The sequence below is a fragment of the Anabrus simplex genome, chromosome 4 (assembly GCF_040414725.1).
Source record: "Anabrus simplex isolate iqAnaSimp1 chromosome 4, ASM4041472v1, whole genome shotgun sequence".
Taxonomy (NCBI): Eukaryota; Metazoa; Arthropoda; class Insecta; order Orthoptera; family Tettigoniidae; genus Anabrus; species Anabrus simplex.
This window is the reverse complement of record NC_090268.1, coordinates 393,032,552-393,093,499: the sequence shown is the minus strand read 5'-3', so window position 1 is coordinate 393,093,499 and position 60,948 is coordinate 393,032,552. Positions and strand designations below refer to the sequence as shown.

Below are 60,948 nucleotides of genomic sequence, written 5' to 3'. Positions count from 1 at the left end.
TAGGAGTGGGAAGGAAGCGGCCGTGGCCTTAATTAAGGTACATCCCCAGCATTTTCCTGGTGTGAAAATGGGAAACCACGGAAAACCCTTTTCAGGGCTGCCGACAGTGGGATTCGAACCTACTATCTCCCGAATACTGGATACTGGCCGCACTTAAGCGACTGCAGCTATCGAGCTCGGTAAAATGTTTCTTAGAGTATGTGCTTATGAGGGGAAAGTGTTTTAATTACAAGTTCCTGATAACACATTATATATTTTAAAAAATACAATATGCTCTCAGTAAGTAAATATATTTACAATTCGATATATTGCTCTTTAGGAAGGTCAGAGGGTCGAAGGAGATGTAAGGCTATGATCTCTCTTCAAGTCTGAAGTTCAGTTTGTTTGCAATGGTGGACAAACCATGAACGTTTTCCTTCAATTCTTCATCATGCTGCAGACGAAAATTTCGGAATATCTGAAAGATATAGAACACAAGTACTTAGTAATATCCGACAGGTATAAAACGAGATTATGTAAGGACGACCAAATCGGCATAAAAAATGTTTTATTTTGTTCATGTATTTAACCACTTATAATGCAAAAGTCTAGCACGGAACTTGAAGTTTAAAAATATTTGTTCATTGATTACAGTTCACAGTGTTAATACAAAATGTTAATATTTTTCCTTTTGAGTAGCAGATATATCATAATATTATTTCAACTATTTAGCCATCACTGAAATAATTTCACAAGTGACTTTTAGCTAATTATATATATGAATTAAATAACTTTAAGATATATTTCGAGATTTAACCGTAAATTATAAAAGTCATCGATAGAGTAGAACCGAGTCGAATAGGCCGATCGCAGAAACGGAAACTAGTTTTAAGCCTTAGACAACATCTACCTGAACAACAACGGAGTTACACATGCAAACTCAGACGGTGTTTAGCTAGATGTCGTATACGTTTCAATATTCGTTCGAAATTGGTAATAGAAGTATTTTCCATTCCACTCGGCGCGTATTGCAACCAACGAAATTCGTCGGTGAACGCGCCAAACGTTAGTTATCTGTAGTCTGTCTTATATATGACACAGATATGGCTGAGCATGAATATGACTGGCCCACAGATAAGAAAATCGCTTTCTGTGAAATGCAATCTCATAAATTTATGCAGAATTCGGTGACTCGCCACCGTACGCAGAAGTGTGAGCTTTGGTTTTAGTGTAGTGTTGTTACGTTGATTGAAATCTACGAGTAAGTAGCATGAGCGAAGGATAGGTGAAACTATAGCGCTCTATAACCGTATACGTTTTACGGCCATGTAGATGTCAGTTTGCATTCAGGAGATCGTAGGTTCGAAACCTACCATCGGCATCCCTGAGGATTGTTTCCCACAGTTTCCCCGTTTTTACATCAGGCGAGTACTGGAGCTGTAATTAAAACCACAGCCGCTTCCTTCCAAGCCTTTAAAAGAAAAGAAAGACCTCACACAACCTACCGTGTATTGTCACTCTTAAGTGAATAATATAATAGAAATCCCTCCCGTTAATATGACAGTTCTCTGACGATCCGGACAAGTTATTCTGATACGGATGCAGTTGACGTGACCTATTATTCCAAGATAATTAAATTAATTTTTGCAAAGAATTGCAGTGAGGTGGGCAGTTACAGGACTGCCCCCAGTGCCAAGCTCAAGAAACTAAGTCACTAATATTATCTCTTGAAAAGTGAAATCGTACATTGAACTGTATCTCCCCGTACATTTCAAGTGAAATACTGAGATTTCGCAGCAGACGACCTGCAGGAGGTCGTCGGGTTAACCATTCTTCCCGGAATCATCTCAAAATGATAATGCAAACTATATGCCTAATGGTATATAACATCTGATTGTGATTCACTGAAAATATTTGAGGTGTTCAAACATCCCCTGCTAAACATCGGCCTTAGGTAGTGTGTAAGTGTTAACTCATGTCTTCGCAATGTGGCAGCCACACTTAGACATTGTTTAGCCGTAAACGTAACCTAAATACAGTTTATGCAATCGGTCCAATATGTCCATATGTATGTATTTTGACATAAACTAGCAGTAATCCTAAATCAAATCTTATTTTATACTTATTTTCAAGGCATCATACAGGAGTTTACTTATAATTCCTCTCTCTATTGATAATTTTAGGATCTAGGGCAAGGTGATTAGAGTTGAACTGACGGTGTACATAACCCCAGTACACAAATATCATAACCCATATTCTTCTCGAAATCTCATATACAAATATGAAGGTACTTACATTCGCAAGTAGTGTCTCTGTCTCCAGCTCAGCGAACCGCCTTCCGAGACACATTCTAGCTCCAAATCCAAAGGGCAAATATACGAAGGGATGTGCTTTCTGAAGTTGATCACTATCCTTCAGCCATCTTTCAGGGATGAACTTTTGAGGTTCCGGGAAATTTTCTTCTAGATTGCACAGTACCCTGTGTCCCGTGATGAGATCTACCTGTGGGGTTGAAGAATAAAAATATTAGGCAATTTTTAGAAGCCATCATGATGCAAAACTTTTATTTCCTACAGATACTACACGAAACATTTGCAGAAGAAGAATGAAACAGTAGAGAATATTGAACATTTTGATTTTCCAAAAACTAGTTCAAGAAATTCCTGTTATAAATTAGTGTGTACATTTTTAAGGAACTCATTCTAGAAGCATGAATTTTGTTTTAAGTTGATTTTCTCCGAATTAGCGCTTATTTGACATACCTGTTTTGAAAAATCTGCAGTTTCAAAACCATATGTTGCAGAAGGCTATGGTTTATACTAAATAAATCATGTAGTACATTTCATTCCTTAAATTGGTAACATCGCCATAAACGTTATGGCTACTTCTACCTCGGAATTCTGTTTTTAACACTAGAACGTCCGCAGCCGTCAATTTGATCGATGGGGAACTTTAATACTTTGCCATATCCATGATTTTTATTCCTATGACCGGAGGTTTACGAAATGCTCATGTGGTGAGCTGGTCTTCTCGTTAACGTTTTATTTAGACTGACAACTTCAAGCAGTGGCGTAAAAATAATCGACCTACCTAGAACGGCCGGAGCGGTCAAACTGACCGGGAATATTTTATAGATCGATGGATTCGTGTTTGAGCTACGATATTGTTATAGAATAATACAGATTTATACACAATAATGGAGCACTGCACTTTGTTAGAACTGTACAAATAAATAAGTCCGTTACGACAATGGTCTTGGTCCTGCTCAAGATAAACACATCCAACGCATTCTTTTCGCGCACTGGTGGTTGTGTTCTGGGAGTAGCATGTCTCGCCGTTCACGTGGGCTCAGTGAGCAGGAGATACTCCGTAGACTGCAAAATACTGCAGAAAATGAGTCTGGTCTTGAAGAATCCGACGATTCAGCAGGCAGTGATGATCTGGAATACATTCCACATACAATTCACAGTGATTCCGAGAGTGAAAGTGCGGATAGTGATGATGTCATGGAGTGTGATAATGAAATTTATGCACCCAAAAATACAGGAAAATCAGGTTAGTAAAAATCATGATGTAATATGACGTGATTTATTGTTAGTGCATTTATGTGATTATTTTGTTCTAGTTGTAGGGTTTCACATACGGCTTTCGTTGTTCTGTTAGTTATAGAACTTCATTTTCAGTAATATGAGGGAATTATCAAATTGCTAAAATAGTTCTTTCCCTTTTTCCAGTTGAAAGTGCACTTCAGCATTTGTCAGCTCTTCCTGAAGCTAATAGTACACTCCCTGTGAACAATGTCAGCAATCAGTTGATTGCTCGTGATGGTTTACCATGGGATGTTATTGATGTTGGTGCTTCTTCAACATCAAAACGTACTGAGCAGAACATCTTACGTGACGCTAGTGGTACTACTGCATTTGCTAAACGCAGTGTTTGTGATAATGTAGCGAGTGCTTTTCGGCTGTTGTTTGACGAATCAATTCTTCGTCATATAAAAAAATGTACTGAAGCAGAGGCTAGGAGGAGACTTCAAGAGAATATCTAGACCATTTCACTGGAAGAGTTAGATCTATTTATTGCATTACTTTACGCTCGTGGTGTATATGGTGTGAAGGGAAAACCTGTCGACTTTCTTTGGTCGAAAGACTGGGGCTCAGCTTTCTTAAGTGAGACAATGTCACGGCAGAAGTTCAAAAGTATGCGTTACCTGCGTTTCGACATGAAATCTAAAAATGTCAGAGCGTCTGCAGAATGGTAATTTTGCGCTTATATCAGAGGTCTGGAATAAGTTCATAGATAACTGTCAACTATGCTACAAGCCAGATGAAAACATGTGCATTGATGAACAATTATTTCCTACTAAACGCAGATGTATATTCACCCAATTCGTGGCAAACAAACCTGACAAGTTTGGCATCAAATTCTGGGTCAACGTGGATGTAAATTCGAAATATATCTTGAAAGCGTTTCCTTACCTCCGAAAGGACGAATTACGACCAGTTGGCCAGATTATCTGAGAATGTAGTTCTACGACTTGTTGCTCCATTCATGGACAACGGAAGAAATGTAACAACTGACAGTTTTTTTTTTACATCGGTGAGTCTTGCGGAAAAACTGAAAGAGATGAGAACAAGTATTGTGGGTACAGTGAATAAATCGCGGCGAGAAGTTCCTGAGGTAGCGCGAAATTCGAATGCAGATTTATATAGCACCTTAGTGTTGAAGCGTGGTGACACTACATTCACTGTGTATCAAGGGAAGAAACGAACGAATGTTATCATTTTAAGTACGGTGCATCCAAATGTATGTGCAGACAGCAGTCACAAAAAGTATTTGCCTGAAACAAATAAGTATTCCAATGCAACAAAATACGGAGTGGACGTAGTAGATCAAATGGCGCGCTTTTACACAACGAAAGCACCATCCCGACGTTGGCCGGTTCAGGTTTTCTACAATATGCTAGATTTTGCAGGAATAAATGCCCGAGTACTCTATATAGGTGTCACTGGAAAGAAAATTAGTCGAAGAACATTTTTGCTTCAGTTGGCTCAGGAACTAAGAGACTCGTACGTAAGGAAGAAACCACAAAAGACAGCAATACGTGTTACAGAAATATCACGAGGCATCAAGGAAGAACCTACTACAATGAAAAGGCGTCAGTGTCAGATAGCACGTTGTAATGGCAACAAAACAATGGATGTGTGCTCATTGTGTAACAAAGCTGTGTGCGGAAAATGCACGGACAAGGTCAAGAAAGAGTTTGTGTTCGTGAATTGTAATGCCAAGTAGCTAATCACAGCAAGAAAGACTTGTAGGCCTACCCTGCAGGGTGAAAGGATTTAATTCATACCAATAATGTTAAGTTCTATATTGTTGTATTGTTGTATAATTCTTATTCTTTCTTCTTTTTCCACCGCTTTTCCCACACCTGTGGGGTCGCGGGTGCAAACTGTGCCGCACATGTGGATTTGGCCCTGTTTTACGGCCGGATGTCCTTCCTGACGCCAACCCTATATGAAGGGATGTAATCAGTATTGCGTGTTTCTGTGGTGGTTGGTAGTGTAGTGTGTTGTGTGAATATGAAGAGGAAAGTGTTGGGGCAAACACAAACACCCAGTCCCCGGGCTAGAAGAATTAATCAGAGACGATTAAAATCCCCGACCCGGCCGGGAATCGAACCCGGGACCCTCTGAACCGAAGGCCAGTACGCTGACCGTTCAGCCAACGAGTCGGACGTATTGTTGTATAATAACAGTAAATAAAGCATAGTGATGACATAGTTTGGAAATATTTCCTGAGAAATTGTGCTATTATGTCGTATAATCTTTCCAAACACTAAATTTCAATACAGTGGTCAAATTGACCGCCGCGGCCGTTTTAGGAGTGCCAGAGTGTCGGCCGTTCTAGTGTTAATAATTGGTGCTTTTATTTATTGGTTTTCCATTTCAGAGTGTCGCACTCGCGATCTTAAATGTAACACGTCCCTCTGTGTCATAAACTAATAAACAATAATGTGTCCAGAAATGGAATATAAAATCTAAGTTCATAGAGCTACCCAAGTATAGGACATACCCTACAGTTTAAAGATTCTAACCACCAACCTCTTCGAAAGCCAGCAGAAGTATTACACCGATGGGGCGATTAATTTAAAGAAATATACCGTGAAGAGATCAAAATCAAATCAACATCAGTTTATTTGCAAATGACGTGTCTACCTCGGTGGGAAATAGTACACTAAAATGCATTATTATCAAGCACTAAATTTTAAATTAACAAGAGAAGAAGACATTTTCGTAGAGTAGAGTATTATACAATTTACACTAACATTTTTTATATTAAACACACAACTCATCCTTAATCAGTTTTATATTGTTTACAAAATTCTGCTTATAATATCCCCCTGTACTTACGAACATAGTCACGTCATATAGAGTGTGTGGAATTTCTTCAAACTTAATTTTACCGGGCGAGTTGGCCGTGCGCGTAGAGGCGCGCGGCTGTGAGCTTGCATCCGGGAGATAGTAGGTTCGAATCCTACTATCGGCAGCCCTGAAGATGGTTTTCCGTGGTTTCCCATTTTCACACCAGGCAAATGCTGGGGCTGTACCTTAATTAAGGCCACGGCCGCTTCCTTCCAACTCCTAGCCCTTTCCTATCCCATCGTCGCCATAAGACCTATCTGTGTCGGTGCGACGTAAAGCCCCTAGCAAAAAAAACTTAATTTTTTAATTCGTGTGGCTATTTCTAGCCGAGTGCAGCCCTTGTATGGCAGACCCTCCGATGAGGGTCGGCGGCACCTACCATGTGTAGGTAACTGCGTGTTATTGTGGTTGAGGATAGTGTCATGTGTGGTGTGTGAGTTGCACGGATGTTGGGAACTGCACAAACACCCAGCCCCCGAGCCACTGGAATTAACCAGTGAACGTTAATCCCCGACCCGGCCGGGAATCGAACCCGAGACCCTCCGGAATAAAGGCCAGCACGCTAATCATTTAGCCATTGAGCCAGACATTACTTCAGATAATATTATACAACTGCTATAAAATTAAAAAATATTGCATTTTAAAATGTATTTTCACCCATTTTCTAACCTAAGTTGCATAACGACCTGCTGCGTTTTAACCATAGCCCTTTTGCCACCACTTTTCAGAGTTCCTGAAGGCCTTCACAGCTACCGTAGTGGTCTCACAGCCCCCGAAGTCCACACTGTACTTCACCCCTACAGGCAGTCCCCTACATCGACTGTCCAGTCTCCATAGACCAGGGGATGGAATTAATATATTCACAAAAAAAAATTACTTACAATAACCTGCACTGCCCGAATGCCCTCCAACATTTCTTTTCTCTGTTGCTGCTTATTCCTCACCCACCTACAGTGAGCAGTGACACTTTTGCCCGATCTGCTCCGTCAGTTACTATTGAAGAAGTGTTAGAATCTGTAAGCCGGATCGAGAATGGCGAATCGAAAGGACCAAAATAAATACTATCTGAAGTTTCTAGTTATTGTGCGCAGTATATTCAGGTTTTGCAGATATAACTATATCATTTGGCATATTAGAAGGCTTCATGTCCTAAGCCCAGCCATTTACAGAAAAGCGCTATTAAAATTTACTATTTTCTCGGCAACAATGCCATGTTGTCGGAAAATTGATGACCCTCATTTTAGACAGATCACTTTTACACGTTAATCTACAGACGTAGGTTTGGGTAACAGACGGTGATTGGAAAAATTAAAGCATTTATACGGCGTATTGCTTTTAGTGCCGGGAGTGTCCGGTGACATGTTCGGCTCGCCAGATGCAGGTCTTTGGATTTGATTCCCGTAGGCGACGTGCGCGTCGTGATAAGGATGAAATAATGTTGAAGACGACACATATACCCAGCCCCCATGCCAGGGAATCAATCAGTTATGGTTAAAATTCCCGGCCCTGCCGGGGGTCGAACCGGGGACCCCTGTGACCAAAGACCAGCACGCTAACCATTTAGCCATGGAGCCGGACGTAGATTTGGGTAACAGACGGTGATTGGAAAAATTAAAGCATTTAAATTGGTGAAATGAAATGGCGTATTGCTTTTCGTGTCGGGAGTGTCTGAAGATTTGTTCGGCTCGCCATAGACCCAGCCCCCGTACCAGAGAAATTAACCAATGATGGTTAAAATTTCCGACCCTACCGGGAATCGAACTCTGGAGCCCTGTGACCAACGGACAGCACGCTAACCATTCAGCCATGGAGCCGGACATTTAAATTGGTACACTGTTAGCAATAGGTAACATAGGACTATGGTATGAAATATGTGAAATATATGCTCGAGTCATGCCTTTGCTGGCAAGATGTGGTGCTTACAGTGCACTATGTCTTTTGGTATGGGCTAGAATAAAATTTTTACTTTCATTGACCTGTCTCAGTCTTATACTTGGCTTTGACAATATAAAAGTGGCTGAGAAATGAGTGACGCTACTAATGCCATTCCTTATGCAGCCAGTCCCTGCTATGAATTGTGTGAAAATGTCACTCATAGGGTCGATTGGTGCACGCATTTCAGTGGGCTTGGCAGACTCATGTGCAATTGCAACTTCTGGCTCAGTGAGGAAAGCAACGGAAAACTACCTCACTCCTCATTTCCCTAGTACGTCTCTTCAGTGACACCTAGGCCATCTATGACAGCTAATGGTGAACCTGTTGAGGACCCAACCAGCCTTCGGGCTGAATACCCAACATACGTACATACATACATACATGCTTGAGTCGTCAACTTATCAACGTGTCATGTGTGATTAGTTCTATTTTTCCGTATTGATGGTTTGCGACTCACAATTGCAGAACGCCATTAATACGCGGCGATGTTGACAATTCCGCATTAATACATCCACCGTGGGAAGCAGTCTGGAGGCTGCATACCAAAATCAAGTACGTTTGCCGGGAGTTTACCCAGCGTGGCTTCGCTTTTTGCTCCTTATGAGAGATGAGAGATTTGGAGGGAGGCATCTCATTCGACTGTAAGATTGCTGCCAGTGCGCGTCGCGTGTCTGTATTTGTGATTGCGCCATAAACTGTTGTCTAAGCAGATACTTTGATTACTTCTTGAGCGTTCGGGCTAACTTCATTCAGAACTGTAAAAATGTGAACAATAGTTTTTTTTATCACGAGATTAGATTTGATTTTGTCGTAGTGCAGTCAGGAACTCATAATTGATTGATCAGAAACTTTGCTATTTTCATAGACTAGAAGTGATGGCAGAAACTCCTCTCTGATGTGACTCTGGAGGAATTAGACCGACCACGTACTCGCTTGATAGAATCAAGGACGGCATGGAAATGACTGGGCTCAGATCTGAAGGTGCTCTTGACAGAAGGAAGTTATCCCGGCACCCCTGCGAAATACACACTGGGAAAAGGAGAGAGATAAAATAATTATGAGAAGCCATCGAAACAAAATTATAGGAAAATATATTTTAATTATTGAATTTCCCAATCTTGTATTACATTACTCGTTTTAAACATCGTTTATAGTAAGAAAACAAGCATTCATCGTACTAAAGTCATAAATATAACTTAATTTTAGCTTAGCTTATATTCATCTAATATTGCATAGGCTATGAAGGAATTTGCTAAAGACCGGGCTGAGTGGCTCAGGCAGTTGAGGCGCTGGCCTTCTGACCCAAACTAGGTAGGTTCAAACTTGGCTCATTCCGGCGGTATTTGAAGATGAGCAAATTGGTAAACCTCGTCTGGATAGATTTACTGACACGGTACTAAATTTCGGCACCTCGGCGTCTCCAAAAACCTTAAAAGTATTTAGTGGTACGTAAATACAATAACAGTATTATTATTATAAATATGCTAAAGCTAACAGGTATCACGTCACTGTAAATAGCGAGCATTATCCACAGTACGATTCTTAATGACATAGTTGTTAAATCAGAAGTAGGTCCTGCCTGCAAGACTCTTCGATCTTATAAACGGCATTCTGAAACAAATCTGCGATATAAGATTTAATAACAAGTAAACCAAAGTTATAGGATGCACCTATGATGGCAATTAGAAAGCTTGTTGGAAGGTGACAAATTTGAAAATGCAAAATAGTTCATGTACCAACGCAAGCCCATAATGTCAGATGGAAGGGGTCAAAAGGAAATTACAACCAGGACATCACGAACGAAGTAAGAACTTAACAAAATGGAAAGCCTACTAACATCTACAACTATGTCGCTAACACGGAAACCGGACGAGTTGACCGTGCGGTTAGTGGCGCGCGGTTGTGAGCTAGCATCCGGGAGATAGTGGGTTCGAATCTCACTGTCGGCAGCCCTGAAGATGGTTTTTCCGTGGTTTCCCATTTTAGAGCAGGCAAATGCTGGGGTTGTACCTTAATTAAGGCTACGACCGCTTCCTTCCAACTCCTAGTCTTTCCTATCCCAACGTCGCCATAAGACCTATCTATGTCGGTGCGATGTAAAGCCACTATCAACAAAAATCTGACACGTAAAACATTATAAAATCATACGTATTCATATGCATCGAGCGTCACTGCAGACGTCTGCGTTGGACAGAAAGAAAAAGGAAATAAGAAGTACTCCTTCTAATACAAGAAAGGTACAGCTCCCTAAATGACATTGATAAGACACTCTAATTGGTACAGCACTTTACTAGAAGAATGTGTTGAAGGCAACACATCCAGAGGAAGAAATGGAGCTGCATTTCTTCTCCAGCATAAACAACTGGCGGGAAGTAGATAGCCAATGCACTACTTCCATGTTGCCGACCGTTAATTAAGTTGACAAGAAGAAGAAGAAGAAGAAGACTTTAAAAAATTGTCAGGTCTAGACCACGTAAATATCGGCTTGTATTCGGGAAATAGTGGCTTCGGACCCTACTGTCGGCAGCAATGAAGATGGTTTTCACACCAGGCAAATGTTGGGGCTGTACTTTAATTACGGCCACGCTGACTTATTCCCACTCCTAGACCTTTCCTATCCTATCGCATCGTCGCCATAACCTCTGTGTCGGTGTGACGTAAAGCAATTTATATTTTTAAAATATCAAAAGTTTCAATTTCAAATGCTATAGAGACACAGGGACAAAACTTGAGAAGTTTTCTCATAGATGATATAACTGGCAACTTTAAATGACAATCAGTATCATAGTCACCTCTATTTTTTGTGGAATCCGATCCACAGGGAATTCATTTCATAATTACTACGTCAATTGACGTGACTTAGAAATCTGTCCACCATTCGGAGAACCCTCTGACCATCACAACCCTCGGTCATTTTACATCAACTTACTAGATTTTAAATGTAACATTGTTAATTGTTTCATTGCAAACAGTCAGACTCTTATGATTTCACTGAAGGACGCAGTGTAGTTTTCACCAGACACGCAACATATCATGTATTTTGAAACACTGAGGCTTGATACAAAACAATCAAAGAAGCTCCGACAGTTCCGTGAAACCCAATATATTTTGAAATATGTACATCTTACGGAGAATCTGAAGTTTCAGGTGCGCAATTTATTTCAACTTACCCCTTTCGGAATTAGGTAGTTGCCAATGACCATATCGGAGTGCGATTCTCTGAAGTTCGCTGGGGTGATGGGTGCAATTCTGTAAGATACAGTGGTACATCAATATGAAGTACGTCATTGCAATTCATCAACAATGAACATATAATATACTTTGCGCTAGTTAGGTTAATCGCTCACATCTAGGAAACAGTCAACAAAGAGAAAGCCTTTTTAAAACACTGAGGTACAGATTGCTCCGTTTCAAAATTGTCGCTGTACCAACTAAAATGATCTACAGCTCTTATTATTCCACTGCTAAATCTATATACAAAGTCATAATTGCCTGAAAAATATGAATTGAATAGTCTGAGAAGTTGATACACAGATTTTATCCAAATCGTCGTCCATTTTGACCAAATGGGCAACCCATGTGACACCGAAGTTTGCGGCAAACTTGCTGGCATAAGTTCCTTACTTTAAAGCCAGTTTTCTGGTATTGGAACACAGTGAAGTATAAAGAAAGTGCATGTGGTATATTAGCATTTAACTTTGATGATTACATGGATTTTTCCAACCAATACTTAGTACTGTATAGTACTGTGATATTGAAAACATGAGTACTATATTAAACATTCTTTATTAATAACTGTAATAATAAATATAAAAATACGTCCCGTACCTTGTCTGTTGTGTGTTTGGTCGTCAGTTCATAGACAGCTTTGTTACAGATCTCCATGCCACCGTGTTCTGTGCCAAATATTTCACTCTACATAACTAGTACATTCTAAATATACTCTAATCTGTTTGTCGTATGCATACCTTGGTCTACGCCAACCGTTATTAACGCCAAAAATGCCCCATAAACTAACAGATTAAGTCCTGGGTGTCTTTAAATGTGGAGGCTCCCTGGCCGGTTCGCCCGTAAGGACGTGGGTTCGAATCCCCGCCAGGAAGTCATAAATTTTAAGAAACTAGATTTCCACTTCCGGAGGTGCACATGGCTCTGAGGTTCATTCAGCCGACTCTAGAAATGAGTATCAGGTTAATTCCTGGGGGCAAAGGCAGCCGGGCGTGGAGCTAACCACTCTACCCCATCAAGTGCCGAGGTTACGGATAGTGGAAGCCTTTACCTTCCACCCCTCCAAGGGCCTTCATGGCCTGTACGGAGATGACTTTGCTTTGCTTGTCTTAAAATGTGCCCTACCATTCTGTCTCTTCCTCCAAAACGTCCTCCTCCCACCAATTTGATTAATTATACCAACATTCGTGATCTCAACTCAGCATTCTTCAGTTGTAACACCTCATTCAAAAGCTTGTGTTCTCTTCATATGTTTCACTTCCGTACGACGTGACGTTCCGGAAGAAAGTCTTCAAGAACGTCTTTCTAATTCTCTTTTCTGACTGAAGGAATTCCTTGCGTGTGCTAGTCTGCGTTTTATGTCCTCCATACTTCTGTCATCGTTAATTATTCTAATATACAAGTAACAATATTCCTCTGCTTCCCTTTAACAGATCATTTCTTAATCTAATATTTCCCGCATCACTGACTTCGTTCGGCTGCACTTCAATACTTTCGTTTTAGACATTTATTTTTCATCCTGTACTCCTTCTCCAAGGCTGTGTCCATCCCGGTTAGCAACTCTGCAGACTCAGGTAAAATAACAATATAATTGGCAAGTCTTAGAGTTTTTTCTTCCTCTCTTTGCACTGCATTCCCTTTCCAAAGTCCTCGTTGAATTCCATAACCAGCTTTTCTCTATAAACTTAAACTAAAAAGGAGCAGGGACAAACTGTAACCTCGCTATCTATGAATTACTGCTAATTTTACATAGCCCTCGATTCTTATCACTATCGGGCAAGTTGGCCGTGCGGTTAGGAGCGCGCAGCTGCGAGCTTGCATCCGGGAGATAGTGGGTTCGAGCCCCGCTGTCAACAGCCCTGAAGATGGTTTTCCGTTGTTTCTCATTTTTACAGCAGAAAAATGCTGGGGATGAATATTATTTAAGGCCATGGTCACTTCCTTCCCACTCCTAAGCCTTTCCTATCCCATCGTCGCCATAAGACCTATCTGTGTCGGTGCGACGTAAAACAAATTTTAAAAAGAAGATTCTTAACACAGCAGACTGATTTTCTTATATATTGTAGATAATCCTCCTTTCTTTGCATCGAATCCTAATCACATTCAGAATCTCAAATACCTTGGTTCAATCAACATCATCTAGATCTACGAATACCATATATGTGGGCCTGTCGTTTTTAACTCTAAGATCAGAGGAAAGATCATGAATGCTTCACATGTTCCTGCATTTCTTCTCAAGCCAAACTGGTCTTTTCCCAACTCAATTTCAACTTATCCTTCCATTCTTCTGTAAATAATACTTGTTAAAAGTTTGCTTGCCTGAGTTGCTAAAGTAATGGTGCGGAGGTTTTCATACTTGTCAACATCTGCTTTATTGGCATAACAATATTCTATGTAAAATCGGATGACACTTCTCTTGTATCGTACATCTAGCACACTAAACAAAATAACCTCATTATGCCAGTTTCTCTTCACGCGATCAGAAATTACGAGGGTGTACCATAAATTACATGTGCCTTGTTCGTATTTAGGTCTTTCAAAGCTCTGTGTAATTCTGACCTGGAAGCTGAGTCTTCCATATCATCAGCATCAACAGCTTCCTCTTGTTCCAGAAACTCGTCATCTACTTCTTCCCCTGATATAAATGTTGAATAGGTTCCTGTCATATTTTTGCCTTGGTTCCTTATCCTGTAAGTGGTTTATCATCCAAGCTATTCATACACCTAGTAATCCTTTCTCCAAAGGTACTCTTCATATTCCTTCCTTACAACCATACTACCTTCAACATATTCTGTTTATCTAATAAAACTTTCCAGTCTGCCAGACACTCAAACATGTTTCGTTCTACAAGAACATCCTCAGATTCTGTCAAACCACTTAAATTATGTGCATATACTGTACAGTATAGTTTACGTAGTATAAACTTGTCAATAATATGGAGTTAGGTGATAATATGAACCATATGTGAGCAAAACATGATTGTATGGGAAACGACCAACACTGTACAATGAAATATTTTATCTGTTGTCACCTCTCACTACAGCGGATCTGTTAACCTGAGAGAGGAGCGGTTTTGAGCCTAGCTAACAGTTCCTCGGGGAGGGGCAGAGGTAGGAGAGGGGCGTGTGTAATGATGGGGATCTTTCCTATTGCTTGGAGGAGAGCAGGTTGAGGCCTTCATCCTAAAGCTAGCGACAGTAACAAGGTGTTGGTCGTTTCTCATACAATCATTTTATGCTCACATATGATGTATCATATTACGTATATCACCTAACTCCAAATCATTGACAAGTTTTCACTACTTAAACTATACTTCACGTATATGCACATAATTTAAGTGATTTGATAGAATATGAGGATGGTCCTGTAGAACGGAACATGTCATTCTTTATATATAATATGTGATTTTTACAGGTATGCTTTTAGTGTTTTAATTTACATTTGAAATTGTTGTAGGCCTGAGGGACTGGAAAGTTTTTATTAAATTAAATAAGTCGACACCGAAAATATGGTTCCTTTCTTAACAAAAGAAAGAAAATCAACATCTTCAACATTTCTCTTTCAGCCATTATTTTTTAGATGTCCTCCACTTTCTGTCCACATTCTTTAATCGCCTGTGTTGGTTTCTACCCTTCTTATTTCATCTAATCTTGTAATTCCGCTGTTCTTATCAGTTCTATTTTCTCTTGAGCTATCACTGATACTTAATGGACCATGCACTTCTTCCTAACAGCTCTCCAGCAGCATTACTGATCTGATTCTTCAAGACTATCCACTCTTCATCTATTGTATTTCCTTCACTCTCTTCACTTAGTCATTGTGCATTTCTTGCATTTCATTTCTCATTTTCTTCAACTTCAGAGGGCATTTCATGACTAACAAGTTCTGGTCAGGGTCCACGTCTGCTCCTGGGGAAGTCTTGCAATCCATCATCTGGTTTCTGAATCTCTGTCTAATCATAATGAATTCTATTTGATACCCTTCTGTGTCTCCAAGTTTTTCCAAGTATTTAGCCGTAGTTTCTGATGTTTGAATCAAGTATTATTAAGGAACAAATTATGAACTATGCTGAATTCTATAAACCGACTTCCTATATCATTCCTTTATCGCGTTCCAAGTTATCCTACTACATAACCTTACTTCCCTTGGCCTACAACTGCATTCCAGTCTCCTATCACAATTATACTTTAACCTTTTTGTTTACATAATGCGTTTCATCATCTATTTATTCATGCATTCTTTCAATTTTTTCAGCATCTGATGAACTGGTCATCATATAGACCTGCACTATTGCGGTGTGCCTTGCCTTGACAACAATATTCCGTTCACTATGATGGTCATAGTAGCTGTTGATGATCAAACCAGTCTTCGGGTTGAATACTCAACATTCACATTTTGAATGTTAATAATGGTTGTAATGCCATAAAATAAATATAGCAAAGGTAAATTATTATCATTTAAAATGCAATATGGAAGGAAACTTACCAAAATACCTTATTAGATTAGTGACAAATTGATATGCTAAATATGGTAAAACAGAAGCTTTGCTAATATTTATAGTGAAGGAAGCTTAACACGCGATCAAATTAAACGATGCTACGGTTCCAGAGAGTATCAGAGAAAGTTACTCTGGAAATCATTTTTGAAAATGGCATGGAAAAACTAATTTTTAATTAGTTAATATATTAGTGGAGTAGCTGCACTCCAATATATTATTTTTCCATTAAATAAATAGTGCAATTTGAAAAATTGCATGTGATAAAATGATAGCACAAATGTACACTATTTGCATTTTACGCATAAGGAAAAGTAAGTATCACCTTACAGATATACCAGTCACTGGTTTGATGACTGTAGCGAGAAGTGCCATCCGGAAATTGTTTTGCAGCCGTCTATCCTTCATCACTAAAAAAAAAATTTAGATCCCTAAAAGGTCAATCTCCATTAGGAACCATACATACGGATCTTAAAAGTCACTTGTTCCTTTTTCTATGATCACCGGTATTCCATTTATAAAAAGAGTAGGTTCATGTCTAACCAAATTTCTGTGATACACTTTGGATTTATTATAGCCTTCGGGTGGTGTAGAAATAATGTAATATTTAAAACAAATTAAAAAATACTTAGCAATAAAAGTAATACCTTGCTGTTTCCTTGAGACAGGCTTTAAGATACTTCATATCTTCCAAATTATTCGCAGTAATTTGCTGATCTTTACTTGGCAATATTCTTTTAAGTTCTTCATAAAGGATCTCTTGTTTGTCTTGGTTTCTTGATAGAAAGTGAGATACTTTTGCAGAGAAGTTAGCAGTCTGAAAAGGAAACGAATTTAATTAACTTTCGACTATTTAAAATATTTGCACACTGCCGGATTGTCTGATCCCAATCAATGTATCATTGTTTAAATACATATTTCTGTATTATAAAACATAGTGTCTGCTATTAATTTAATAAATGACTTAATCCTGACTTAACTGACATTATACTAATGTTATAACTATAAAGTATACGTTAACAGGGATTTTTATGGAGTTTGGAAATTTATACATTTTATATTAATTTACATATTTCTAATAATTTGAAATTTTCTAATGTTATTTTATTATTCTTTTTTTGCTAGTTGCTTTACGTCGCACCGGCACACATAGGTCTTATGGCGACGATGGGGCAGGGAAGGGCTAGGAATGGGAAGGAAGCGGCCGTGGCCTTAATTAAGGTACAGCCCCAGCATTTGCCTGATGTGAAAATGGGAAACTACGGAAAACCATTTTCAGGGCTGCCGACAGTGGGGTTCGAACCTTCTAATGTTATAAAACGTAACACTATTAAATATATTTTCAGGTGTACACTTCTTGCAAATTTGGGAATTAGAGTTGTTTTTGAACATCGATTTGTATTCAGGTCGACTTTGCTGTACAGTACAATATCTCAAGATATGATATTCAACAGTTTGAAGAAACAAACCTAGTGTTCGAGGATTGCTGGTAAGAGCAGGTGGGAACTATGGAAGTGACAGCACTCAGATTTAGGGATGAGTTCAGTGGATGGCCTGTGCGTGGTGATTGGATCATGTGAGAAGTTTGGAGAAAGATTTGTTTCCTGGGATATAATAGACTCGGCAAAGGAGGGTAAAACGAGCAAAGGGAGACCAAGGTGATGAAGGTTAGACTAAAAAGTTCATGATATGAAGATGGGAGGAGTGTAACTAAACGATCCCACGGAGCTGGCAGCAAATAGAGAATAGTTAATTAACAGATTTTTAAAGACTAAGCATTGCTAAACAATCTAGAACTCACAGTCAACGGCAGTGTCCTATGAACACATAAGACTCTGAAACACAGAAAATTGTGTCCAAAAATACTCCTACTCGAATCGTTGCCCTCACAATTCAATAACAATGTGTATCAGGAAAATCGATAACCAAACAATGGTTCGTAGTGTGGGTTACCGTAGTCACCTCTTAGGTCCTTAACCATGGGGAACAGCTGAGTGGCCTAGTAATACGTGCACCTGACAACCAGGATGCAAGCTGCTAAGGATCAGGAGTGGGCATCTCGGATGTATTCTAAATCATGTTCCTCCTTGTGTTCAGGCTCATAACACTTGGTTAAGCAGCACTTGCCGAGGCTCTTAATAATCGGCGTGAGCTTCGAAATTTCCATATATTTGAACAAATATTTGTCAAAACTTGGAATGTTTAAAATCCATTTGAATAATCATATCTTACCGTGTCTACTCCTCCAAGAAACATGTCGAGTGCCATCACACATGCAATCATAGGATCTTCATTCTTGATGAGAAGAGTCTCCAGCACACTCATATCCTTTTGAGCGTCAGGTGGCCTCTGCATTATTCTGTTTTGGGCTTGTTTTATGTACTTCATTACCAATCTGGAAAAACGAGAGTCAATTATATCTTTTTTACTGTGATTTTAACGTATCCTTAATTAATCACAAATGTTGTGTGAATTAGATTGTTGATCTTCTTTTGTCATTTTTAACTTTGTTATGATTTTTAATTTCGTTTTGGTATAGTTTGTAATTTCTGTAGAACTTCATTATTCCAGGGAAATGATTGTTTTTCGGATCCTTGTGGTCATGAACAAGTGTTGTCAGGCGCCTCTACTTGATAAATATAAACAGGGTGTATCTAAAATACTTTTAAAGAATGCCAGAATGGATAATACTGAAGTATATGTAGACGTATATATTCTGCATCAGTGCTAATAGATTTCTCGTTGCTTATATAATAAGCTCACAAAACGTCCGATTCCTTAGAGAATTCTTCAGCACTGCAGAGAAATACTCTGTGAATGAATACCCATCTGAGGTCTGGGTGTCCTTTTAAAAGGACACTGTTTTAAAATGGAATATTCATAAAAAACTACTCAAATCATATCGATAAAAAATTGAGCATACATTTGTGTTCCAATTTTTTAAAATTAATTTTCCCTGGTAAGGTAAGCTTCTCACTTCAATGTCTCCCACCAAGATACTGTTAGAGAAGTACACAATTTTATCTAATTTACCAAGGCCTCAGGAGTGTAGAAATGAAGAATACTGCATTACATGTGTACAGCGAGCACGTTCCACTGTGATAGGTCAGTCTGTAAATTTGTGATGGGCTTGTAAATCGTGAAATTATTGAGAGGATCATACTGTGGCATCACATAATATTAGTGATACTTTGCCTACCGGCTGTTGGTGAGGAATAAGTCAGAAGTTTCGAAGTGTTGAAAAGAAACAAGTAAGTGTAGACCGTGGTAAGATATACTAGGAAAAATATACAACTTACTCATTGAAAAAATCCATGGATTCTACCATCTCTTTCCATAATTTCTCCCTTTCGGACGGAATGAGGTAAGGTGGAAGGTCGATTGTGAACATTCCTTTCAAGACGACTTGAACAGCGGTGATGAGCTTCTCAGTTTCTGAATCAGGTTTATTATTTGGCTTCAGACAACCCAGTCGAGTATCCAAAGCGATGTAGCATATTGCTGTTAATCAGACCAAAAAAGCGCAGTAAAATAAATATACGGTACATGTACATACACTGACGAGCAATTGAATTAGATGTAGCTGCCGTTTTGGAAAAATGGCACTGTGATCGCGCAGCGATTGTAATTTTTCATCTTAGTATATGATTGTGCCGTCAGATCTCGTATTGGTCATGTAACAGGTGGTGAGTAAAGGGTAGGTAAAACATGAAATCTCTGCGCCTTTCACCGCAGCCAGAATGTCGGTGCTATATGCATGGGCTATACCATTTCGGAAGTGGATCAGGCATTTCATGGGTCATCGTGTCCAGAGTGTTCCATGAGAACGTAGATTTGGGTAAAACCATTATGCCAGGATCAACCCTCGTGTAGAACAACGGGCTTTTGACCGGTGTTACTATCGGATGACTCGGAATGGTAAGAGCGGATTGACGGTCATAGTTCAACCGATTACTCGTCAATTCACTGATGGATAATGGGGAAGTGTCAGCAGCCATGTCATCCAGGACGACTTCCTCACAATGAGGTATAGAAGCCACCGCTCCCCTTGAGTACCATTGCTCACGGCACATCACAAGGCATAAAGCATGGCACTGGCACAAGAACAACACCATTGAACTTTCACAGCTAGAGAAAAATCGTATTGACAAACGAGTCGGGATAGAAATATACGCCGATGGCAGAATACGAGTACGTCGCCAAGCACCCGAGGCAATGGATTCTCTTGTCAGCAAGGTACTGATGAAGTTGCATGTGGGTGTATCATCGTATTTATTTATTAAATATAATGTCAGTTTGCACGTGAGTGTACATGAGTTCATGAGTGTATTAGGGTTATAGTTTTGATCAGTTTTTTAAATTATTGGTCCTTGACACAAAATCATCATCATCTAGGTATTCTGCCTTATGGCAAGTCTTGTCATGGGATGAACCTATTCCACTGTTGCCTGTCCTGCGCCAAGTTCTTCATGTCCGAATATTTATTTCCTTGGATATTGTACAGCATTTGATATTTTTGCCTTCCTCTTCCTCGCTTGCCTTTCACCATTCCTTCTTTCAGTAAACAGTCCCTCCTCAAACAATGATTTGCAACATACTTCGTTCTTCTCCAACTCTTCGAAATACCTCCTCATTCCTTACCCAGTCTTCCCATTTCACTCGTTCTGTTCTCCTCCATACCCACATCTCTAGTGCCTCCAATCTTATTTCGTCTTTCTTTCTCAATGTCCAAGTCTTTGAACCATACAGCGCTATGCTCCAGATATAACAGTTAGCAAGTCTTTTCCTCAAATCTTTGTTTAGTGTTCCACAAGTAATTTTGATTCTTTCTCAAAGCCTTCTTTTGCTATGACAATTCTTTTCTTAATTTCTGTCGTGCAATACATATCAACTCTGCTCAAACTTCCCAAGTACTTAAAGTTACTGACTTGTTCTATTTATTCTCCCCCTATACTAATACGACAATGACTACCTGTTCCACCAATCATCATACATTTTGTCTTCTTTTTATTAATTCTCATTCCATATTATTCTAGTTTCATGTTGAGCTTATCTAACATTTGTATCATTTCACGTTCGCTTTCTCCCATCACAACCATTTCATCAGCAAATCTTATATATTATACTCTCCTACCTTCCAATACAAACTCCACTTTTTCCATTAAAGCTTTCATTGATTATTTCTTCGAGATAGGTGTTAAACAGTGTCGGTGAAAAAGAGCAGTCCTTTTTTTTTTTGCTAGGGGCTTTACGTCGCACCGACACAGATAGGTCTTATGGCGACGATTGGATAGGAAAGGCCTAGGAGTTGGAAGGAAGCGGCCGTGGCCTTAATTAAGGTACAGCCCCAGAATTTGCCTGGTGTGAAAATGGGAAACCACGGAAAACCATTTTCAGGGCTGCCGATAGTGGGATTCAAACCTACTATCTCCCGGATGCAAGCTCACAGCCGCGCACCTCTACGCGCACGGCCAACTCGCCCGGTAAGAGCAGTCCTGTTTTACACCTCTTCCTAGTTCAACTTCTTCACTCAACTCATCTCCTATTCTCACTCTTGCTCTCTGGTTTAAATACAAATTCTTTATTAGCCTTCTATCCCTCCAATCAACTCCATGTTTCTTTAGAATTATCATCAATTTGTCCCACCTGACACAGTCAAAAGCCTTCTCAAGATCAATAAATACAGCATGAACTGAAGGAACTGTTTGTAGCAGCAGAATTTTTCTGAACAGATGGTATAATGGCTTTGAAATGTCCACATTACAATTGTTTAAGTGACACTGAAGTTCGAATCTTGGCCTTCCAAATATGGCGCAGTAAATGGTCAAACGTTTGTGAAGATCCAGAAAAGCACAAGTAATCGCCTGCAATGTTAATTTTGAAGCGTTCAAATCGAACTTGAATTTTCCATGGCCGGAGTGAAACTAAATGAGAATGAATTCGGGCACTAAAGTTTTGGATTGGAGTCGGCTTTATATGTCGGGAAAAATAATTCTGGTGTGACAGACCATTTTTTACTTGATGTCCAGAGGTTGTTCCACTGTCTTAATTAGATGTGTTTTGATTGAGCTTGTGCATAGTTTGGGAGTAATTTGTTGTAGGTGATTTCTATATTGGATGAGGAGGATGCTTTTGTGAGGATGTCTGTCTTTTCAATTGGAGGAGAACCGGTGTGTCCTCGGATTCAGAAAAGAGAGGTGTGTGGGCACTGCTGTGCTTTGCTAGATCTTACAGTAGCAGCTGTTGGATTGACATTGTGCTTGTCGTTGATTGTGTTCAACACAGCCTGCGAGTCATTTAGTATCCGAGCGCTATTATTGTTGTGTTCACACCACTCCACAGCAGATTTGATGGCCCATATCTCGGCTTGAAATACTGAACAGCTGGATGAAAAACTTTTATGTTATCCTCGTAGACAACGAATGCGCATCTCACTTTGTCAAATTCGGTGTTATTAGGTGTGGAAGAGCCGTCTGTGTAGATATAGTAATCATGGTTGAGCAAGCAGCTACTGAAAACGTAAGGCTTGAAGCTACTATGGTGACCGGATTCCAGGAAGTAACAGGTCTTCTCCAGTGTGGTTTCTAGAATTGATGCAGGTGATGCTATGTTTTTCTTTATTAACGTGAGTTCAGCCATTCCGATGGCAGTAAAGAACAGGGATTTTATTCCAGCGATGACAAGGGCTGCTTGTGTAGATATTGTGCGACAGGCACGAGAAATTCGAAGGATCATTCATTGCTGAAATTGCAGAAGTTTTTCCTTAGCCTATTTCTATTCAAGTGTAGAAAGAAACGATGAAGCACAATACAGTATTAGTGGAACAAACGTTTTGTGTTATATAATTCAGAGTATTTCTGAGTTTAATCCCCATGACGGCCTGCACGCATTAGCAGTGGCCTGAAAAAAATTATCTGATTTAAGCTTCAGTTTATTGAAATGTGACCTAGAAGTTAAAATTTTCTCCAGTGGGACCCCCAGGTATACAAGTTGATCTTCAAGTGAGATTTCCTCTCCGTTGTGGCTTTATCAGGTTTCTTCTTCACGTGACAACCGTAGACTTAGTTTTCAGCGGATTAAATTGTATCTTGTTTTTGGAACCCCAGTGAAACATAATATGTAGGCCTAGTGCTGTGCCCGCTCGAGTGTTTAAGTCAGCTTCGCTTAACAAAAATACATCGTCAGCGTAGGTAAAAAATTTGCAGTCCGTGAGGAGAGGTAGTTTGAAGATGTCATCATACAAGATATTCCAAAATCCTGGGCTGCAGGTAGATCTCTGGGGGCAGCCTTTGTTGATGTATTTAGTTGAAATTGCTCTTTCAACATGAAGTTTCACTTTTCTGTTGCTGAAGAACGCTTGAGTGATTTTGTACACACTGCTTTTCCTTTCGTTGATACAAAAATTTTGGCCACCAAGTGTTATCAAATGCACCAAATATGTCCAAAGAGATTAATAAGCCTATTTTTCGCTTCGTATAACAAGCACTGCCTCCTTTTCTCGTATTTTATTAATTTTGTTTACCCATACTTTCATTGAATTTGCTTTTGTAGAGGACTGTATTGATCTTAGTGTTTGTTCAGAGTCCTTCAGTTCGTCGGAGTTTTTTGGTGATACAACGACCACATGTTTGTTGTTGCTGCTGTGGTGAGGTTATTTGGCCTCCATCGCACTACTTCCGACTAAGTGCCTTGTTGCTTACCTGACTGTCCGGCTACATGGCTAAATGGTTAGCGTGGTGGCCTTTGGTCACAGGGGTCCCGGTGTCGATTCCCGGCAGGGTCGGGAACTTTAACCATCATTGGTTAATTTCGCTGGCACTGGGGTTGGGTGAATGTGCCATGTTCATCATCATTTCACCCTCATCATGTCACATAGGTCACCTACTGGCGTCAAATCAAAAGACGTGCACCTGGCGAGCCGATCATGTACTCGGACACTCCCAGCACTAAAAGCCATACGCCATTTCATTTTATCTGACTGTGTTGTGTGGGTTAGACTTGTGATATCCTCTCTGAAGGTGTCCAGTGTATTTATAACCTCCACTGAAACTAACCCTTCTTCACACCAACTTATATTCGTGCGTTTATCTGATTTTAGGACACTGTTAATAAAGTTCACTTTGTTTGCTGCAAACTGGTACAGTTCGTCTACATTCACAGCCATCTTTACAATGAAGTCTGTATCATCGTATGGGGAATGGTCACGTGGGATGAAATAGAAGCTCTGGTACATCTAACAGTGTCCTTCACCGACGAACGATACAGGAACCTCCTGTCAGGACATGAGCACCAGTTTGTTCATCTCCAAAATAGTGCAGGAGAACTGTAAGTGTAATAAGATAATACCCCACCCAGTTGTTCTCAAACTGTTGTTGATTGGTTCAAAGAACCTTTCAAACAACACTCCATTTGTATGATGGTGTTTGTCTAGTCCCGAAAGTCACCTGACCTCAATACTATTGAGCACATACAGGATGCACATCGCTGAGTCTACTCCGAACAATCTCTGTGAATTACGGGAGGCTGTGCAGTGATTAGGGAACAGTACGACTTAACGCTTCTGTTATGTTGTTGAGTTTCTATTAAGTTGCATTGCTATCGTCAGCGGCGTGATATAATGTGCTACACGCAGCTAGCCAATTCAGTTGCTCATCAGTGTCAAAATATACGCATGAAGGTGAATGGTGCAATTATAAAGAGGGTAATGCATTGAGTAATATGGTCTAAAACACCACAACAGTTTAATCGAAGTTGGAGGAAAACGCGCATCTTGTTGCGTTGCCTTCAGTGTGCTGATGGTAGTCACATCGAACAAGTGAGGTGACGTTACTTCTCGCCCGATCTACCGGAGACCATATTTCACTGAAATTACTGCCTGAAGACTGCACAAGAAAAGGTCACACACTTACTCTTAAATTGCGTCTGTTACGCATGTTACTAAGTATTGTCAGTTACTCTAGTGCAGTGCTGTCCAACCAGCGGCCCTTGGACTGATATTTTATGGCCAGAGATGAATTAGAAAAGTTAGAAATTCGTGTGTGAGTACTTTATGCACGATCGGTATTATAATGTATATGCCGAGGATTTTATATGGCATGTTCGATATAATATTTTGATGTAATAATGTGTAACAACGAGTGAAAATGAAGTAGCTTCACTGACTTGAAAATCCTCAGCCTGTTTCCAGTCAGTTGACCGGGTCAGGAATGGAATGAAACCCCCATCCAGCATGGAGGATAGGAATTATGCCGCCTGCCTAAGCCTGTCGCACTCCTCTGGGTCAGTGATTAATGACTGACTGATGAAATGAAATGATATTGGAGAGTGTTGCTGGAATGAAAGAAGACAGGAAAAATCGGAGTAACCGGAGAAAACTCTTTACTACTTCCGCTTTGTCCAGCGCATGGACCACGAAATTTATCTGTGGGAGGTCAGTGCATTGCTGCCTGAGCAATGGAGGCTGATAGTTGCACTCACTTCTGAGTATAAAAGAAGACTGGTTGCGTAGTAATGTGGAAACGTGTTTCCTAGCCAGTTGCAGGTGAATTTCTGAGGGTACTCAAACTTTGGTTGTTTTGTGATAGTGTTGTATTAACAACCTTAATTTTAATATTATATGGGCGAAGTTCAATAAAACGATTAACTCTTCAGTAGAAGAAAAACTGAAGCAGTAAAACGGTTCGAACTATTGCTTGAACTGTGTATATTTCAAACAGATACTTTTCGCACCAACAAAGAGGGGGATTTATAACAATTTCTTCAAGCTTTTGTTGGGAACTAAATTTCCTTCACCTCTGTGATTTGTGAATTAAAATGTCTTGTGCGTTTCCAAGTACTTAGTTATCCGAAAGTGCTTTTAAAATATCAAATACATAAAATCATGTTATAGAAACACTATTTCTAATAATTCTTTGAAGAAGATATTTAAGATTTCCACATTAAATATAACTGCAAGCATACCAGCGGCGAAAGAACTACCTCGACGTTCATATTAGTGAGTACAAGTATCTTAAAAAGCAAGTCATCTTGGTACAGGCCATGAAGGACTGTGGAGGAGTGGAAGGTAAAGACTTCCGCCATCCGTAATCTCGGCACTTCGTGGGTTAGAGTGTTTATCTCTACGCTCGGTCCTCCTTGTTCCCTGGAATTAACCTGGTACTCATTTTGGTGCAGGCTGAGTGAACCTCAGGGCCAGGTGCACCTCCGGAAGTTTTTATTTCCTGACAGTAAATCAAACCCACGTCCTTCCGGGTGAACCGAGTAGCCTTTACCGCCAGGGCTAGGCAGACCCTGCTGGTATTTGTACAATTCCTTTTTAGTTTTCAGCGTATGATTTTATTCATAATAATTGAAATTTATTTAAATGTATTATTGTGTCTCCGTACTAAATTGAGGCCTACCAGACAACTTGTATCCTGAGTATTCAAATAGCTTAACGGTTGTAGTATGAAGAGTAATGACACATTTTGAATCAGGAAAATTTAAAAAATAGGAATTTATTTGGCGATACGTTAGGACTTTGCTTTGTATCATTTTTAAAAGTAAAAATGAAATAAAATAATTAAGTCATAGAATTAATTTCAATATTTGCATGCCGCATACATTCTTAAAGTTGTAATACGGCCCTCAGTTAACTTGATGCTGGACAGCACTGCTCTAGCTGCTCGTATTGAATGCCATGATATGAGATGTATACTTACATTCTAATGCCCATCGAAACATGTGGTTTATAAAGTCATCAGGCAGCTGTCCATTCTTGTCCCGTAGATCCTTCATTCTTTGGACCGGAAAGTAAAACGTAATGTAATTAGTAACAAGTCCAATATGGCACACAATCTTTTGCACAAGTGATTAAATTGTACATAATTTTTTTCGACAAATAATTTCAATTTCATTCAAAGTACGCTCAAGAAATATCTTCATAGATTTATTTAATGGATTACTCTTCTTCTTCTTCTCTTTATCTGTTTACCCTCCAGGGTCGGTTTTTCCCTCGGATTCAGCGAGTTATCACATCTCTACCGTCTCAAGGGAAGTGTCCTAGAGCTTCAGACTCTGGGTCGGGGGATACAATTGGGGAGGATGGCCGGTACCTCGCCCAGGTGGCCTCACCTGCTATGCTGAACAGGGGCCTTGCGGGGGGGATGGGAGGATTGGATGGGATAGACAAGGAAGGGGAAGGAAGCGTCCATGGCCTTAAGTTAGGTACCATCCCGGCATTTGACTGGAGGAGAAGTGGGAAACCACGGAAAACCACTTCCAGGATGGCTGAGGTGGGAATCGAACCCACCTCTACTCAGTTGACTTCCTGAAGCTGAGTGGACCCCGTTCCAGCCCACGTACCACTTTTCAAATTACGTGGCAGAGCCGGAAATCGAACCTGGCCCTCCGGGGGTGGCAGCTATTCATACTAACCACTACACCACAGAGGCGAACTCATGGATTACTCACTTATCTAAAATTATTTTCGCATTGAAATCAATCTGAATGACATGGATATAGTCTTAGAGAAGGGAACCCCTCCTGCACAAGGTGCTACGGCTCTGTTTGGCATTGGCCTGCCAGGCAACCACATCTTAGCCTGAAGGCATGCAGAGTAACGGGATTAGCGTGGTCAGCGCGAGGTAACGTCTTGGTCTTTATTCTTCCTTCCCAGACCGATGGCCATTTTACCGTCAGATAGATCATCAGTTATTCTCAAGTAGGCTGAGTGGAACTAGAACTCGGGACTTCTAAGAGGAAGACTCGTTACCCCTATAGCGCAAGGCCGGCAGGGAAGGAATAGAAGACGAAAACAGATATAAAGCAGTAATGATGAAATGCAGTCGAAGTCAAATGACGCAGGAAAAATGAGAGTAGGAATTGGAATAGATGCAGTAAATGTTGTTACTGGCGTACTAGAGAAATGTCAGAGGGAAGGAGAAAACAGAGTATGAACCGGAATTCTCAGATTATTCCCTCTATGGGTGTGGGTGGTATAATAACACGTTCGGTAAACCTTGCCTGCCTTAAGAGGTGACGAAAAGGGTCTGGAAGGGCCCAAAGGGCTCGTCAACTCTGGTTCTTTCCCGACCCCGATGGTATTACGTGTGGTGGCCTAGAGAGTCTTTCATTTTCTCTCCCTTCGTGGCCCTGATCATCCTTTGGCCGATGCCTTCATTTTTCGAAGTGTCGGACCCAATGCTAATTTTCTCTTTGATTAGTGTTATTTTAAAGGATGGTTGCCCAGTTGTACATCACCACCACCAACACCACCAGCGCCTTCTAAGATTTTCCTTTTCAGGGCACTTTGCTTTACTTAATTTTAAAGAGCCATATGGTACATAAATGAACCACGTGGAACACTGCGACACTTCCAGTCCGTTTCAGAAAGATTTCTAATTCAAAGAAGCCTTCCCAATAAAACACGAACCTTAGGGTAGAATATATAAATCACTGGAACTCTCGAGATAGATGTCCATCACTTGTGACTTTTCAATAATAATTAACGTATCTGTGTGTTTATATATTTTTCCGTCACACCCATAGAGAACTACTGGTGTATAGACTAATGAAAACAAGCCCTTTCTTCAGAAAACTGTGCACGCGTAAATTTTATATATACACGTTAGAAGAACGTTCCTGCTGGCTTTCCCGTGCAGTGTAGCACTGTAAAGGGTGGCCCGTACTTATACAGAGGTTTGAAAATGTTTAGACTCAAAGGAGGGGACAAAAATTAAATTGCATTAGTTTTAGTCTTTGCCCTCACTTGTCCTTCTAATTTGTTACATGGAACTCCCTATATTTCAGCCAAATATTCATTCTACTAAAATATTGCATTATTCATAATTTTCAAAATATTACGTTGAGATTAAATATTTCTGTTTGGTCTGTTGCTAAGTCTACATCAATTTCCAAGAGTTGAGTTCATACAGCATCATCATCTGCTTCTTATTCTTCTCCTTCTTTTCTTCATGGGGCCTCTAAATATTAGTTCCTAATTAGCGTCGACCTCTAAGATCTTTTGGTACTATACTTTTCCTTCATTCCCACCTAGATATACCTGCTCCCTTCACCAAGCTGTAGGTTGTTCTTATTGGGTCTTCTTGGATTTTTTTCTCTCTCTTCACCTGGTAGTCATAGAGTGGAGAATCTGATTCTACCCAGCGCCTCATATTCGAAAAGTATGTGTTCAGCTGATTCCTCTGCTTTATTTCATTTTCTACATATATTGTCTCTTATTACTCCAATTCTATGTAGGTGTTTTTACAGATGGCAGTGTCCTGTCGACAGTCCTACTACACATCTTATATTTTCTCTGCTGAGTTTCAACATTTGAGTTCGTACATAGTACAAAGCGCAGTGCAGCGAATTATACCAGCGCTAACGTAAAGCAAAATAGTACAGAACCAGTTCATCTAATTCCACTTTATGTAATTACACTGAAAAGAGAAATTTAAAATTCTCAACACTGGAATTTCATGTTGATAGAGGAGTCTGTTAACTATCATATTGTCACTGATATAATTGAAAGAAAATGTAACTTGTGTTCTGTAATTAACTTTAAACAGACAACTAGTAAAACGTAAAAGAGCTCCACTGCAGCACAGAAAGTTATTTATGTGCAGGCAAGTAATAGCTAATGCGACAATGGTAGTATTAAAAAATGAGTGTTGAATCTAATCATTTTCATACCTGTGTATGTACGATATTTATGATTATATTGCACAATTTCAATACAGTTACAGAATCCATTGCACACAATTATACAATGGAAAAGATCACATAAATAGGGTTAGCGTCCCAATGCCCGGTCTACTGTGCGTCCGTCGAGGTCTACACACGCTTCCAAACTCAACTTCACATTAACTAAAGCCCTTTGACACCATGTCCACAGGAATGCTGTTGAATTCCACTGTTATTAAAGTACGAAGTTCTTGACCCTATAACGGTACACCATGTCTTTCAGGTAACTCCAAAACAATATATATTCTGGGCTTAAATCAGAGGATCGGGACGTTCATTCCAAAGGTCCTCGTCTGCCTATCCACACATCTGGAAAGTGTTCGTCCGGCCATCCCTGAACTGTGCGAGCATAGCGGTGTGGGGAACCCTCCTCCTGCCACGATATTGTGTCCAAGTTGTTTCATATATAAGAATACTAAAACCAAACCAAACCCCATGGCACTACAGCCCTTGAAGGGCCTTGGCCTACCAAGCGACCGCTGCTCAGCCCGAAGGCCTGCAGATTACGAGGTGTCGTGTGGTCAGCACGACGAATCCTCTAGGCCGTTATTCTTGGATTTATAGACCGGGGCCGCTATCTCATCGTCAAATAGCTCCTCAATTCTAATCACGTAGGCTGAGTGGACCTCGAACCAGCCCTCAGGTCCAGGTAAAAATCCCTGACCTGGCCGGGAATCGAACCCGGGGCTTCCGGGTTAGAGGCAGGCACGCTACCCCCACACCACGGGGCCGGCATATAAGTATACTACTACCGAATATTTTCACTCCTCCCCTGAAGGGGGAGGCGGGCCTTCTGGACGGAGTCGCCGTCTCTCAGGCCAAGAGATTAGTATTAGAGAAGGAGATGTTCGGTCAAGGTGAGGGGGTTAGCGGCCGTAACCTGTACCAGGAACTGTCCCGGCATTCGCCTTAGAGCAGGAGAATGGAAAGCCACGGATAACCATTCTCAGGACAGCCGATGGCGGGTACCAGCATCTCTCCGTCTCTCGAGTACAGAGGGATAGAGCCGAGGTAGAGCCGTGGCCACCCCTCCTCCGCTCGGTTGCCTGATCGGAGTACAGAGCAGTCGAACCACGGACAAGCAGTAGCCACTTGTGTGCCGAGACCAACTCTGCATCCACCCCTGATGATCCAAAATAGCAGCAATTTTTTCTTACATTACTGAAATTTATTGTATATGTAAATACAAATTGTAGATAAACTTACTTTTTATTTCAATCTGTATCTAATTGTTTACTCTCATTTATTTAATAAATATTGGTAAAATAACTGGATAAATATGAAGAAATGAAGGAAAGAATAATTTCAGGCTTACCTCTCAAGTAATTCCTTAGCAACGCTGTCTATTGGTCCTGCATAACTCTTCGTATTACGTGGTTGCATCATAGCCGGGTTGACGCTCATCCTAAAGTTCTGCCATTCTTTACCTTGGCTGTAAAAAAATATTATATTAACTCGCGGATGAATGAGCTTTCACTTCGTGTTCGTGAGAGGTGACGGTGATGATGATGATAATGATATGACTAGCTTTAAGAAACCTCAACAGGCCATGGACCTCAACATTTCCGTGGTATACAAGCAACTGCTATGGACCTTTTCAAAAATAGCACAGAAATAAGCAGGGAATCGAATTACAACTGCCTTTGCGAGAAGCTGAGCCTCCGCAGAGGTCTCCGCCGCAAGCCACGTGCTCTTGTTAGTAAACAAAGCCACGTGCTTTTATGACAGCCACGTGCTTTTTTTTGACAGCTATCATCCGCCATCTTGCATCGCTAACCTCAGTGCCGCCATCTTGACGGGGCAAAACCTTATAGTTACCAACTTCGACAAGTGGTAGCGGGCAATTTGAAAAATTCCGCGTGCTTTACAAAGCCATGTGCTTTTTTGACAGCTGTCATCCGCCATCTTGCATCGCTTACCTCAGTCCTGCATTCTTTACGACAATAAACCTTATCGTGGTATCGGGCAATTTAAAATCCACGTGCTTTTTGACAGCTGTCATCCGCCATCTTACATCGCTAACCTAGTGCTGCCCTCTTTCCGGTACTAAAGTTTACGAGTGGGCAATTTAAAAACCACGCGTTTTTTGACAGCTGTCATCCGCCATCTTGCATCGCTAACCTAGTGCTGCCCACTTTATTGTACTAAACCTTACCGTAGTGGTGGATAATTTAAAATCCACGTGCTTTTTGACAGCTGCCATCCGTCATCACGCATCGCTAACCTCAGTGCTGCCCTTTTTACGGTACTAAACCCCAACCTGGTTGTCGGTAATTGAAAATCCACATGCTTTTTGCTAGCTGTCATCCGCCATCCTGCATCGCTAACCTCAGTGCTGCCCTCCTTACGGCACTACCTTTGAAATGTGGTGGCGGCAATTTCCACGTACCCTTTTGACAGCTGTTATCCGCCATCTTTAATTAACAGAGCAAACGAAGCCACGTGCTTTTCTGACAGCTGTCATCTGCCATCGTGCATCGCTAACCTTTGTGCTGCCCTCTTTAGCTACTACATTTGAAATGTGGTGGCGGCAATTTCTACGTGCTTTTTTAACCAGCTGCCATCTTTAATCAACAGAGTATCGTGCTGCCATCTCTACGGCACTAAACCATATCCTTATGCATGCGGTGGAGGGAAATTCAAAATTCCACGTGCTTTTAAAAGTCACCTGCATTTTGACAGCCGCCATCTTTAAACAACAAAGCATCGTGCTGTCATCTTTACGGTACTACCTTTGAAATGTGGTGGCGGCAATTTCTACATTTTTTTGACATTGGTCATCTTTAATCAACAGAGTATCGTGCTACCACCTTTAGCTACTGCCTTTAAAATGTGGTAGCAGGCAATTTGAAAAATCCACGTGCTCATCAAAGCCCCGTGCTTTTTAACAGCTGTCATCTTTAATCAACAGAGCATCGTGCTGCCCTCCTTCCTACGAACTTAGAGTCAAAGCAAGCAGCCTCTCCGCTACTAACGAAAGTGACTTAGCAAAAATATACATTGAGCGATTGCGCAAGATGGCACCGGCTCTTATGGAGAAAGCTAGCTTAGAGGTTACTGCACAAGATGGCGGCTATGCACAGGCTGTTTTGGCCTTCTCCTCTGTTAAGGCATATCTCTATCGAACAAGTTTAAACATGCATCGCGAAGAGTAGAATGAGCACGTGCTGCAGCGATGCATGTTTAGACTTGAACACATACTGCCGTTCAAATCATATTACAACAAGTGTTGAGAGCACAAAAATCGCATACTATAGTTTGATGTGGTAGAACATTGCATTGCAAGACTAGAATCGAACACTTTTCAGAGAGATCTATGTGCTTTTTTTTGACAAGCTGCCATCTTGGATCAACAGAGCACCGTGCTGCCATCTTTAGCTACCTACCTTTGAAATGTAGTGGCGGCAATTTGAAATTCTATGTGCTTTTATGACAAGCGGCCATCTTTGATCAACAGAGCACCGTGCTGCCATCTGTAGCTACTATCTTTAACATGTGGTGGCGGGTATTTTTAAAAATATCTACGTGCTTTTCTGACAACTTTCATCTTGAAACAATAGCGGCTATCATAGGCTGTTAAGACCTCCTCCTCCTCCTCCTCTACCTCCTCTTCCTCCTCCTCTGTCAAGGTATAGCTCTATCGAACATGCATCGCGAAGGCAAGAGTGTGCACGTGTTGCAGCGATAACATTATTGTGCATGTTAAGACTTGTAGATTACAAAATAAATGATTGAAACATAACAAGACTAGAATCAAACACTGTACTCGATGTCGTTAACTTCGACATGCGTTCAGAACATTATTTGATGTGTTCAGATCACTAAATAAGTGATAAAATCATAACAAGACTAGAATCGAACACTGTACTCGTTACAACATGTGTTTAGAACATGTCAGGTGATACCTTTGTTTTAAGATCAGATTACAAAAGAAGTAATTGAAACATAACAGGACTAGAATCGAACACTGTACTCGATGTCGTTAACTTCAACATGTGATCAGAAGATTGTTTGATGTGTTCAGATCACTAAATAAGTGATTAAAACATAACAAGACTAGAATCGAACACTGTACTCGATATCGTTAACTTCAACATGCGTTCAGAACATTAATTGACGTGTTCAGATCACGAAATAAGTGATTAAAACATAAGAAGAATAGAGTAGAACACTGTACTCGATACAACATGTGTTTTGAACATGTCAGGGGATACCTTCGTTCTAAGAAGATCAGATTACAAAAGAAGTGATTGAAACATAAGAAGACTAGAATCGAACCCTGTACTCGATGTCGTTAACTTCAACATGTGATCAGAACAGTGATTGATGTGTTCAGAACACTAAATAAGTGATTAAAACATAACAAGACTAGAATAGAACACGATACACGATGCAACATGTCTGGCGATACCTTTGTTCTAAGAGAGAAAAAAATAATAAGACTAGAATTCTGAAGAGCTTGCGCAAAATAGCGGCTGTTATAACCTCCTTTTCCCCTACCTGCTCTGTCAAGGCATAGCTTTATGTCTCTATCGAACATACAACGCGATCTTTTGCATAAGGCAGTGCACATATTGCATAGATAAAACGCTTAGTAAACGATAATATGAATATGGCAAAAGCACAACTTCAATGATTTGCCTAGTACAAAAATCAAAACCTACGGAAACACACCGTACACATATCGCGTAGCTAACTCGCTCAGTAAACGATAATATGAATATAGCAAAAGTACAACTTCAATGATTTGCCTAGTGCGAAAATCAAAAACTAAGGAAACACACTGTGCACATATCGCGTAGCTAAATCACTCAGTAAACGATAATGCGAATGTAGCAAAAGTATAACTTCAATGATTTGCCTAGTACGAGAATAAAAAACTATGGAAACACACTGTGCACATATCGCGTAGCCATCTCGCTCAGTAAACGCATCGCAAAGGCAAGAATGTGCATATGCTGCGGCGATGACGTCACTGTGTATGCTAGACGTGAACACATACTGCTGTTCAAAACATATTATAACTAGAATCACATACTAATGTTCGATGTTGTAGAACACTGCATTGCAAGAAGAGAATCACTGTTCAGAAAAAAATATTCTCTTCTCAACATACCTACTAAGCTGCTCTCCTAAGACGATAACATACTTACGAATCTGCTAAAACCTTTTTTCTTGACATACTACTTACACTCCTTCGCCGAGTATTTAAGAGGAAGGAGCGGGAGGAGGAGGAGGAGGAGGAGAAGGTAATACCAAATCTGAAATAAAAGAATATGCTAATTCTACATTATTTATTTACATCTTGTATGTATATGTTTTATCTTGAATCGTTTGCTGTAGTGATGTTCGTGTACTTCTCCCCTTCTTAATGCAATTCTTCTATGTCCATGTTTTTATCTTACAATCTTCGAGTAACTTTCCCCTTCTTATGTGTACAAGTTTTAGTTGATGCTGTACCCCATGGAACACCGATAAGGAAATTACTATCCTATACACGTTTGAGGAAGCAATAAACATTTATTTTGATCGATCGTATACAAATAGTGTTTGCGTAATTGAATCTTTCTTGCTGCATTTCTAGAGGTAAGTACATCGCGAGGTGTAAAAGGCTAACGTACACCTTTTACTTTTTTAACAGATTGTGAATTTTGAGTGTTATAGACATGCAATAGTCAAGAAACCGATTAAGCAAAACGTGCTAATATGAAACGTAACAAGAGCAACAAAACGCATGCTTTCTCAGAAAAAAGTTCAAGCTGCGGAATGTTTTATTGCGAATATTAAAAACCCTAGGACACGTACTTAATGTTTTTTCTAACACTCGCATGACAAAATTCTGGCAGTACAATACATGCTGCAGCAAAAAATGCTATATCCAAAAAACCGACCGATAAGGAAAAAACTTAGAATATTTGATAGTGAATATTGAAAAACAACACTTGCTGATAACTTGGTCTGTCGGATGGGGACCGCCAACAAGGGCAACCGGTCGTTTTGAGCTGATTATTAAGAAAATTGCATTTCGTATAACACACTGGGTAGAAATACTTCGAAGTTCTGACAGACGCACAAAATTCTTTCATCAATTTTTTTTGTTTCTTTGCAGTTAACAAACCCATATCGAAGAAACCAATCTATAAGAAAGTTATCTTGAAGCTGCACTCAAAAACCGACTAATTAGTTATTTGTTGCAAGACTAGGGTTTAGATTAAGCGCTATATGCATAAACAGCAAATTTTTCTACAAAAACATTATAGCAAAGAATTTCGATCTAACACAATACGCGAAAAAAACATCTATGTATAGTTTCCTAATTTATTACGCATCAACAAAACTAATAACACAAGATTTGTTCTCTATTCCGTGATATATAATGCAAATAGAACGTTGATTTAGTTCTTCTACTTCTAAATCAGTTAGCACACTAAATCTATGGGGTAGAAAAACTTGAAAGTCCTTACAGACTCATAAAATTCTTTCACCAAACTTTGTTTTTAATCTTCGTAGCGAAATCTCTTTAAATGGCTGATATAGCGGTAGACTCGTCAGCGGCTTGGTCGTTGGAGTTGAAATATGACCTACCTGGTTAATCTTCTCCATGGTTTTTCTACAAAAAGCGGAATACTATTTTTTAGATTAAAAAATCAATGTAAACATATAAGATCTATCAAAAAGAGATCGAAACATACTTTAAAATGTACACGTTGCAGACTGCAAACTGTTACTCGGATGAATAACGATAATTCTTAAAATGTGCACGTTGAAGCCTTTCAAACTGAGACTCGAATAAATGTCAACGATAATTCTTGATGTACCTAGACAAAACAAAAAATATTAATGTATGTCTGTAGCTTGAACGTAGCGTTAGCACTTGCATCGCACATAGTGATGATAGGATATGAGAGGGCGAGTCGGATCGTCAACAGCTAGCCTGTTATGAATATCGTCTAACTGCCTGAAAGTAGCGTTAGCACATACCTATATTTGCACACCGCACTTACGTCACACATAGTGATCATAGGATAGGAAAGGGCTACAAGTGTTACTTGGTTTGTCAACAGCTAACCTGTTATAAATATCGTCCGTCTGAAGGTAGCGTTAGCAAATTCTCATGTTTACATACAGCACTTACCTCGCACATAGCGTTGATAGGATAGGAAATGGCTACGAAAGTTTGTCGGTTCGTCAATAGGTAGTCTAGCCCTTTTTTACTGAGTTAAAATACATGCAACTTGAAGATCTTCATCACCTAGCGTAGAAGCATTGTGTCACACATTTTGATGATATGTTAGGAAAGGGCTACAAAAGTTACTCGGTTTGTTAACAGCTAAAATGTTATAAATATTGTCTAACTGTCTGAAGGTAGCGTTAGCACATTCTTATGTTTACACACACAGCACTTGCATCGCACATAGTGATGATAGGATATGAAAGGGCAAGTCGGTTCGTTAAAAGCTAGCCTAGCCTTCTTTACTGAGTTAAAATACATGCAACTCGAATATCTTTATTATCTAGCGTAGAAGCACTTGTGTTACACATTGTGATGATAGGATAGGTAAGGTAGGTAAGGGTTTTTCTGCCCGAAGGCAGGTCCGAACCTCCGCAGAGGTATTCCTGAGCCGGAGTTTACGTGCGGTAGGGTGGCCAGTTCCTTTTCGCTCCTCCATTCCCTTACCCCCCACCAACAGCGCGTGGCAACCCATCCAACTCCAGACCACGACCAATGTTGCTTAACTTCGGAGATCTCACGGGATCCGGTGTTTCAACACGGCTACGGCCGTTGGCGATAGGATAGGAAAGGGCTACAAAAGTTACTTGGTTTGTCAACAGCTACCCGAGCTATCTTCACTGAGCTAAAATACATTCAGCACGCTGACCTTTATTAGCTAGCGTAGACGTTGCATTCGAAAAAATGCAAACACTAACCGACAGTTTAGGCGTAGCTTAAGATGTGCAGATGAAGAATGCCTACTTGGATAATGTTGACAACAGACGATTAATTTCTAAAAAACAAAGAAAAAGAAATCGTAAATAATAATAATAATAATAATAATAATAATAATAATAATAATAATAATAATAATAAGAGTATTCAAAAAATCTTACAGTACATCTGATTTTCTGAAGAAATTCCGGAGGATTGGAAATGTGCATTGATTCACCCACTTCACAAGAAAGGAGACAAATAAGATATTAATAACTACAGAGGAATTTCTCTCCTCTCACTTGTATATAAAATGTTCTCTAAAGCTCTACTTAATAGATTAGAGAAACAAACAGACCACCTGATCGGAGATTATCAGGCTGGATTCCGAAAAGGGAGATCCTGCGCAGAACAAATCCTAAACCTAACGACCATACTACAGATTCGCAAAACCCAACAAACAGTAACCACCTTTGTTGACTTCAGAAAGGCGTATGATTCCATAGACCGGCAGACCCTGTTCAACATACTAGAGGAATTTCAAGTCGACAGGAAAACGAGGGAATTGATTAAACAAACTCTGACCAACACAACATCAAAAGTTAAGTTCTTGGGAGAAATTTCTGAACCATTCGAAATCTGAACTGGTGTCGACAGGGAGATGTACTATCCCCACTACTATTCAATTTAGTTTCGGAAAAAGTGATTCGTGAATGGAGAAAAGAAACTAAAAGTAAAACTTTGGCAGACTTCTTAAAGACAAAATTCACCTTGATTGCTTAGCTTTCGCAGACGACCTTTCGATCCTTTCGAACAACAGACAAGAAGCAATCCACTCCATAGAAAAATTGCATGAAATAGCCGCATAAAACGGACTTAAAATTTCATTTGAAAAGACACAGTTTATGGAAGGAACTAAATCAAGATCCGACAATCAACCATTTATCCCCAAATATGGAATAATTTCACAAGTAGACAAATTCAAGTATCTAGTTGAAATTATTCAGCCAGCAGGGTTAACTGAGGAAGCTAACAAGGAAAGAACTGCTAAACTGCAAAGGGCTTACAAAATCACATGGAACAGATACAACATAAATGTATATCAAAAATGCAAAATTACGACACTACAATACAGTCATCAAACCAGAGGCACTTTATGCATCTGAAACACTGATCATTGGCGGCAGGTCACAAATGAAAAGCATTGAGAAACAAGAGAGGAAAATTCTCAGAAAAATCCTAGGACCAAAGTTCGAAAATGGAATTTGGATGAAAAAGAAACCACACGAAATTTTTCAGTTCACAGAAAAATCACAGATACCATCAGAAAGAGACGACTAAAATTCTACGGGCACCTACACAGAATGGATAACAACAGGCTAACAAAGAAAATTCTAAATCTAGCTCTAACCCTGAAAAAACGCAAAAATTGGTTAGCAGAAATTCATGAAGATCTACAAGAAATGGTATTGAGGACGAAACCATTCAAGATGGAATGAAATTTAGAAGCTTAGTAACCAAACATAAATTTGCAAAGAAATCAACAAGAAAAATGCACGCTGGACAGAAACACGCAGAAAGGAACACATTGAAAAAATGAAGAGATATTGGGAAGAAAAGAAGAAGGAACATTGTGCAAAATAAGTTCAAACGCGCTCCACAGTTGGGCACAACGAATCAAAAAATAATAATAATTATAATAATTATAATAATAATATTCAAAGAATTATACTTACCTTTTTTTAGCAGATATCAATCTCGACACTCAGCTTCGTTGAAGGTATGAGAATACAGTAATTTCCTTATATGCACACACTTTACACACACGGGGAACTGCAACTGCCATGCGTCACTACATCCGGTGGACTGCGACTTGTTACCAGGCAGCGAAGCAAAATGCATATGCCTGCAGTACAGTTGTAACAAAAGTTTATGCACTGACTTTCTAAACGGTCGGGAAAAACACAGGCCTTTAAAGTAAGCAGTAGACTAAAGCCCTTCTTCCCTCCCATGTTAGTATCCCAAAAACAGTTGTTAACAAGGAGCGACGCTAAGTTAGCAACAACGGGCTGTAAAGAGGCGGTATCAACTACGGTATCCCCTACTGGATCGAACCGGCTATGTAAACAACACAAGAGGCCGAGGTGTCGGAATTTAGTCCCTCAAGAGTTATACTGACAAGAAGCTGACGTATTTGAGCACTACCGGACTAAGCTAGGATCGAACCTGCTATGTTGACAACACGAGACGCCGAGGTACCGAAATTTAGTCCCTTAGGATTTCTGCCGGTAAATTTACCGACATAAGGACGAACCAACGGACTGAGCTAGGATCTAGCCTGCTATGTTACGGTCAGAAAGCCAGCGCATAATCCTCGAGCTCTGAACTTGGGGAGTGTAGACGGGTCGTTGTGCTGAGTTTTGCGATCCTCGGGGCGCTGAGCTGAGCAAAAGGAGAGGGAGCCGACATCTACGGTATTCCCTGTCCGTCCCTCAGGAGTTCTTCTTAAATCTACCGATATGAAGCTGAGCACCTTCAAATACTACCGAACTGAGACAGGATCGTACCCGCTGTTTTCGGAGACGCTCAGGTGCCAGAATTAACCCCCTCAAATGATCTTTGTAAATCTACCGAGCACCTTCATATACCATCGGACTAAGGCAGGATAGAACCTGCTGTTTTCGGAGACGCCGAGGTGCCGGAATTTTGTCCCTCAGGAATTCTCGGTAAATCTTCCGAGCACCTTCAAATACCACCGGACTAAGCCAGAATCGAGCCTGTTATGTTAACAACACATACACCTTCAGACTGATCCAGGATCGAACCTGCTATTATAGAAGGCCAGCGCCTAAACTGTCTGAGATACTCAGCCCGGCCTGGCAAGAAACACTTTCGGGCCTAAAGTCTTTATATGGCTCTCTGCTGCTGCTGCTGCTGCTGCTGCTGCTGCTGCTGCTGCTGCTGCTGTTACTTATTGTACAGTTTGTAAGCGAGCAGTGGACTTCGTACCGGGCGAAACTTGCTGATGCATTACATTCCTGCGAGTGTGCGTTCGCGCTGGCCGATTTGCAGCAGCTTGAAGCTCACTCTAATAAATATTCAAACAACGTATCTGTAAAACACATACCCACGATATTTTTCTTGCCCCGGGGACTTACGCATCTCTAACCCGGTGCCGGAACTCCAGGGTCTGTTCAAGTCCTCATACGAAACTCGGTGCTAACACACAACCTACTTCCAAGGCGTAACGCCTTAATAGCGCGGTTCGAACTACACTGTAAATGCTAGGGCGTGGCTGGCCGCTTCCCCGCTCCTGGCCCTTTCTTCTTAAGAATCTGTTTTACGGCCGGATGCCCTTCCTGACGCTAAAATTCTTAAGGACCGGGATTTTAAATCGGAAGAATTTGTTTCACACACGGATACTCTTCTTAACGCAAGGATCGGAATTTTGAATAGCAAGAATCTGTTCTACGACCGGATGTCCTTCCTGACGCCAAATGTATAAGGACTGGGATTTTGCAAGAATCAAAGACAGCTTTGTTGACAACAACGCAAGAATCTGTTTTACAGCTGGATGCCCTTCTTGATGCTAGGACTGGGGATTATAAATCGTAGTATCCAGTGTCTTACTTCACGAAAAACGCCATGTGCATTTTTCACAAGCAGAGCAGACAGTTAAAGCATGTTGTTGTTTTACGGCCGGATGCCCTTCCCGACGCGAAAAGTCTAAGGACCGGAATTTTAAATCGCAAGAATCTGTTTTACGGCCGAATGCCCTTCCTGACGTAAGAGGACCGGGATTTTACAGTAATGTATATTTTTGCTATGTCACTTTCGTTAGTAGCAGAGAGGCTGTTTGCTTTGATTCTGAGTTCGTAGGAAAGATGGTAGCACAATGCTCTGTTGATTAAAGATGACCGCTGTCAAAAAACATGTAGAAATTTCCGCCACCACATTTCAAAGGTAGTACCGTAAAGATGGCAGCACGATGCTTTGTTGTTTAAAGATGACGGCTGTCAAAAAGCACGTGGCTTTAAAAAGAGATGGCAGCACGATACTCTGTTGACTAAAGATGGCAGCTTGTCAAAAAAGCATGTAGAAATTGCCGCCACCACATTTCAAAGGTAGTAGCTAAAGATGACAGCACGATGCTCTTTTGATTAAATATAGCAGCTTGTCAAAAAAGCACATAGAATTTCAAACTGCTGCCACCACTATTCAAATGTACTAGCTAAGGATGGCAGCACGATGTCTGTTCATTAAGATGGTCGCAGCTGCACGTGGACTTTACATTGTAGCCCCCGAGCTTGAGGAATCAACCAGTGAAAATTAAAATCGTCTGCGGTGTGATTAGCTGCCACCTCTGCGCGCCTTCAGGCTCAACAGATGTCACTTGGTACGTCAAGGCCATCAGGGATGTAATGCCTTGGGTTTTGATTTGGCTGACTCTTATAAAGATAATAATTTTCCAGGCGAAGTTCCTGAATTAGAATGATCTTTTGCTTTTAAATATATTTCCGAGCTCGGTAGCTGCAGTCGCTGAAGTGTGGCCAGTATTCAGTATTCGGGAGATAGTGGGTTCGAACCCCACTGCTGGTAGCCCTGAAGATGGTTTTCCGTGGTTTCTCATTTAATTTAATAAAATTGCTCATAATGCAAAAACTACCTATCCGATTTCATTCAAGCCACTTAATAATCCCTCTCAGGTGTAATGAGAACAAACTGTGAAAATTAGAGCGAAATCGGTCCAGTAGTTTTTGAGTGTATTAATCTCGAATATACCAACATCCAATTTTACATATATAGATTAAAACAATGCTTTAATAATTAGCTAGGTAATTCTGCTACTTAGGTTTTTTCGTTTGTGGGGGTACATTGAACTCCTAGCCATGAATGAAGGGTACAATAACATAATTGCTACTAATGCCGTTTTTATACGTTTCACAGGGAAGACAAACCTGAGTTATTAACAGTCTAAATATGTACTGCACGGTGATGCAGATTTGTTTGTTTTATGCACATTGACTGCGTGTTTCTAACATGGTTCTTTTCTTTTCTTTCAGGTAAGTGGCAGAACTTACTGATTTTGTCTCTTGGGATGGTAACAGTTCTAATCATAACTACATATTCGGTAAGTTCATTATTTTCTCTCAATTGATTATACTAGACAAAGGCATCTAAAGAATATTATAGTGGTATGTTGATTACAGTGAAGATAATTTGTTATGAATCAGGTACATAACAAAAAAATAGCACTTGTAATAGAAATAGATACGTCAAAATTACATGAATATTTTGCATAGGGATATAAAATGTCTGTAAATTTCAAACTTTCGGCAAATATTCCTATTTTATCTCGGATGAATGATAAGTGTTCGATTCCGCCCTCAGTTTTGTCTGCTTGTAGAAGTATAATGCTAAATCTGCTGGAATAATTGGCATCAGAGTTGGTATTTAAGTAGGAAACATACTGCCAAAAGATTAGCCTGTAGACTGTTACAATATTCCTCAGTAGACTGGAGATTTAGATAGCCCTCCTAGGTATTTTTGCATGGACTTCAAAATGTCAATATAATGGAAAACTTATATATGAAGAAAGTTGTAGGGAAGAGATGTACTGAATTTTATCTTTAATTTATTTTCTGGGAGCATGAGCCGTGACAGACATACAATACTGTATGTACACAAAGCGGTTTCTAAAGTTGTTTACGCTTACGAGGTCAAATTTTCAAACACTATTTTGTGTAATCTCCAATAATCATCTTCGAGTTCTTGAACATATCAGTTCTTCCAATTCACCGGGGTGACTGTAGAGAATGAATTTTCATTTCTCATCCCCTGCCATGCTATGCTCTCTTTTAATTCTCTTTGTTTTAGCCCAATTTAGGTGAACTTGCTTTAAATATGGAAAGAGATGAATTAGCTCAACAGATGTCACTTGGTACGTCAAGGCCATCAGGGATGTAATGCCTTGGGTTTTGATTTGGCTGACTCTTATAAAGATAATAATTTTCCAGGCTAAGTTCGTGAAATTAGAATGATGTTTTGCTTTTTACTATATCTCCGAGCTCGGTAGTTGCAGGGTAAGATAAGTAGCGGGAGACCAAACGACGATGGCTAGATTCAGTTTCTAATGATTTTAACGTAAGAGGTATAGAACCAAACGAGACAACAGATTTAGTTACAAATAGAGGATTGTGGAGGAGTTCAGTAAAATCACAGAAGCTTGCAGACTGAACGCTAAAAGGCATGCCACTCTATAATGAAGATGTATGTATGTTGTTTTCGCTGAGAAAGTTTGTTTACTATATTTTAGGCAGCGCTGGGATTGGATTGATTAGAATGGGCAAAGAAGCAACCGTGCGAAAGTGAAAATCTCAGGACTTCGAACGGTAGAGAACGAACCCACCACTTCCCGAATATAAGATTACAGATAAACGATCCGTAACACGGTCTTAACTGCCTCGGTGTATTCGCTGTTATTAATCGATTGAGGTGGTCAGCGTCCAGGCCTTCGGTTCATAGAGTCCCGGATTATTTTCCTGTCCAGGTCGGGGATTTTACTCGAGTCTGGTTAATTCCTCTGACTTAGGGACTGAGTTTTTGTCTTGATACACTACCAACCACCTCAGAAGTACGGAAAATGAATACATCACTCTACATAGGGTTGCGTCAGGAAGGGGATCCGGCCGTAGAACAAGGTCAAGTCCAGAACCGGAATTTAAATCGAAAGACTCTGTTTTACGGCTGGATACCCTTCCTGACGCAACAGGACCAGGATTTTATAGTAATGTATATTTTTGCTAAGTCACTTCCGTTAGTAGCAGAGAGGCTGCTTGCTTTGACTCTGAGTTCGTAGGAAAGAGGGCAGCACGATGCTCTGTTGATTAAAGATGACAGCTGTTAAAAAGCATGAGGCTTTGATGAGCGCGTGGAATTTTTCTAATTGCCCGCAACCACATTTTAAAGGCAGTAGTTGAAGATGACCGCTGTCAAGAAAAACATGTAGAAATTGCCGCCACCACATTTCAAAGGTAGTACCGTAAAGATGGCAGCACGATGCTTTGTTGTTTAAAGATGGCGGCTGTCAAAAAGCACGTGGAATTTTGAATTTCCCTCCACCGCATGCATAAGGATAAGGTTTAGTTCCGCAGAGATGGCAGCGCGATACTCCGTTGATTAAATATGGCATCTTGTCAAAAAAGCATGTAGAAATTGCCACCACTACATTTCAAAGGTAGTAGCTAAATAGGGCAGCACAAAGGTTGGCGATGCAAGATGATGGATGGCAGCTGACAGAAAAGCACGTAGCTTTGTTTGGTCTGTTAATTAACATCGCGGATGCCAGCTGTCAAAATGCACGTGGAATTTTTCAAATTGCCCGCTACCACATGTCAAAGTTGGTGACTATAAGGTTTAGCTCCGTCAAGATGGCGGCACTGAGGTTAGCGATGCAGGATGGCGGATGACAGCTGTCAAAAAACCACGTAGCTTTGTTTTACAAACAAGAGCACGTGGTTTGCAGCGGAGGCATCTGCGGAGGGTCCTGTGGAGGTGGAGGAGGCCTCTCCTGAGAGCCTGTGGAGGTGGAGGTGGAGGAGGCCGCTGCGGAGGGCCCGTGGAGGTGGAGGGTGCAGAACCCGTAACTTATACTACTTATGATGTACGTACTATCATGCAAGTGATTCTCTAAAACAATTAGCCCAGTACTGTAATCTTGAAATTCATGCTTTGTTCCATTTAATATTTATTCTGAATTACATTCATTGATTGTCCTTGTAGTGGATGTAATTGATGACTACTTACGTAGCTAAGGCTCCTTCCACTCCTTTAAAGAAATCGCGGCGCATTTCATGTCGATACTTTAAAATTGTTTCGAAGTTTGTTCTCAGTGGCGTCGGTCCCTGGTGTCTAAAAACCTGAAATATAAATTTTTGTAATAATATATTTAATAATATAAGGTATACTGTCTCCTTCTGAAGTTTGCAAAATTAAATTTTCCATTAGAAATTGCATGGTATAATTTTTGGGGACAGCATTGATATTGCATATATAATGTTTAATAGAAAGTGAATCATAATTTGTATTTCTTGCTTTCATGAAAGTACAGTTAATTAAAACAAGTAATCATATTACCTAATAGAACACGATCCCTCCTACTTCACTCCTTCACCTCCCTACTCCAACAACTCACTCACATAGCAGTCTTGAAATTTCTCTTAACCTTATAAAGGCTATTTTAAATGAATGTACCCTCTCTAAAATGTATCAAATTAACATATATATGAAATCCATCTTCTTACGCATTCCTTTCATTAGTCAAAGCTTATTTTAATTTAATTAATTTTGAAGAACACTCAGAATCTTTACAAATGTTTCCAAAACAACACAACAAATTATTAAATAAACATATTCAAAGCTGAAGATGGTCAAATTATTATACAATTGGCTTTACGTCGCACCGACACAGGTAGGTCTTATGGCGACGAGAGATGGTCAAATAGCCGGAAACATGTTATAATATACCGATCGACATAATGGACGAGCTAGGCCAAATGATCACTCAGAGCAAGCAAGATAAGCCAATAATTATAGCAGGTGACCTTAACTGCAGACTGGACATTCCGAATTACAAAGCAAAGTTAGTCCTCGAGAAACTGGAAGAAGAAGGCTTCATCCTGCTAAACAACCCCACTATCCCTACATACATCTCACATAATGGAAAGAGCACAATAGATATTGCACTTACGAAAGGACCAATAACAGGCATCATGACTACAATATGGACAACAAACCAAGCCGTGATAAGAAACACTTACCAATTGAAATACGTTTCCAAGGGGAGTGGGAATAACTACAGAAAAAGACAATTCACCCCCTTTCAAGGAAAATAGATGTTGAGAAAGTTAAAGATATGCTAGATTCAACTACACATCTAGACACATTAATAGATAATTCAAGATTGGATGATGCAACAGGAATAATAGAAGAAATCCTACAAAAGGCCGCCATTCCGCGTGCCACAAGAAGAACAAAGATATGGTTTGATACTGAGTGCTATAGGCTGAGGAGGGAGACCCTAGATAAATTGCAACAGTTAAGGCAGAACTTGAATAATCAAAGTCTAATATACACAGAAGAGGAAACTCTACAAAAGGACACTGAAAGAAAAGAAACGCGCCTACTTAGAATCGGAGAGCAAGAAGCTAGCAGAGGAAGCCAAGAAAAACCCGTTCATAGCCCTACACCCAAAGAAACAACAACAGACGCGCTACATAGACATGGAAATCTGGGAATCACACTTTAGTAAGATTCTCAACATCGAAGGTCCAGCGCACCCCAGAAAAGATCTACACACCACTACTCCACATATACAATTAGACTGGGTACCCCTGACCATAGAGGAAATTAGAACCGCTATAGACAGCACCAAAAACAAGAAAGCCGCAGGTCCGGACGGGATCTATAATTAATATGTAAAAGACACTGCACACCTGCTAGCCCCTATATGGACAAAATTATATAACAAATGTATAGAAACTGCTTCCATTCCCGACCAGTGGAGAAAGTCAATTGTAAAAGTTCTATATAAAGGCAAGGGAGACCCAAGAGATCCCAATAAGTATAGAGGCATAGGACTGGAAAACTGTCCCTTCAAAATATTCATCAAAATTATAACAGGAAAAATAAATGAGGAAATAAATGAGCATCTGCCAGAGAACCAATTTGGTTTTAGGAAGGGACGATCTACCCTAAACGCTATTGAACTCCTGCTAAACCAAATCTGGGATGCCTTAGAAGACAACGAAAAATATTATACTATCTTCATAGATTTTACTAAAGCTTTTGACCTGATAAACAGGAAGCTAGTGATAGACACGCTTAAGGAGATGCTAGGCACGAATAACATATGGACCTATCTCATCACATCAATACTGCAGTGGAACGAAGTACGAGTTTCGGATAACCTCACTCTATCAGATCCAATAGCTTAATCAAACGGGGTCCTAAAGGGTGACCCACTGAGTCCTTTGCTGTTTATAGTTGCAACCGCAGATATCCTAAGAATTACCCAAAAGGAGGGAGTATTTTCTTGCGCGTATGCCGATGATATTGTAATTGGCTCAAGAGACATAACAAAATTACAGGAAACTGTAAATGACGCCCAAAACTGGTGCTCCGAAAACAAGCTGTTCATAAACATCTCAAAAACAGACACCATGGTGTTCAGGAAAGGAGGGAGAGTACCCGCCTCAGCAGAGACCTTCATTCGGGATAAAAAATTAAAGATAGTATCAGACTTCAAATATTTAGGCATCACCCTGCAATCGAGCGCATATTGTTTCACAAAACATGTCACAGAGAAGGCCACTCAAGCAATGATGGCAATGCATGAAATAAAAGGCAGTAGATCACTTAGTCTGGAGACAGCAATGTTGCTATTCAGAGTAAAAATTCTTCCAATAATGACTTATGGCATTGAAATTATCTGGACACATTTAACAACGAGGAACTTATCAACCTTGGAAAAGGTGAAAGCAAACTATATAAAGAAGGTGATAGGTGTATCAAAAACGACACGAACTAGACTTGTATATCTCCTCGCAAGGGAATCATTTCTCATAGAAGATCTCAGGACAAGTATGCCACTACCGAACACCGGTGCATCAAAGAAACTGCTAGCAAATCTGACGGAGAAGAGAGAAGAAGTCCAAGCAGACTTCTGTGGCATAGGGACAATGATAGATCGCTCGTGGACAAAAGCTAATTTTGAATTAAGACATGTCATGACAAGATTAGCAGTTCACGGTTTTCATCACCTAATCTGCAAATCAAAACACTTCCATGACCCAAGTATAGACTGTGAGTGCAAACTATGTGGAAAAACGTGTGAACAGTACCACATTGAATTCTGTACAAGAAGAACAATGTCTGTAAGTGATTATGCAAATATGTAACCCATCAATGTAAGCTATATTCTCTGTCATGGCTATTTGGCTGCATTAAATATATTAATATATATAAAATAACTTGTCCTGACTGACTGACTGACTGACTGACTGACTGACTGACTGACTAACTGACTCATCATCGCCGAGCCAAAACTACTGGACATAGAAATTTCGTGGATACATTCATATTGAGATATAGGTGCTCGCTAAGAAAGGATTTTTGGATATTCATCGGTAAAGGGGTGAAAAGGAGGGTGGAATTTTAAAATGATTGTATCTATATCTCAAAACTTTAATAGTTTACAGATGTAAAAATTAGTATTTGGAATCGTCTTTAAAAATAAGGAAACACATATTTTTTTTGTTTTCAGAAAATCCCAATAGGAGGGGTGAAAAGGGGTGATAAAGGGGTTGAATGCCTTTAATCAGGATACCCGTACTTATACCTCAGAAACTGAACATATTACAGACCTGAAAATTTGTACTTTTGATCTCTCTTAAAAATAAAGAAATACGTATTTTTTATTTTTGGAAAATCCAATTAATGGGAGGGTGAAAAGGGGGGTGAATTTTTAAAATGAGTGTATCTACATCTCAAAACTTTGAAAGTTTACACATGTAAAAATTGGTATTTAGAATCTTCATAAAAAATAAAGAAATACGTATTTTTTGTTTTAGGGAAAATCCCAATAGGAGGGGTGAAAACGGGGGGAAAACGGGTTGAATGCCTTTCAAGAAGATACTTATATCACAGAAACTTAAGATATTACAGACCTGAAAATTGATGTTTGGGATCTCCTTTAAAAATAAAGAAACACGAAATTTTCGTTTTTGGAAAATCCAATTAGTGGGGGTGAAAAGGGGGTGAATTTTTAAAATGAGTGTATCTATATCTCAAAATTTTTAAAAATTAGAGATGTAAAAATTGATATTTAGAATCTCCCTCAGAAATAAAGATACACGTACATTTTTGTTTTCGGAAAATCCTTATACTGCAATAAGGGTGGAAAAGGGTGAAAAATGCGTTGAATGCCTTTAATGAGGCTACATTTATTTCAGAACCTGAAGATATTACTGACCTGAAAATTGTTATTTGGGATCTACTTTCAAAATAAAAAACAGGTATTTTTTCGTTTTTGGAAAATCCATATATGGGGGTGAAAAGGGGGTGAATTTTTAAAATAAGTGTATCTACATCTTAAAACTTGAAAAGTTTACAGATGTAAAAATTGGTATTTAAAACTTCCTTTAAAAATAAAGAAACATGTATTTTTTGTTTTCGGAAAATCCCAATAGGAGGGGTGTAAAAGGGTGAATAATTGGTTGAATGCCATTAATGAGGATACATATCTCAGAAACTGAAGATATTACAGAACTGAATATTTGTACATGGGATCTCCTTTAAAAATAAAGTAACATGTATTTTTTTTTTTTTTTTTTTTTTTGGAAAATTCAATTACTGGCGGTTAAACAGGAGTGACAAATTCGGTGAAATATTTGAAAGACTATATCTACAGAAAACCTGAGAAACGTAAAATGTTACAGACGTAAAGAGTGGTATTTGGAATCTCCTGTAAATGTAAAGAAACATAGGTGATTTGTTTTTGGAAACTCCATTAAAGGGGAACTAAAAACGGGGTGTAATTTTAAAATGAGAATTTCTACAGTATATCTCAAAAACGTAACATCTTACAGAAGTGAAAAATGGTACTTTTTATCTCTATTAAAAATCAAGAAACGTGTATTTTTAGTTTTCCGAAATACCACTTGGCTGGAGGGGGAGGGGTAAAGTGACTGAAAATGGTGTTGAATTATTTCAATTAAGCTACAGATATCTCAAAAATGAAGATGTTACAGACGTGAAATTTGATATTTGGATTCTGCTTTAAAGTAAAGAAACACGTATTCTCGAAAAATCCAATCAGTGGGGGGGGGGGGGGGGTGAAAGAACTGAAAAATTAATTGACTTGTATGAGAATACTTACGTCTAATAAAAACTAAAGTTGTTACTGACGTGAAAATTGGTATTTGGATCTCCTTTAGAAACAAAGAAAAACGCGTTTTTTGGGGGGTGGAAAATCAACTTGTGGGGCGGGATTGAAAAGGAGTTTAATTCGTTTTATGAGGTCACACAAATCAAAAACTGAGGAAGTTAGAGTCGTGATAATTGGTATTTAGAAGATCATTTACTATTAAAGAAACAAGGTTTTTTCCGGAAAATTCAATTGGGGGGTGGGTGAGGAGTGTGAAAGGAAGTGAAAAAAGTTAATTATTTTTATGGGGATACTTATATCTCAAAACTGAATGTAATAGACGTGAACATTGGTGTTTGGAATCTCCTTTAAACATGAAGAAACATGCCTTTCTGTTATTTTTGTGTGGGGGGGTGGGGGTAAATAAACTTAACGGCGGTGGGTTGTAAAAAGAGGTGAGAATAGTTGATTTTACTGTTCATAATGTACTTATAAGGAGCCTCCGTTGCTCAGGTGGCAGCGCGCCTGCCTCTCACAGCTGGGTTCCTGGGTTCAAATCCCGGTCACTCCATGAGACCTTCGTGCTGGACAAAACGGAGGCGGGACAGGGTTTTCCCCGGATACTCCGGTTTTCCCTGTAATCATTCATTCCAGCAGCACTGTCCAATATCACTTCATTTCATTTGTCATTCATTATCCTTTGCCCCAGAGGAGTGCGACAGGCTTCGGCAGCCGGCACAATTCCTATTGCCGCCGCCAGATGGGGGCTTTATTCATTTCATTCCTGACCCTGTCGAATGACTGGAAACAGGCTGTAGATTTCCGATGTACTTATTCTGATCATAAACCGATCATTTTTTATCTTTCCTGGGTTCGTTTTCAAGAGCCATCTTTTTCTTCGGGGAACGTTCTTAGATTACAGTACATTCTCCTGGCATATAAATAAAAATTTAAACACCTTTGAAATAAACGATAGGAATGAGATTGACCGTCCAATTGTTCACCTCTATAATAAGGTCAACAATGCACGGAGTATGTCATTCGTATCAGCAGAAATCCCGCACACTTGGCTACGCGCGACAATGGTGCTGGTCACATTGTTAACAATGACAGTGGCACCAGATGTAATTTATCGCCAAGTAGCGGTCTTGCATCTTGCTGTGGGGTCCAGAACATCTATAATAATAATAATAATAATAATAATAATAATAATAATAATAATAATAATAATAATAATAATAATAATAATAATAATGTTCTGGACCGTCGTCAAATGTGCGGACCGCGCTGGAAACGGGTCCTGGACGGGTAATGACTAAGAATGTAGCCCGGCCGCGGGTTCAGTACCGCCAAGGCACCCAAAAGGACACCACGCCGGATCTCCTCAAGGATTTGGTCCATATTAAAAATTCTTATAGGAAAAGATGGCAAAGGTTTAGGGACCCAACTGACCGGGTGGAATACCTGGACCTAGCCCGGGAAGTACGAAATCGATTGCTTGGAAAACGAGTCAGATTGCGAATTTTGGCTGATTCTCTCAGATAACCAGTCAGATCGCGAATTTCAGTGGATTATATATAAAACAATAAGCATTCAATTATAAATTTCAGTATAATACCGTAGCGAAGCACGGGTATCTTGCTAGTGTACTTATATAATATTGAGTGTTGAATGGTGGAAATTATACAATATTCCATTTAAATGAATAATCATTTTAATTTTTATATATAGATGTTCTGATTGTGCTTACTATTGGATTATATGTTATAATAACGGACATTAAAAACACTTAATCGTTAAAGTCCTTCCATGTTCAGTGCAACCCATATTTGCCCAACAAGATGTACCTTATTTGTGTGTTTAAAAGTTTGAAGTAAATATTTCAATGAACAAATAAAATAAAATAACACCTGCTAGCAGGTGTATAAAACATCACGAAGGCTTTCCCAGCAGTGAATGTTGCGAAGCTATTAAAATAAGACCCAACCTTACCGCGGTCAGAACTGCTCCGACGGCGTGAGTTGACCGTGCAGATAGGGGTGTCCAGCTGTGAGCTTGCATCCGGGAAATAGTGGGTTCGAGCCCCACTGTCGGCAGCCCTGAATATGGTTTTCGGTTTCCCATTTTAACACCATGCAAATGCTTGGGCTGTACCTTAATTAAGGCCACGGCTGATTCCTTTCCCTCCTAGTTTTCTCCTCTCCCATCGTCACCGTAAGACCTATCTGTGTCGGTGCGACGTAAAGCAAGTTGTTCAGTAGAACTGCTCCGGACGAACATTTGGAGGTAACCTCTACCGGCGATGCTGCAAGGGGGGCAAAATGCAGGGTTAAGTCCTTGGTTACTGTCCGTTAGGCGATGTTTTGTGGGACTCCCGCCACCGTAAAATGGGGCCCTTCGTTGCTGAAGAACTTCGTACAAAAGGTTCAAACCTACACGAAGAGGTCCACGGAACATCGTGTAATGGCAGTTCCAGGCGAAAAGGATGTAATAGACCCGATTCTCAGGTTTGATTATTTCTTGGTCAAGATGGAGGAGTCAACACAGACAACGGGGATATACACTGACTGACAGAGCAAATGCAACACCAAGAAGCAGTGGTCAGAACTTTATGCCAATTGCAGGGTAGACTGACGTCACTGAGGTATGCTCATGATGTGAAATGCGCCGCTGTGCTGCGCACGTAGCGAACGATAAATGGGACACGGCGTTGGCGAATGGCCCACTTCGTACCGTGATTTCTCAACCGACAGTCATTGTAGAACGTGTTGTCGTGTGCCACAGGACACGTGTATAGCTAAGAATGCCAGGCCGCCGTCAACGGAGGCATTTCCAGCAGACAGACGGCTTTACGAGGGGTATGGTGATCGGGCTGAGAAGGGCAGGTTAGTCGCTTCGTCAAATCGCAGCCGATACCTATAGGGATGTGTCCACGGTGCAGCGCCTGTGGCGAAGATGGTTGGCGCAGGGACATGTGGCACGTGCGAGGGGTCCAGGCGCAGCCCGAGTGACGTCAGCACGCGAGGATCGGCGCATCCGCCCCGCACGCCACGTCAACCGCCATTCTTCAGCATGTGCAAGACACCCTGGCTGTTCCAATATCGACCAGAACAATTTCCCGTCGATTGGTTGAAGGAGGCCTGCACTCCCGGCGTCCGCTCAGAAGACTACCATTGACTCCACAGCATAGACGTGCACGCCTGGCATGGTGCTGGGCTAGAGCGACTTGGATGAGGGAATGGCGGAACGTCGTGTTCTCCGATGAGTCACGCTTCTGTTCTGTCAGTGATAGTCACCGCAGACGAGTGTGGCGTCGGCGTGGAGAAAGGTCAAATCCGGCAGTAACTGTGGAGCGCCCTACCGCTAGACAACGCGGCATCATGGTTTGGGGCGCTATTGCGTATGATTCCACGTCACCTCTAGTGCGTATTCAAGGCACGTTAAATGCCCACCGCTACGTGCAGCATGTGCTGCGGCCGGTGGCACTCCCGTACCTTCAGGGGCTGCCCAATGCTCTGTTTCAGCAGGATAATGCCCGCCCACACACTGCTCGCATCTCCCAACAGGCTCTACGAGGTGTACAGATGCTTCCGTGGCCAGCGTACTCTCCGGATCTCTCACCAATCGAACACGTGTGGGATCTCATTGGACGCCGTTTAAAAACTCTTCCCCAGCCTCGTACGGACGACCAACTGTGGCAAATGGTTGACAGGGAATGGAGAACCATCCCTCAGGACACCATCCGCACTCTTATTGACTCTGTACCTCGACGTGTTTCTGCGTGCATCGCCGCTCGCGGTGGTCCTACATCCTACTGAGTCGATGCCGTGCGCATTGTGTAACCTGCATATCGGTTTGAAATAAACATCAATTATTCGTCCGTGCCGTCTCTGTTTTTTCCCCAACTGTCATCCCTTTCGAACCACTCCTTCTTGGTGTTGCATTTGCTCTGTCAGTCAGTGTATACATCCTAGCGATATCTTACTACCAGCTCGACGAGACCAAGCATGTGGTAGAGTGACATGCTTATTCATAAAGTTCAGAAAACGGTTCAGTTAAACAAAGTGCAGGATTTCGGCCCACGTCGTATCAATAATGTATCAATAATATACGGTTTAGTGGTAATAGCGAAATATCACATCTACATCCTTTCAACGTCATTTATAATTCACGTTCTTGATTTTTAGCCTGCCTTCCATCTGCCAACTAAAGAAGGAAAGTGAACTCTTGTCCTCATCCCGAACTGTTGCAGTTATTTTCAGGCACCCACCCCATAACAGTGCCCCTGCCTTTATGACATTCCTGGTAGTTCCCGGGATCGAACCTGGCCCTCCAAGAATGGCAGCTAATAGTCCTAACCGTTAAGCTATGGAGGTGGTCTTAATTCGTGTCCTCGTCCAGAGGTGGTACATCTCTTTTCAGGCACACACCCGACGAAGGTGAGCTCCATGTTCCATTTAATACACCTAGCAGCCATCGTAAAAGTCTTAAATTTTTAGCAGTACCGGGAATCAAACCCGGTTCTCCGAGGATGGCAACGAATACTTTTAAGCATTACAATATGGAGGTTGACATCACCTTACTGATAACACATGTTAGCTAATAATGTTATTTGTATTTTTTTTACATTCCACTTGCTAATACTTGACGGTTTTCGGAGATGCTGAGGTGGCGGAATTTTGTCCTGCAAGAGTTCTTTTACATGCCAGTTAATCTATCGACATGAGGCTGACGTATTTGAGCACCCGACTGAGGCGAAATCGAACCTACCAAGTTGGGGTCTTAAGGCCAGCGCCTGAACCACTCACGGCAAGTTGATAGTTTAGCAAATCATATTTCTTTGGGAACACATTACTTGTCAATCATATCCAAAAAATGAGTAATCCCGTGATTTTTTAATATGAAGGAAATCTGCGAGCTCTATGTATTCGTTTTCCTAGATCTCTCTTTGATTTCGTTCACCGTTCTACCACTTATCAAGAATACCCATCCAAAGTAGTTGATTGCAATGTTCCAACTGTTTTAGTCTTGTCAGTTATTGCCCTTGCCAAAATTCAATTCTCTTAAGTTTCTTACTATCCAGATATGAAAGTTACCGTACTTTAATGTTGGGAAAACTAATTTCCATAACGTACTCAAACATTATCTACAGTACAGTCTGCTATTAGATCACGTCGTCGGAATAGGCCAAATTTCTTACAACATTTCCACCCAACATGATCCGTTCCTTCCATCTGATAGATTTCATTAAATAACCCTTGTAAAGTATGTATAACAGCGTGAAAAATCATATCCTTGCAGATCAGAGCTAAAAGAGTCCAACTGAATATATTCAGTCAGGGTGGTACTTCAATTTTATCCTGACGTACTTACACGAAATTATTTTTCAAGATTGCCCATTTACCAATTTCAGATTCATTACAGATTTGAAGACACTTTAAAAAAACAGCGTCAAGTATTTCAAATGATGAAAACTCACCGTCTCAATATACTGAGGATCAAACAGGTAAACCATATCTTTACGACCCGGTGGACCGGGCACCCTGACAATTTTTCCATACTGCTTGTAAAGTTCTTGTGACATTATATTGAAGTCGAGGTCTGCTAAATTTCCTGAAAGAAAAAAATACATAAAAGCCTTAAATTTACTGGTGATATAATATGAATAGTTTGAATTTTCTATATTTGTCAAATAGCCCGCTATAAGAGATTCTTGAAATATTAGGGAGTGAAGACTTATCTAAAAACTGTGCTTCTCAAATTCTATACTTCACCACTTGGTACTCTCCACATGAAAAAATGCCCTCCCAAGACTCATTACACAAATAAATTTCATTCTTTTTCAATTTAACTTGAAATTTTCGCAAATCTTTAACTCAAGATACAATTTGCTTTCAAATGTGAGTGTACGTTGATGCTTTCGAAAGATCAGCGTTTTCTATGGAATGTGAATTACTGTAACGTATATTAAGTGTCCGGCTTGTATTGCTCCAGATCTACTTCCTAAATACCGATCTCGATAGCTGCAATCACTTAATTGCGGCCAGTATCCAGTATTTAGGAAATAGTGGGATCGAACCCCACTCTCGGCAGCTCGGAAGATGGTCTTCCGTGGTTTCCCATTTTCACACCCGCCAAATGCTGCGGCTGTACCTAATTAAGGCCAAGGCCGCTTCCTTCCCACTCCTAGCTCCTCCCTGTCCCGTCCTCTGTGTCGGTGCGACGTAAATCAACTTGAAAAGAAAAAGAACTTCCTAAATTCTCTTCGTTCAGCACTAATCTGAATTTAACCCAGTTTTACGATCGTATGATCTCACTGATGCCAATCCCATGTAGTACGATATATTCACCATTGAGTGTTTCTGTGGTGGTTGTTTGTGTGACATTTTGTATACAGATGAATGAAATGAATTAACATGAATGGAAACGACCAGCTCGCATGCCATAGGAAGTAACCGAAAGTAGTTAAACTTCCGACCCGACTGGGAATCGAACCCAGAGCCCTCTGAACGAAAGTACAGCTGAACCATTCAGTTATTCATTTTAATTTTTTAAATGTAAATTTCAATTTCTTAAATGCACTGGTGTATAATGAAATCCTATGACTAAGAAGGAGTCATTTATAAAAAATGTCCATGTTCATTGCGGTCACTTAAGTTAAGTCTAAGTAAACAAGTGATAGTGAATTTGCTACTTGGACGACAGTCTTAAATGGAGAGGAATGATGCCTGATTGATTCATTAATGTAAGAGTACTCACCAATTCCTGGAATGAATGTCCAATTGTTTTCGGATGGCTTGGGTCCTGGTATCTCCTCGAAGGGCCTCACATTTTTATAATCATGTTGTATTGCTGAAGCACTGGTCTGTCTCTTAAGGACCCACACTCGTGTTTCTGGGTACAGGCTGCAAATTCTCAAGATACCTTGGCGTATCATTTTAGCTGAAACCATCAAAAATTGATCTTTACTTCTATTAATCTGAATTGCTCAGTCTTGAAAACAAGTACGTTCCTTTTTTCTTTTTCCATGGTGGTTTATATGTCGCAACAACAATGAGATGGTGTTTGGTAACTATGTAATAATAATAATAATAATAATAATAATAATAATAATAATAATAATAATAATAATAACGCGACCCTAACCACACGGCCAACTACCTTCTCTAAAAATATCAACGATTTTACATGGACTTTTATGGATATATGTTAATAATGTAGAAGTATTAAGTAGCGTTCTTAGTTGCTGAGCTAAAAATAATTTAAATTTACTAATTTTATGCTACAGAATTGCATACCTGCCCATTTATGCTACTGGTCAGAATGAAAAGAGAGCAACGCTTAATCTGTGTTGACTACGATCTAACCCTCCTCTTACATAATACAAACTACATTATTGTAAGTCACTCTGCTAGTTTCCCTATCAACTAATTCCATTTAGTAATTTTCACTTGGCTTTCAAATTCATGGGCTTCTCGACTGCGACCTTGTCTTAAATTTATAAACACTCATGTTCATGTCTCTATCCACATATCGCACAGAGTTTCACAGTTTACAATTCTTTTAACTGAAATAAACGTTAGGTTATCAATATATGAAGAGAACTACCACCCACATGAATCTGAAAAATATATACTACAACTTATTTCGAATTGAATGGATCTGAATAAGATAACATTACCTAAAACTCCTATTTCACTCAGAATTGTAATCTTTCTGGCTCAGAGCAGGATCTATGACAATCGTTGACTGGTGTTATGATCTGTCTGAGGCTACTCAAGGAGTAGTCCCTTGCTTATCTGGAGAGTGAGTGTATTTACGTACTTAAGAATGATGACTTAACAACATTGAATTCTGCTCCAAGGCCACGTAAGTGCCAACATTGCTCTGACAGCTTATTAGTGTCATGCAAAACACGCTCTATGCTCGGTTCATATTTGTTGAGTATGGCCATGACCGAACATCGCTTCTCAGAGGCGAGGCGAGCTCGACCTTCTCCCTTGATACTGGCTCCTTCACGCACTGTCTGAGTCACAGGTATAAGTGCTCGCCTCCCTCCGTTCTTGTTTATCCGTACTCAAATTTCTCTCGCGTACCTTTATTCCTCGAAATATTACGCTTTTGCCGCAATAGTGGACTCATGATTGGACGTGAAAATACCGTCAGTCACTCATATTTGTAGACTGTTTTTCTGCTTCGTATGTAAGAAAAACTGAAAATACTGTAATGAAGTAAATATCACTTGAAGTAAATATCACTCCTGTCGGTGAAATAGACAATGAAGTTCACGGGCTGCCACGTGTATTCCTCCTGGCTAGCGTACTTCACTGATCTATACACGTTAACTAAGTACACATTGTTAATGCATAAACCATATATTTCACTACTAGCCATACCAAATATATTTTATACAAACTGTGCAAATTAATACGTCATTATATCACATAAAGTTAAATGAATGAAAACCTACAACCTATTTTCCAGTCAGTGACCGGATCAGAGATTGAATTAATGAAACCCCCATTTTGCGGTGAGGATAATAATTGTGTCGGCTACCGAAGCCTGTCGCACTCCTCTGGGGCAATGATTAATGGGTGGCAGATGAAATGAAATAATAGTTAAGATTGTTACTGGAATGAAAGATGACAGGGAAACCCGAGTACCCGGAGAAAAACCTGTCTCGCCTCTCCTTTGTCCTGCACAAATATCACATGGAGTAACCTGTATATGAACCGCGTATTCCAGCGGTGAGAGGCCGACCTGCTGCAGCCTGAGCCACGGAGGCTTGAAGTTTCAGATAGACTTTAAAATTAATTAAGGTTTCTATCCAAGGAGATATGGCTTTTACAAAACTCTGGCTCCAATTTGGGAATGAATTGCAAACTAATTTTTATTGTTATGAATTAATAACAGGTCATTGACTTGGTCTGCGTCTAGCTAACTCCTAGGACTCCTTACAAGCATTCCCGTTTTACTGAAGTTTCTTCCGCCGCTTGCTGGAATGCACAACGTACGTCTGGCAATTACTGACATAGTAGGTAGACTAATTTCATGCTCCTTCTACCGGGAGAATGGAAAACCACGGAAAACCATTCTCAGGTCAGCCGACTGTGTGGACCGCCCCTCTCCGTCTCCCAAATACAGTGGCGTAGAGCCACAGTAGAGCCGTGGCCACCCCACTTCTTCTCGGTTGGCCGGTCTGAGTGCAGAGCTGTTGGACAACGGAGTAGCCATGGCCACTTGTGGGCCGAGAACCACTCTGCATCCACCGAACCCTTCACGAACCATTCCATCACCCTTTTATACCTCCGAATTTACGGCCTTTGCTCTTTGTAAACAAGGACTTACTCATATCCGGATAATAATGTCGTGTGGTCTCCGAAGAGGCCTGGTGCAGGTTTTTCGAGTTGAAGACGTATGGGCGACCTGAGCCTCTGTGAGGGTGGGGCCCTTACCTATGACGAATTCCAATGATGAAGACGGTGCACATATCCAGCCCCTGAGCCATCAGAATTAACCAATGAACGTTAAGATCACCCAGTCAGCCGGGAGTCAAACCGGGGACCCACTGGACCAAAGGCCAGCACGCTAACCATTCATCCACAGAACCGGACTCATATCTGGATGAACCACAATGCTCACTGGGGCATTTAGATTACACGCTCCGCTCATACGTAATAGTGGTTGCGCATGCAGCAAGCACATGTTGCTATGTCGTGCTTACCTGTCTCAAATTCGAACAATGCACGCCACCTTAGTTAAGAGTAAATCCGGCATTCTACTTGTTGAAGGTCATATTTCCCACGGATCGTGTGGATTAATTCTCAGTTATCGTTTGGATCAGTAGGTGTCCGATTATCAGTTTTTTTCACTTTCTCTAGTTTTTGCTGTCCACTAATCTAGAAAATTCTTCAATACTGTAATTAATAAAACTAACGCTATGCAATATAACTGCGTTTGAAATATTAATAATTAAATATTTTCTTGGCCCATGATTTTATATAAATGATTTTTGTGCAGTTAATTAATTCAATAAAAGTTAGTAAGCACATTTTTGCTCCTCATTTCAAGTTGTTAGACTCTCTTCTGAACCCCATCGTTTGGTTAAGATCGTGACAGAATTATTCCCGCTACGACCCCAAGATTTAAGGCTTCAATATTGCTCTACTGCAGCAGCTGTGGCCGACCAACGATGGAATGGTAAGTTAAGGGTTCAATATTATGGTACTCATCTTTGTGTAGGCTTCTTGGCGTTGGACGGACCAAAGGCTTAGTCTCCCATCCACCTTACTCTGACATGCTGTTGGCC

At 40.3% G+C, this 60,948-nt stretch overlaps 1 protein-coding gene across 2 annotated transcripts; it reads right to left on the bottom strand.

Moving 5' to 3' along the window:
* Positions 1–233: 233 nt before the first annotated feature.
* On the bottom strand, positions 234–57,577 carry LOC136872032 (probable cytochrome P450 49a1). 2 transcript variants are annotated; one of them, XM_068227304.1, is made up of 11 exons: positions 57,399–57,577; positions 56,119–56,252; positions 45,521–45,633; positions 31,103–31,219; positions 26,763–26,839; positions 19,362–19,563; positions 18,295–18,457; positions 16,710–16,879; positions 11,510–11,588; positions 2,275–2,481; positions 234–457 (listed from the first exon to the last, which is right to left on the bottom strand). In XM_068227304.1, exons 1-11 carry the CDS (start codon positions 57,574–57,576, stop codon positions 350–352), a joined length of 1,548 nt encoding a protein of 515 aa, XP_068083405.1. In that variant the 5' UTR covers position 57,577; the 3' UTR covers positions 234–349. The 2 variants fall into 2 exon arrangements, with proteins under 2 accessions (XP_068083405.1, XP_068083406.1); XM_068227305.1 differs by lacking the exons at positions 11,510–11,588; positions 16,710–16,879.
* Positions 57,578–60,948: the final 3,371 nt, after the last annotated feature.

Coding starts and splice junctions, on each gene's coding strand:
- LOC136872032 (XM_068227304.1), bottom strand. CDS start 57,576: ATGATACGCCAAGGTATCTTGAGAATTTGCAGCCTGTACCCAGAAACA. Junction 56,253..57,398: donor GACATTCATTCCAGGAATTG/GTGAGTACTCTT, acceptor TTTTTCTTTCAG/GAAATTTAGCAGACCTCGAC. Junction 16,880..18,294: donor TTCTTGGAGGAGTAGACACG/GTAAGATATGAT, acceptor TTTCCTTTTCAG/ACTGCTAACTTCTCTGCAAA.